The following is a 72,089-nucleotide window of genomic DNA, read 5'->3' as shown; positions in this document are numbered from 1 at the left end:
TTATTTCTGTAAATTGTAAAGCGTTGAGAGTCCAGCACTCCCCCCCCGAGACATACCATTGACACATCCTGTCAGGCTGAAAAAGACCCACTTATTCGTACACGCTGCATCCTGTTCACTAACCAATCCTCTATCCAGGTCACTATGTTATCCCAACTCTATGAGCTTTTATTTTTGGCAATAACATTCGATGTGACACGTTATCAAGTACCCTCAGGATCCACTGCACTCCTGCAGCCTCTGGGTAATGGGGCCCATTGTGTCCCATTTCCCCATCTGCCACTCCTCCCTGTACATTCAGATGTGGGTCCTGATTGCTGACACCACGGGCCCCTCTCCTGCCTGAGTAGCTGCCTGGTCTCTGCCGGTCCCTCCAAGTGCCAACGGCCTGGTGCATTTCTTCCTCAGCCAGCTGCGGAGCTGTGGCAGTGAGGTGCTCACCAGCTTGTGCTGCCACACACTCCAAGGCTAACCTTCCCACCGAGGTCTCAGGGTCAGAGCTGGTGGGGTGTCTTTTACACCTCTATACTCTCGTCCTCACAAGGGGAGGAGGTGGCTTGTGTGGGAAATGGCCACGTTACTGTGGGGGTGGTGGAGATGCTGGTGGTACCCGCAAGGCACAGAGAGAGAGAGAGAGAGAGAGAGAGAGAGTGTCATGGCCACTGGTTGGCAGTGGTGTGCGATGAATGAGACTGACAGAGCAGTTAATGGGAGAGTGGGAGCAAGGCACAGCATAAGCTTGAGGAACAACATCTCATTTTCCACAGAGGAACTTTCCAGCTTTGATGTGTCAACACTAATTTCCACAAATTCAGGGTTTGACTGCATTTTGTCTCCACTGCACTTTTCTTTAATTCCTGCAATCTCTGACATGTTGTTATATTCTCAGCTCTTTTACACACACAGCTTTCCTTTCTGTCTTATTTACATTGCTCCTAGTAGAGAGGACCCGTGCACACTTTAGATTAGATTAGATTCCCTATAGTGTGGAAACAGGCCCTTCGGCCCAACAAGTCCACACCGACCCTTGGAAGAGCAACCCACCCAGACCCATTCCCCTACACGTAACACTACGGACAATTTAGCATGGCCAATTCACCGAACCTGCACATCTTTGGACTGTAGGAGGAAAAAGTGAGGACTGCAGATGCTGTAGATCAGAGCCGATAATGTATGGCTGGAAAAGTGCAGCAGGTCAGGCAGCATCCAAGGAGCAGGAGAATCAACGTTTCGGGCATGAGCCCTTCTTCAGGAAGGGGAGAATTGTACTAAGTTAGAGAGAATAGTGAAATAGTTCCGGTGTGTGATTCTCTGAAAGTGGCAGCCCTATTTTTTAACTGTGACCCTCACCTCCTCCCAGTTCTAGATTCTCCCAGAAAAGGTAACATCTTTTCCACATTGAATTGGTCAAGTCTCCTCAGGATCTTATATGTTTCAGTTAAGTCACCTCTGTATAGAAGTCTTCTGCACACCAGAGTATACAGGCCGAGTCTGTCCAACCTTTCCTCATCAGGTACTCAGCACATTCCAGCTATACGACCAATAAACCTTCTCCGAACAGCTTCCACCATGTTAACAGCCTATGTGTACGGTGACCAGTACTGTGCACTGTACTCCAGATGTGGTCTCACCAATGACCTGACTAGAACTGTGGGAGGAAACCGGAGCACCTGGAGGAAGCCCATGCAGACACGGGGAGAATGTGCAAACGCCACACAGATAGTTGCCTGAGGTGGGAATTGAACCCGGCTCCCTGGCTCTGTGAGGCAGCGGTGCTAACCACTGAGCCACCGTGCCACCCTAACTTACTTTATTCCCATTTTACATCTTTTCTTTTCCTCTACCAACACCATTAACAGCTCACTTGTCTTTTACACTGAGCCTCGATACCATTTCACTTTTCTTCTACCTCTGTCAAAAATATAAAATAATCCATTTCACCCCCACCCCCAACTCGGTTCTGAGTCATACACAACGGCACAGTGGCTCAATGGTTCACACTGCTGCCTCACGGTGCCAAGGAGTTTGGTGGGTGTCCACCAGGTGCTCCGGTTTCCTTGCATGGTCCAAAGATGTGCAGGTTAGATGGGTTGGCGATGTCAAATTTCCCACAGTGTCCAGGGATGTGTAGATTAGGTGGATTACCATGGGAAATGCAGGGTTACAGGGATAGAGTAGTGCGCTGTGTCGGAACATGATAGCCGATATCAGAGGGTTAGTGTGGACTCTATGGGCCGAATGGCCTGCTTTCTGTTCTGTGAGGACTCGAAGGATTAAGTCCGTTTCCCTCTTCACAGATGCTGCCTGATCTGCTGCGTTTCTACAGCATTCTCTGTTTGTTTCGGTTTTGCAGCATCAGCAATATTTTGGTTCAAATGATCCCCTGATGTCTGATACTATCCTCCTTAATAATCAGTGGCTTTCTCTCTGTCTTGTTTTCTACAAACCTGGAAATCATGCCCTTTATATATAACATATTTGTCAATGTCATTAATACATGTATTACAAAGATCAGTGTCCCTAAGCTGATCTTGCCTTATTTTTATGGAGATTCTAATCCTTCCTTCAGTTCCTATGGAAACCAGATGGTGCCAGTTCCCAACAGGAAAGCCTGGGCAGTTCCCTGGAGGCAGGAGCTCACTGTTTGCTTCTCCAGGTCTTCATCCATCTCCAGCATCAGCACCATTTCACTGCATGCTCCATCAACACTGTCCTCTCCCACACTCTGTCGGTGTGTGTGGGCATCACCAAACCCCAGCCTCACCACATCATTCTGGCTGCTTTCAGATGAACTCACCCTTCACTGTGGAGCTCAGAGACAATGATGTTGTACCTGCTTCTGCCAGGTTGGTTCACAGTCAGGGGCATGGGCACATTTCAGGCATCGACACAGTAAGCTCACTATCTATCATTGATAGGTTTGACTCTGGTCCCCTTCCTGAATAAGGGAACAGCATTTGCTATCCTCAAGTCTTCTGGCACTCTTCCTGCAGTGAATAACAACACAAAGATCAAAGCCAATGCTCTACAATCTCCTCCCTGGCTTCCCAGAGAACCCTAGATTTAGTCCCATCCAGTCCAGGGGACTTACCTATTTTCACACTTTCCAGAATTGCTAACACCTCCTCCTTCTGAACCTCAATCCCGTCTAGTCTAATAGCCTGTGTCTCAGTATTCTCCTCAACAGCATTATCTTTTTCCTGTGTGAATACTGACAAAAACTATTCCTGTAGCACCTCTCCTGTCTCCTCGGACTCTACGCACAACTTCCAACTATTGTCCTTTACAGGCCCAATCTCACTCCTGACATTCTTTTATTCCTGACATACTTGGAGAAAGCTTTTCGGTTTTCCTTGATCCTAACTGCCAAAGACGTCTCATGTCCTCTCCTGACTCTTCCTAGCTCTCTCTTTAGGTCCTTCCGAGCTAACTTGTGTTCAAAGCTGAGCCTCCATGTCACATCTGCACACCACCCTGCTTGTTTCTCTTGACAAGAGATTCATCTTCATTATTATGCCACAGTTCTTCGTTTGAAAACTTCCTCCCTGTCTGACAGGTACATAATTATCAAGGACACGCAGTTGCTGTTCCTTGAATAAACTTCATATTTCAATTGTGTCCATCCCCTGCAGTTTCTTTCCCCATCCAATGCATCCTGAATCTTGCTTAAATGCATCCTTATTGCCTTTCCCCCAATTATAACTCTTGTCCTTCGGTATATACCTATCCCCTTCTGTAGCTAAAGTAAACATAACCGAATTGTGGTCACGATCACCAAAGTGCTCACCTTCCTCCAAATCTAGCACCTTGCCAGGTTCATTACCTAGTATCAAATCCAATGCCTCTTGTTTGCCTATCCACATACCTTGTCTGGAATTGTGCCAATATGTGAAAGTTAAAGGCCCCAAATCAACTCTCCTTTTATTTTTGCTCTTATTCAGAATCATCTTTGCAACCCTTTCAGCTCCATCTCTGGAACGATTCAGAGGTCTTTCGAAAACTCCCAACAACGTGACCTTTCCTCTCAGTTTCTATTCTCGGCCCATACTCCCTCAGTGGACAAATCCTTATCAAATGTCCTTTGTGCCACCGTAACACTGTCCTTGACTAACAATGCCACACATCTCCCTCTTTTACCACCTTCCCTGTTCTTACAGAAAAGTCTAAATCCAGGAAACTGCAACAAGCATTCCTGTCCCTACTCTCTCCGGGTCTGCAAAATGGCCACAACATCGAAGTCCCAGGTACCAACCCACGCTGCAAGTTTACCTACCTTACTCCAGATGCTCCTGGCGTTGAAGTAGACACACTTCAAACCACCTTCCTGCCTACAGGTACACTCTTGAGACCCGAAAACCTTATTTACGACCTCACAGCTCTCAATTCTGTGCACACTGGAGCCACAATTCAGGTTCCCATTCTCCTGCTGAAATAGTTTTAACCCTCCGAAAGAGCATTAGCAAATATCCCCCCACCCCCCCAGGATATTGGTACCTCTCTGGTTCAGGTGTAGACTATTCCAGTTATAAAGGACCCACCTACCTCAGAATGAGCCCCAGTTATCCAGATATCTGAATCCCTCCCTCCTGCACCATTCCTGTTGCCGCATGTTCAACTCCTGTCTCTCCCTACTCCTCGTCTCGCCAGTATGTGAGACGGAACAAGCCAGGCATTTTACTGTAAGGTAATCTAGGTCTGTGGGAGCAATGGCCTATCAGGGTCACTACACCCGAGCAACAGGAGGTGTTGAACAGGAAGCATCCCCCATCGCCCTTCACTTTCCAAAAGGATGGCAAGTGGTCCATGTAGTGTTTAGGGAACCCATCAACTTGTAGGGAGGAGTCAGGAATGGCAGGGGTGAGACAGGTCTCTAAGAAACAGAGCACAGGGCTTGGTTGGGAACTTGAAGTTGTTGGTGTTCCCATATATCTGCTGCCCGAGACCTTCTAGATGGAAGTGGTTGTGGGTTTGGAAGGTGCTGTCTGATGATCTTTGGTGATTTTCTACTTTGCATTTTGTAGATACTACACACTGCTAGTACTGAGTGTCAGAGATGGAGGGAATTGATGCTTGTGCTTATAGTGCCAGTCAAGAGATCTGCTTTGTCCTGGATGGTGTCAAGTTTCTTGAGTATTGTTGGGGCTGCACCCATCCCATGGGTGGGGAGTGTTCCATCACACTGCTGACTTGTGCCTTGGAGATAGTGGATATGCTTTGTGGAGTCAGGGGGTGATTTACTCACCGTGGTATGTCTAGCCTCTGACCTGCTCTTGTGTTTATGTGGCGAGCACAGTGGAATTTCTGGTCTGTGATAACCCCCAGGATGTTGATATTGGGGGATTCAACGATGGTCACACTATTGGGGCAGTGGTTAGATTGTGTCTTATTGGTGATTGTCTTAGTCTGGCAGGTATGTGCTGCGAATGTTACTTGCCACTTGTCAGCCTAAGCCTGGACATTGTCCAGATGTTGTTGCATTTGAACACGGACTGCTTCAATATCTAAGGAATCGTCAATGAAGCTGAACTTTGTGAAATCATCGTTGCAAATTCCCATTTCTAATCTTATGAGGGAGGGAAAGTGCTTATGGGGACCTTACGATGAACAGCTGGAGATGTTTGGGCCCAAGGACACTACCCTGAGCAATTCCTGCAGAGATATCCTGGAGCTGAGATGACTGAACTCCAACAACCACAACCATCTTCCGCTGTGTCTGGTCTGACTCCAACCACCGGAGAGTTTGTCCCCCATTGATTCCCGTTTTGCTCGGACCCCTTGATGCCACACTCGGTCCAATTGGCCTTGATGTCACAGTCCGTCACTCTCCCCTCCCCTCTGGAACTCAGCTCTTTTCTCCATGTTTGAACCAAGGCTGTAATGGGATCAGGAGCTGGGTGGTCCTGGTGGACCCAAACTGGGTGTCACTGAGCAGGTTATTGCTGAGCAGGAGCTGCTCAATAGCACGGCTGATGATACCTTCCATCACTTTACTGGTGATTGAGAATAGACTGATGGGGTGGAAATTGGCTGTTTTGGATTTGACCTGCTTTTCCTGTACAGGAAATACCTGGTCAATTTTCCACATTGTCGTAGTTGCCTTTGTTGTAACTGTACTAGAACTGCTTGGTAGGGGTGTGGAAAGTCTTGGAACACAAGTCTGCAGTATTGTGTTTGGAATGTTGTCAGGACTTATAATATCTAGTGTCTCAAAACCCTTACGTGATATCACGTGGAATGGTTCGAATTGGCTGAGGACTGGTATCTGTAATGCTGGGGACCATTGGAGGAGGGTGAGATGGATCATCCATTCAGCAGATCTGGCTGAAGATTCCTGCAAACTTGTATCTTTTACACTGACGTGCTGGGCTCTTCCATCATTCAGGATGGGAATGTTTGTGGAGCCTCTTCCTCCAGTCAGGTGTTTGATTGTCCACTACCATTCATGACTGGATGTGGGAGGACTGCAGAGCTCAGATCGGATCCGTTGGTTGTGGGATCATTTAGCTCTGTCCATCACTTGTTGTTTATGCTGATTGGCATGCAATTAGTTCAGCTTAGTGACTGCACCAGGTTGATACCTCACCTTCAGCAATGTCTGGTGTTGGTCCTGGCATGCCCTCCTGCACTCTCTACTGAAACAGAGTTGGTCCCCGGACTTGATGGTCATGGTTGAGTGGGGGATGTGCTGGACCATGAGCTGCTGTTAATGGCCCACAATCACATCATCGATGCCAAGTCTTGAATTGCTAAATCTGTTTGAAATCTGTCCCATTTAGCACAGTGATACTGCCACACAACACGATGGAGGTTATTCTCAATGTGAAGACAGGGTAGAATTGACTGGGAGAGGAGCCGAGCAGGAAAGACAGTGAGCAGCAATGGCAGGGGTTTCTGGGAGTAATTCAGGAGACACAGCAGAAATTCATCCTGAGAAAAAGGAAGCATGGTACAGGGAGGATGAGGAAACCATGTCTGACTAGGGACGTCAGGGATCGCATAAAAGTAAAAGAGAAAGTATATCATGGGTAAAAGGCAGTGGGAAACCAAAGGATTGGGAAGCTTTAAAAGATCAACAGAGGGCAATGAAAAAGAAATAAGGAGGGAAAAGATTAAATGTGCGATTATATATAAAATATATTAAATATTTAGAAGGCAATAAAGCAAATGATGGGAAATAACAGACTGATTTGACTAGCCTCAGCCATGGTTAAGATCCTTGAATCCATTGCGAAGGGTGAGAGCTCTGAATTCTTGTAAGTGTATGGCAAAGTAGGGCAAAGTCAGCATGGTTTCATCAAGGGGATTATCAAATCTGCTTGAATTCTTTGAGGAAGTAACGAGCAGGTTAGATGTTATGTACCTGGATTTCAAGAAGGCCTTTGACAAGGTGCTGCACAGGATGTAAGGGCCATGGTGTTGGAGGCAAGGTGCTGGCATGGATAGAAGCCTGGCTGTCTGGCAGGGAGCTGAGAGTGAGAATGAAAGGCTCCTTCTCAGGATGGCAGCCAGTGACAACTGGGATTCTGCAAGGCTCAGTGTTGGGGCCACAACTTTTCACTTTATACATTAATGATCTTGATGAAGGAACAGAGGGCATTCTGGCTAAGTCTCCAGATGATACAAAAATAGGTGGACGGACAGGCAGCATTGAGGAGGCAGGAAGGCTGCAGAAGGATTCGGACAGATTAGGAGAGTGGGCAAAGAAGTGACAGATGGAGCACAATGTGGGAAAGTGTGAGGTCATGCACTTTGGTAGGAAGAATAGAGGCATGGACTATTGTCTAAATGATGAGAAAATTCAGAAGTCTGAAGTGCAAAGAGACTTGGAAGTTTTAATTCAAGATTCTGTCAAGGTAAACTTGCAGGTTGAGTCAGTAGTTAGGAAGGCAAGTGCAGGAATGGCTTTTATCTTGAATATTAAAGCAGGGATGTACTTCTGAGGCTCGAGAAGGCTCTACTCTTGGAGTATTGTGTGCAGTTTTGGGGCCCATATCTCAGGAAGGATGTACTGTCCCTGGAGTGTGTTCAGAGAAGGTTCACGAGAATGGTCCCAGGAGTCAAGGGTCTAGAGTCAAGAGTAGCTTTATTTGTCTTATCTACCATATACAACCGATACAGGAAAAAGGAGACAGAGTTCCTCCAGGACCAAGGTGCTACAAGGCCAGCACAAACTACACAGTCATACACAGTGCAGAATAAAGAGCACAAGAAATTCCACACATGCAAGACAGCAGAGTAATTGAAATGAAATGAAAGTTACCAGAAATGAAAAGCTTAACATATGAGGATCATTTGAGGATCTGAGTCCATACTTGATGGAGTTCAGAAGGATCAGGTTGGATCTAATTCAAACATGGAGAATACTAAATGGTCTGGACGGAGTAGATGTCAGGAAGATGTTTCCATTGGTAGGAGAGACTAGGACAAGAGAGCAAAGGTTTAGAGTAAAAGGAAGACCGTTTAGAATGGAGATAATGAGAAACTTCTTCAGCCAGAGAGTGGGAATCTATGGAATTCATTGTTACAGATGGCTGTGGAGACCAGGTCATTGAGTATACTTAAAACTGAGATTGTCAGGTTCATGAGTATCAAAGGGATCAACGGATATGGGGAGAAAGTGGGAGAATAGGGTTGAGAAACGTATCAGCCATGAGTGAATGGCCGAGCAGTCTCATTGTGCTGAATGGCCTAAATTCTGGTCTTTTGTCTTACGGTCTCATAACATTTGTGTTTCTTGCATGTTCTTTCAATTGAGATTTGTTGTCAGATGAGTCAGCTTTACTTAAATGAAACTTAACACAATCCGATATTGTTCACAATTTCATAGTCCTTGTCTTGCCTCATGTATAGTCACACTCTGTAAACCCCCTTATCAAACTGACAAAGTATTTGTAGCAGCACATACAACATGTGATTCACCTGACTGTACAATAGTGTGTGGAAGGATGTTCCAGATAACAATGGAGGCAGGTCCATTGATGACTTGTCTGGAAAACTCTTTGCTGACAAGCCATTCAATAGGGATAGAACGTATGTGGAAAAGAGGATTAAGTCTGTCGGAAGATCAACCATGAACTATGGCAGATCAGACTCAAGTGCTAACTGACCTGCTCCTCATTCATATTAGTTTTTTCACATGCATCCCAAAGAGAGAGCAGATGAAACTCACTATCTCTTTGTGAAAGATCCTCAAGAGGGCAGATTGTCCCTACTGTATCAGTGTCATGTACTTTGAGTAGAGTAGACTGACCACACTGTGTCTATACCATTGACCCAGAGATAACAGACCAATCACACTGTGTCTGTAGTAGATCACCAGGACTTCCAACTGAACATACTCAGTCTGTATCACAAAGATTGGAAAGAGCAGACTCTCCTCACTGTGTCTGTATCACTGACCCCACGGAGAGTGGGTATGGATGGATTCTGAGCCAGAACAAATTTCTAATACCTGAATTCTTCAATCCATCTAATCATTTAGTGAATTTCCCCATTCGAGTAAAAGGGTATTTTACCATGTTCTTCAGCTGTTTCCTGATCGTAGTCTGGGTCACGACAGATATACAAGTATTTGTGCAGCAACTTAAGAGCTGGAGAATGAATCCAATATCCCGTACAAAATAATGTAGATGTTTGGCCCGATACCTCATTTGACTCATGTGCTTCCACAGAGAGTATTCCATAAACACTGACCATAACAGCATGAAATTCCCTGAGATAATAAACAATGAAATGATATGATTTAGAGATGCCGGTGTTGGACTGGGGTGTACAAAGTTAAAAATCACACAACACCAGGTTATAGTCCAACAGGTTTAATTGGAAGCACTAGCATTCGGAGCAACGCTCCTTCATCAGGTGATTGTGGAGAGCTCGATCGTAACAGAATTTAGAGCAAAACTTTACAGTGTGATGTAACTGAAATTATACACTGAAAAGTTGATTGTCTGTTAAGCCTTTCATTTGTTAGAATACAGTATAGTTTCACTTCTTTCATGTGTAAATCACAAAACCTTTTTTAAAAAGTTGTATTCTCAGGTTAGCTGTTAACAATGGTGATAACTAGACAATATGTTGAAGATGTTGGCCCCCTGTGTTCTCTGTCTATGCCATGATGTTTAGATTGATTCTAATCTAAAAAGTGAGATAACGGAGTTTTACATAAATTCATGCAGTTTTTTAGCTCAGAGTTCGACAATGCTTGCAAGACGTGTCAGAGTGTGGACATAGATACACCATTGCGCGTGGGAACACCTCTCACCGTGTACATGGCACATTCTCATGTGACTCAGCCAACGTTGTCTATCTTATACGTTGCAGGCAGGGATGCCTGGAGGCATGGTACATTGGGGAAACCGAGCAAAGGCTATGACAACGGATGAATGGGCACCGCACAACAATCAACAGACAGGAGGGTTCCCTCCCAGTTGGGGAACACTTCAGGGTCCAGGACATTCAGCCTCGGACCTTCGGGTGACCATCCTCCAAGGTGGCCTTCGGGACAGGCAGCAGAGGAAAGTGGCCGAGCAGAGGCTGATAGCTAAGTTTCGTACCCATAGGGAGGCCATCAACCATGAGTATGGAAAGAGACCCTTCAGTCCAACTCCTCCATGATGACCAGGTATCCGAAATTAATCTACTCCCATTTCCCTGAATTTGTTCCATATCTCTCCAAACTCTTCCTATTCAACTACCCATGCAGATGCCTTTTAAATACTACCTGCCTCCCCCACTTTCTCTGGCAGCTCATTCCATGCACCAACCACCTTCTGCATGAAAATGTTGCCCCTCAGGTTTCTTTTAAACATTTTCCCTCTCACCCTAAACACATGTCCTCTAGTTTGGACTCACCCACCTCAAGAAAAAGACATTGTCTGTCCTATCCATGCCCCTCATGGTTTTATAAACCTCGATTAGGTCACCCCCTCAGCCCCCGCTGCTCAAGGGTAAACAGCCCCAGGCTATACAGCCTCTCCTTATATCTCAAACCCTTCAGTCCTGGCAATGTCCTTGTAAATCTTTTTTGAACCTTTTTAAGTTTCACAACATCCTGCCAAAGGATGGAGACCAGAGTTGCACACAAGATTCCAAACGTGGCCTAACCAATGTCCTGTACAGCAGCAACATGACTCCCAACTCCTTTTGAAAGAAATATTTTTCTCTCCATCACATTTTGTCTTTCATGACAATTCTTTTTGTCATTTAATCTCTCCTGTCTTCCACCCAAGTACAGACCTTTCCATGTTCTCCCCAACCATTTCATTCCCCTGCCTAATTTAAATAAATAGCCCTGACCACTCCCAGTTCTGACTCCAGATCTCTAACCTGAATTCCTGACTCTCCCACTCTCCATGGATGCTGCCTGATCTGTTGAGTACTTTGAGCATTGTGTTTTTATTTCAGATTGGCTGAATTTACTGTATTTTACTCCACACGGGGAGTTAGGTGTTGGATTGGCTGAAAGATTTCCTGACCTGCAAGAGGCCACACAGAATTCAATGACTAAAAATGGTATATTATGTTTGGAAATGAGTCCAATCAATGAAAAATGATCACAATTGTCACTTCATTTTAAATTAGGGAAATGGTATATTATGTTTGGATGGAAAGGAATGGCTGAGGATGACATGTGCAGATTCGTTCCAGCAGCCAGTGATGGATTTAATTTTTGATCCCATGTCAAGGATTGGCATTGGTTTAAATGAAACAATCAATTCACTGGAATGAGTGTTTAATGAAACATGGATTTCCTCAGCAGATTGAGAAGTAAATAAACTAACAGAATCATGTTGAATGGAAAGAATAACAGATTAGTAACTATCATCGAGAATTGTAATAATGTTCCAGCGGGCCTTAATCAGCGTTGTGTTGAATATACATTTTACAGATTGCAGGCTTATCAACATCAGTGCTCCCCTGTTGTTCCACTGGGACTGGTGAGGTACACTCATGGCTCTAACTCTGGGTTATAGGGCAACATTTCAAACTTTGGTGACATGATACGGGGAAATAGACAATGAGGAAGATTGGACTAGAATTCAAAATCCATTGACAGGAAGTGAACGGAGCAAACACATGAGAAATATGTGAGTTAATGCATGTTGTTCTGAAGAATATAGATTGTCTGGGTGCACACATGGTCACAGAGCCCAGCAATAGCTTTGTCAGTGACTAGACTGAGTTCTGAAAGCCCACCATCAGGTTTAGACAGTGGACACTTTCGAACAGTCGAAGGTATTGTTTGGACTGTACCATAGCTGCAGTCCCAAATGGTCTCTGCATTCTCACTGATGTTGGTATCTGCACATAGGGCTTAGCCAGGCTGGAAACAGTGTAAAACAGCCACTGTTGCTAATGGGAGATGAAAGCGGTTGGGCATGTAGTGCGGTCTACAATGGGGAATGGTTTCAGGTTGATGTTTTCTCCTGTCATTGGTCCTCAGCTCTGACCCATAGTCATAGAATCATACAGCACCGAGACAGAGCTTTCGGTCCAACAGGTCATTACAACCAAGTTTCTGAAACTGAACTTGTCCCATTTGCCTGGATTTGGCCCATGGCCCTCTCAGCCTTTCACATTATTTTGGTTGTTTTCCTTATCCAGAAATTTTTCCAAAATTGTTTTAGATGATGTCATTGTACCGACCTCTATCACCTCCTCTGGCAGCTCATTCCATACAAGCGCCACCCTCTGTGTGAAAAAGGTGCCCCTCAGGTCCCCTTTAAACCTTTCCCTTCTCACCTTAAACCCTGTGCCCTCTAGTTTTGAGGAAGTGAGCCAAATGCCTTCTCCGCCTCCCTATCGACCTGATGAGGCCAGTTCCAAGGAACAATGTGCCTGCACCCTCCAGTCTCTCTTTTCAATAACTCTCCCCAGGGCCCTATCATTAACTGTGATGAATCCTTGGTGTGGTTAACTAGTCACAAAACAAATAATACATCCATGACCAGACATTGACCAGGCAATTAATCATAATTAAGTAACACTTCTATGAAACAAAGCAAGATGCATTCTAAAAATCTCTGGTTTTCAGACAAACTCCAACACCATTCCCTAAGTCTACCTCATGCACAATAGCATTAGTCCTGCCCATCTTATTCCTGTATTTGTTCTCATATTGCTGCAACAAGCCTTTTGGCTGTGTTCATTGCTCCTGAGACAGATAGATTACCCATCTATCCCATTCCTCACGGACTTCCTCATTGTTTAACGTATTTTGAGGAACATCAAACTCCACACCATCTGGATTTGATTTCTCACTCTGCGGGGCAGTAACTAACACCTGTTTCTCCAGATCCTTCTCTCGATGATGATAAGGTTCAAACATATTCACACTGCATGCGGGATTTAGTATTTTTCCTTATCTGACATCTATTCCAGATAGTTTAACTAACTCAATTTTTTCTCAATTTGAGAGGGACCACTAAACCTGGCTTTGAAGGCCTGTCCTCCCATTGGTACAATACTAATATCTCATCACCACTGGAAAACATCCAAATTTCAGAGTTTTATCTGCCGGCTGCTTCATTCTCTGCTTCAGGTGCTGTTTAGCTAACTCACCTACCTGATTTAATCTCTCCCTCACCTCTGATATATAATATAGTTGTGAGATCTCTGACTTCAGTGCTGTCAATTTTTCTTTATTAATTTCAAAGGCCCTCTCATTTCATGTGTGAATATTAACTGAAAGGGAGTAGCCTGAGTAGATTCATTTGGGGCATCTCTAATGGCAAGCAACACAAATAGAATAGAGTCGATGAGTGTGGTGTTGGAAACTCACAGTCAGTCAGGCAGCAACCGAGGAACAGGAGAGTTGACGATTCAAGCATAAGCTCTTCAACAGGAATCGACTCTCCCACTCCTTGGATACTGCCTGACCAGCTGGGATTTTCCAGCACCACATTCTTCCACTCTGACGTCCAGCATCTGCAGTCCTCACTTTCTCCTAACACAAATGGAAAACCTTTATCCCAGTCATTTGTGTAATCCTGACAGTACGCTCTTAACTTGGTCTTCATGGTCTGATGCCACCTTTCCAAACTCCCTGGCATTCAGACACACTCTGATTTAAAGTGCTGTATGGTTAAGTTATCCATGACTTCTTTAAACAGTCTAGCAGTAAAATTAGACCCTTGGTCTAATTGAATCTCTCTGGGTAGCCAGAGAGATGAAGAAAGCTATTAACTTTTCTACCATCCTTTTTTGCCTTAATACTCCATCTGGTAGTCACATCCATTATGGTTAGCAGGTACTGGTTCCCAATTTTAGTTCTCGGGAGGTAACTCACACAATCAATCATAATCTGCATGAAAGGTTCTTCGAATGTTGGAGTTGGCAACAAAGGTGCTGGCTTTATTAGGAGAAAGTGGGAACTGCAAATGCTGGAGATCAGAGTCAAAGAGTGTTGTGCTGGAAAAGCACAACAGGTCAGGCAACATCCGAGGAGCAGGAAAGTCGATGTTTCCAGTGTAACCTCTTCATCAGAAATGAGGAGGTGGCCTAAGGTGTCTGAGAGATGAATGGAAGGTCGGGTAGGTCAGGGGGTAGTTAGCTGGGAAGACAATAGGTAGGTCAAGGTGGGGGTGAAGGTGATCGTTCAGAGAGGAGAGTAGAGCAGATAATAGAGCAGGAAGGAAGATGGACAGGTAGGATAGTTCAAGAGGATGGTGCCGAGTTGGAGGGTTGGATCTGGGATAAGGTAAAGGGAGGGGAAATGATTTGATCCCGTGAAGTTGGAGGGTCCCAAGGCGGAAGATGAGGCATTCTCCCTCCAGATTCCGTGTGGCTAGAGTTTGGCGGTGGAGGAGATGGATCATCCATTTCGTACTTCTAGCTGAAGATTCCTGCAAACGCTTCATCCTTATCGTTTACACGGATGTGCTGGGCTCTTCCACCATTGAGGATGGGAATATTTGTGGAGCCTCCTTCTCCAGTGAGTTGTTTAATTGCCCACCACCATTCACGATTGGATGTGGCAGAACTGCAGAGCTCAGATCTGATCCATTGGTTGAGGGATCACTAAGCTCTGTCTATCACTTGCTGTTTATGCTGTTTCACATGCAAGTAGTTCATTCTGGTGGCATCATCTTCAACTGGGCCTGGTGTTGCTCCTGGCATGCCCTCCTGCACTCTCCATTCAACCGGGGTTGATCCCCTGGCTTGATGGTCATGGCTGAGTGGGGGATGTGCTGGGCCATGAGGTCACAGATTGTGCTGCTGTTAATGGCCCACATCACATCATGGATGTCAAGTCTTGAGTTACTATATCTGTTCAAAGTCTGGCTCATTTAGCACAATGATAGTGCCGCACAACACATATGAAGAAGGGTCTTTGTCCCCTTAAGGATTGTGCATTGATTGTTTTTCCTGTTACCATCATGGACAGATGTATCTGCAGCCAGCAGATTGGTAAGCATGACATTGAGTATGTTTTTTCTCTCCTTTTGGTTCCCTCTTCACCTGCCGCAGACCAAGTCTAACAGCTCTGTCCTTTAGGACCCAACCAGCTCAATCAGTCGTACTGCTGCCGAGACACTCTTGACGGTGAACATTGAAATCCCCCCCCCCCCCCCCCCAGGGTACATGTTGTGCCCTTGTCACCTTCAGTGGTTCCTCCAAGTGTTGTTCAACATGGAGGAGAACTGATTCATCAGCTGAGGGAGGATGGTACGTGGTAATCAGCAGGATCTTTCCTTGTTCATGTTTAACCTGAAGCCATGAGACTTCATGGGGTCCAGAGTCAATGTTGAGGACTCACAGGGCAACTCCCTCCTGACTGTATCCCCACTGTGCTGCCTCCTCTGCTGGGTCTGTCAGGACATATCCAGGGATGGTGATGGTGCTGACTGGGACATAGAATGCCAGGTAGGATTCTGTGAGTATGACTATGACAGATTGTTGCTTGACAAGTCTGTGAGACACCTCTCCCAATTTTGGCAGTAGCCCACAGACGTTAGTAAGGAGGACTTTGCAGGATAACAGGGCTGTTTCTGCATTTTCCGGTGCCGAGGTCGGTACCAGGTGATCCGTTCAGTTTCATTTCTTTGAGACTTTGTAATGACTGGTACAACTGGCTTGCCAGGCCAGATCAGGGGGCAACTGAGAATCAATCACACTGCTGGGGGTCTGGAGTCACATGTCGGCCAGACCAGGTGAAGACAGCATTAATGAACGAGATTGATTTTTCCCTGATCATCAGTGAATCTTAATTACAGATGATTGTTTTAGATTGAATTGAAATTACACCATTTGCAGTGGCAGAATTCACTCCTGGGTCCCCAGAGCATTGGCAGAGTTTCTGGATTGATAGTCTTATGGTAACACCAGCCAGTATCACCTCCCTTCCCCCAGTGCATGGAGGGGTATAGAGAACTGTATGGGGGTTTATAGCAGACTGCATGGAGAGGTACCGAACAATGCATGGAGGGTTTTAGCGGACTGCATGGAGGTGTATAGCAGGCTGCATGGAGTTGTACAGAGGTAAAAACAATGACTGCAGATGCTGGAAACCAGATTCTGGATCAGTGGTGCTGGAAGAGCACAGCAATTCAGGCAGCATCCGAGGACAGGCAAAATCGACGTTTCGGGCAAAAGCCCTTCATCAGGAATAAAGGCAGAGAGCCTGAAGCGTGGAGAGATAAGCTAGAGGAGGGTGGGGGTAGGGATAGAGTAGCATAGAGTACAATAGGTCAGTGGGGGAGGAGATGAAGGTGATAGGTCAGGGAGGAGAGGGTGGAGTGGATAGGTGGAAAAGGAGCTGGGCAGGTCGGACAAGTCCGGCGAGTTTGTTTCAGGTCAACCATGTCCTGAAACAAACTCGGTAACATTTATCGCAGCACCATAGAAAGCATTCTATCTGGGTGCATCACGGTTTGGTACGGTAACAGCTCTCTCCAGGGACATAAGAAACTACAAGAAAGTTCATCAGGAGAGATGAAATGCAGAAGCCTATAACACCGACTCTCCTGTTCCTCAGGTATTGCCCAACCTGCCGTCTTTTTCCAGTGCAACCCTTTTCGACTCTGACTCTGCAACGTCCGCGGTCCTCACTTTCTCCTACTCCTCATTCAGATTGGTTTGTTCACATGTATCCCAGAGAGGGCAGACCGAACTCACTGTGTCTTTGTCACAGACCTTGGAGAGGGCAGATAGTCCTGACTGTGTCTGTATCACATAGCTAGGGCAAAGCAGACAGATCCCATTGAGTTTACATCATTGACACGGGGAGAACAGGCTATTTACTCTGTGTCTGTAGTAGATCACCAGGTCTGCCAACTGAACATATTCAGTTTGTATCACGAAGATTGGAGAGAGCAGACTTCCCTCACTGACCTCACAGACAGTGGGTATGGATGGATTCTGAGACAGAACACATTTCTAATCCCTGAATCCTTCAATCCACCTTATTATTTAATGAATTTCACCGTTCGGGTAAAAGGGTATTTTACCATGTTCTCCAGCTGTTTCCTGAACTTAGTCTGGGTCACAACATATATACAAGTGTTTGTGCAGCAACTTAGGAGCTGGAGAATGAACCTGATATCTCGTACAAAATAATGTAAATGTATGGTTGTATATCCCATCAAAACATGTGTTTCCTGAGAGAGTATACCATAAACACTGACAATACATTCCCTGAGATAACAAACAGTAAAATGATAGACTTCCTTCGAGTCCCCATTTCTGGGTCACTGGGATTCTCCCCACTGCTGTGAGCCCGAAGTCTCCTGCGGGCTCTGCTGACCACTAAAATGTACCTGACACTTAAAGCATTGAGTAGCAGGATCAGGACAAATGGATCTACTGGGTTCAGAATATAATTTCTGCACTCAATTCTTGCCCAGACTGGAGGTGACAGAATATGAGTTGCTACTGAACAAAACCAGGGGAGATTTCTCAGCAAATACTGAGATGTGAACATAAAGTACCAGAAAATGTTCTTCAAACCACTCAGCACAGTCACTGTTCCCAGAACCACAGCTGCTGTCTTCTCAGTACAAATTTAATTTGCAGATTTGGGCAGCAAATGGCCACATATCGATCAAAGGTAAAAGTGACGGTAAACCAGACAGAACAGTCGGTGGCTGCATAAACGAAGACAGCGTGGATATTACAGATGGGGATGGACTGTAGGAAATGTAAGTCTGTCTGATAGACAATTGGAATGTACCCCAATAGCAGATCGAGGACAATAACCAGGATATCTGCTGTTGACATTGCCACCAGGTATTAAGGAATGCATTTTGAAAGACCACACTTTCCTTGCAAGAGGATTATAATTGTTATGATGTTAACTGTGAGAAAGAAAAGCAAATATGGAAGCAAATCAAACTGGTAGAAAAGTTAACAATTTCACAAAGTAGTCTATAAGATTTTCAAATGTGTCCCTCTTTCTGTCAATGCATTGAAGTATTCATACCTCTGTTCAAATAATCTGCTGGACCCCCCAAAAAATTCAATTAAATCAGCCATTAAGTAAAAATTCATATTTGGTATGAAACAGAAAATGACGAATAGCAGTTTATAAGAGATTATGTGAATGTTGACGCTGGGCTGACAGATTATTTATGTGAAAACAAGGGAATGAAAGGGAAATCACCAAGACCATGAGAGGTATGTTTTAGTTTCTGAAGTACAACAGACTTCAGTGACACTGTATTAGAGTGGAGGAAACATTCAGGTTCCTGCTCTTTATCTTTCCAGTGTCATTCAAAATTAGTGTTGAAGAATCAGCCCAAGTTCTCCTTCACTAGTGTCTGGTGACCATGGGGCATATCATCTCACATATCCTGCTCTTGATCCTCATCCAAAGCAGATAGATTTATGCCATCATATATCAATGTATATTAATCACTCTGATACCTACTTCGTGATTTTGTGTAATGGAAGAACATTAGTCCTTGATCACCCTCTTATATCATTCATAAAATATGAGTATTGCTGGTTAGGTCAACATTCGATGCCCATCTCTGATTGTCCCCACTCAGATTCTGCCAAGCTGTCTTATTCAGCTACTGAAGTCCATGTAGTGTAGGTATACCCACAGAGATGTTAGGGAACAAGTTCCATCATGTGGCTCTGTGACAGTGAAGGAACAGTAATATGGTCCCAAGATAGTCTCCCTGTGCACCTCATAGCCTATTGCTTTGAGAAGGTGGAGGTCACAGGTTTGGAAAATGCTGTGAGAGGACTCTTAACATCACATTGCTGCTGGCATACATTGATGATGGAATCAGGGAATGTTTGTGGATGTGGTGCCAATCAAAGGGCTTGCTATGTTATTTCAGTACTTTGGAGCTAAACTCATTGAAGCAAGTGGGGAGTCTTGCATCACAAACCCTCCTTGCCCTTTGGAGATAGTGGACATGCTTTGGGGAGTCCGGAGGTGACGGATGTACCACAAAATCACCAACCTCTAACATGGTCTTGTAACACTGTCATTGACAGAAATGGTCCAGTTCAGTCTGGTAACCCCCCAGCAGATTGAGAGTGGGTAAAGCAGTGATGGTAAAGCAATTAATGACAAGAGAAATGGTTAGATTTGGTCACATTTTGGCAGTTTGGACAGAAGAGATTGAAGAGTTACATGGAACAGAGGAATAGATTGACACCCAAGCAGTGGAATAAATAGCACATTCAGCACCATGTATTGTCTGGGGAAACGAATAGTAATTGAGGGAAACTTTGAAGAAACAATGCAAGGCACATTCTAAAGGCCTCTGGTTTTCATACAGCTCCATACTTGTGGCAGCCAGTTCTGAGACAGTGTACTTGTTTATCCTGATATAGAGGGAATGGCAGAGGTTGGAGATCAGGAAATGTTGGTCAGGATGGGGAACTGGGAAAGAGAGTTAAATGAAAAGCTTCCTGTGATGAAATACATTTTGGAAACAGTGGCCACCTGAATCAGTGCCAGGAACGAACACGAGGGTGACCCAACTCGGGTCAAATGGATTGGTAAGATTCTGAACAATCTCATTGATCCTCATGACTTGGGCAAGGATGGGGTTAGAGTCAATGGATATGGATTAAAGTTTAAGGTAGTGATGAAAGATAATGGCTTTGATCTTTCCAAATTGAAATGATAAGAGCATTACTACGGTGAAATATGATTTACAGATCTCATGGGTAGACTTTGACACTTAGCAGGAATAACAGCAAAAGCAGCAAGGAGGACAGAGGAACTGGCAGGGAAAGTGATGCAGTTAAAGATAGTTCTAAGCGTTAATTAAGAGCTAGAGACTTACGAGGAACACCAACAATAACAAGGGTGGGATAGTAAATGTGTTGAATAACCAGGACTATATAATTGATCCGATTTGTTAATGACATCAAGTGGTAATTTGCAGAAATATAATCAATTGTTGCTGAGAAACTCCTGCCCATTGTTGTAAAATTCCGATCTTCTGTGTTCAGATTCCAACCCATGGTTGTAAAATTCCAATCTATTGTTCTCAGATTCAAATCTCGCTTCTCCCGAGCTCCGACTCTCTGGAGCTGCCAATCCCTGTTAGTGCTGGGGGTGATGCTGGAGGTGATGCTGTCACTGATACTATAGCTTTGAACATTGTAAGGAATTTGTAATTAATAGAAGTGGGAAACCCTCCAGGATACAATTATGGTTCATGGAGTTTGACATTAATTACAGTCACAAAACAAACAGGTTCAGTTAACCCTCTTCAATCCAGTACACTATTCCTCAAATAGAATAGATCTTGTACCAACTTTGGACTGCATTATGTGAGTTCCTAAACGAAGGGGAGATAGAGGCATTGACCTTAATCTTTCAGTTCTCTGGAGGTATTGAGGTTCCAAAGAGACGTATTGTTACAAACAATGCACCCCTTGTTCAAAAAAGGCTGGAGAAATAAGAGCGGCTGCTCCAGCCAGTCAGTTGGGGTACTCTGCCTCCCCTAGTTTAAAGTAAGGATAGCGTCAGTAACATGTTGTCGAAGGCACTGAGAGCAGAGAGACATGTTGAAAAGCTGTGGTTCAGGGTGAAGGGAGACACATTGATTCATTGATTGTCACGTTTCCCTCAGTACAGTGTAAAGCTTTGTTTATGAGCAGTGCAGGTAGATCACAGTAAGCAGGGATGTACAGGTCACAGGGTGAACAGAAACGTGGACAGAGGCGTACAGGTTACATCCCACAGGGCGTGCACTGGGCAAGATCAACATTAACGAGGTCAGCATTATTTGAAGTTAGAGATTCCATCCATCAGTCTAATAACGGCTGGGAAGAAGCTGTTCCTGAAGCTGCTGGTGCATGTGTTCAAGCTTCTGTACCTTCTGCCTGATGGGTGAGGTTGTAGGAGATCATTACCAGGGTGGGAGAGGTCTTTGATGATGTTGGCAGCCATTCCACGGCAACGGGCCGTGTAAATGTAGTCCATGGATGGAAGGTTGGCTTCTGCGATGGTCTAGGCCAAGCACACAACCCCCTGTAGTTCCTTACCGTGCTGGGCAGAGCGGTTCGTACACCGGGCAGGATGTTTTCTCTGTTGCATCTGAGGGCCCTGAAGGACATATGAAATTCCCGGAGCTTCCTGAAGAAGAAGAGGCATTGTTGTACCTTCTGGATCATCACAGCTATGTGGGAAGGCCAGGACAGATTGTCGGTTATTGTCAATCCTCGGATCTTGACACTCTCCACCCTCTCAGCCTCAGCTCCATTGATGTAGAAGGAGGCATGTTCTCCTCCTGTCTTTCTGACGTCAATGATCAGTTCTTCAGTTTTGCTGATGCTGAGAGAGAGGGTGTTCTCATTGTACCAGGTCATCAAGCCCTCTATCTCCTTCCTGTTGTTTGATATCCATCCTCCCACAGTGGGGTCTGCAGCAAACGTGGCGATGGTGTTTGTACAGAATTTACCCACACAGTCGTGGGTGTACAGGGAGTACAGTAGGGGCTGAGAACACATCCTTGGGGGGCTCCAGTGTTGAGGGTTATCGTGGAGGAGGTGCTGCTGTCTATCTTCACTGATTGTGGTCTGTGGGTCAGGAAGCTGAGGATCCAGCTGCAGAGGGTGGAGCCGAGACTCAGAGTCTCAGAGTTTTGTGATCAGTCTGGAGGGGATAATGGTGTTGAAGGTGGAGTTGTAGTCGATGAGCAGGAGTCTGATGTAGACGTCCTTGCTGTCTAGATGTTCCAGGGATGACGGCAGGGTTGGGATCGAGGAAGGCTGGAAGACCAGGGCTGATGTGGGCCATGACCAGTCTCTCGAAGCACTACAGCATTCTGGAGGTTAGAGCCACTGGGCGGTAATCATTCAGGCACATTACACCGGCTTTCGTAGGTATTGGGATAGTAGCGGTCTTCGTGGGGCAGGTGGGGACTTTGGAGTGCAGTCAGGAGAGGTTGAAGCCTTCAGCGAATACCTCCACCAGCTGGTCCACACAGGATCTGAGTGAACGGCCAGGGACTCTGTCTGGACCTGTCACATTCCTTGGATTGACTCGGAGGAAAACTGATCTGGCATCAGCATCAGTGACAGAGGGAACAGGTGCCCCTGGAGCTATCGGGGCAGATGACACCGCGCTGCTGGCATTCTTCTTGAACTGAGCATAGAAAGTGTTGAGCGCATCAGGGAGGGATGTGCCTTTGTCTGCTATCTTGCTCTGTTTCATTTTGTATACCATTAAGTTGTTTTGGACTTCCCACAGGCAGTGGGTGTCTGAATGGTTGGTTTAGACCTCTAACTTGGTCCGGTATTGTCTCTTGGCATCTCTGATGGCTTCGCCGGGATCATATCTGGATTTTCTGCATTGGTCTCGGTAATCCGACTTGAATGCTGAGTGCCTGATTTTCAGAAGGGAGTGGATTTCCCAGTTTACCCAGGGTTCCCATTTGGGGAACACCAGGAATGACTTTGGCATGCACTCCTGTACACATTTGCTAATGAATTCCATGATGGTGGTAGCGTACTAGTCCAGGTTTTCCACTGAATACTTGAATACAGTCCAGTTCACTGATTCCAACCAGTCCCGGAGATGCTCTTCCACTGCCTTGGGCCAGCATTGTATTTCTTTCTGAGAAGGATCCTCCCACTTTAGCTTCTGCTTGTAAGATGGGAGGAGGGACACAGCGCTGTGATCTGATTTTCCGATGTGTGCTGCGGGGAGGTTGAGCGGTTGATGTGTTAGATGGTTGTGTAACACTGATCCAGGGTTTTGGATCCTCTAGTTGGGCAGGAGATGTGTTGGTTGGGACGTTGGCAGCGCCCTCTTGAGGTTGGATCAGTTGATGTCACCGCCACGATGAGTAAGGCCTCGGGAATTTTGTCTCAGAATGTTTATGGCCGTGTAAACTTCATCCAGGGCATTCTTCACAACCACATGGGTGGTGTGTAGATTGCTGCCAGGATGGCGGAGGTGAACTCTCATGGAAGGTACATTTTATTGTAAGATAATTCGAGGTTAAGGGGAGCAATCACCTGTCAGGGTTGCTGCATCCATTCACCAGGAGGTGTTGATCAGGAATCATACCCCACCACCTTTCACCTTACCCAAGGATGCTAAGTGGTCTATGTGTTGTTTGGAGAACCCCTCAGCTTGTAGGGAGCAGTCAGGGATGGCAGGGGTGAGCCATGTCTCCTTGAAACACAGCACACAACAGCCTCTGAGTGCCCTCTGGAAGGTAAGTCTGGATCTGAGTTCAGTCATTTTGTTATTTGCAAGGTGTAAGTTCGGGAGGAGTGCCTTGAAAACGTATTTTTTTCAACACCACCATCAGGCCAGTATGTTTTCACCGTTTCCTGGCACGTTTCTGGACAGTTCCGGGAGTTGGTGAAGTGAGTCTGCTGCTCCTGGAGGTAAGTGAGTCAGGCCTGGTTGGCAGAGCCTCCTCGAGTTGTAGTAGTCATGGGAGATGGGACCAGGCAAATGCTGGTTGTCTTCCTCGGGGTCAAGTCACTGACAGGGCCGATTCCGTTACAGATTGAGGTCAGGACGTGGCGGGGTCAGGGGTCAGATCATGGTTCCGGGTTTCCATGGGGGTCCTACAGGAAGTCGATAGGTCTTCTCTGGCTTTTACAGGATGACCAGCATTGAAAGTTATCAGGCCTGGACAACCATGGGATCCTCAATCCTGTAAGTAGATGAACAAGAACATTGTCAGTAATTTTTAGAGTTGAATTTTCTGCTCCCTGGAGTGGTCTGAGCAAAGGCAAGAAAGGTGAGGTAATATGGGAAGAATGAAAGCATTAGATTTTGTTGTGAAAACTATTTCCAGTTGTATCTTTTCTGGTTGAAGCAGCCAATTCTGAATCTCACTAGTGAGGGGTGACCACTTCATTTTCATGCTGTTCTATCTCATTAGGAGCTGGTCTTGCCTCATTTTGATGGAGATTCTAATCCTTCCTCCAGTTCCTATGGAAACCAGATGGTGCCAGTTCCCAACAGGAAAGCCTGGGCAGTTACCTGAAGGTAGGAGCTCACTGTTTGCTTCTCCAGCTCTTCATCCATCTCCACCATCAGCACCATTTCACTGCATGCTCCATCAACACTGTCCTCTCCCACACTTTGTCCACGTGTGTGGGCATCACCAAACCCCAGACTCACCACATCATTCTGGCTGCTTTCAGATTAACTCACCCTTCACTGTGGAGCTCAGAGACAATGATGTCGTACCTGCTTCTGTCAGGTTGGTTCACAGTCAGGGGCAAGGGCACATTTCATGCAGCGACATAGGATGTATCATCTGGCTCTGAGCTAACTTTCAAAAGGCTCATTCACTTTGTGCTACTTCTGGTCTGACAGGTTTATCTCAGTGTTTAGTGCAGAGTGACAGGTGTTCACCATGTCACTAGTCAGAGTATCAGACAGTGCAGGGGATGAATATTTATAGATGACAGCATGGAGGTGCGTAGAGGCTATTATTTATTCATTGGTTGGGATCTGGGCACTGCTGGATGGGCCAGTATTTATTGCCCGTCCCTGGTTGCCCCTTGAGAAGGTGGTGGTGAGTTACCTTCTTGAACTGCTGCAGTCCGCCTGCTGTGAGCTGACCCACAATGCCATTAGGGAGGGAATTCCAGGATTTTGACCCAGTGACGGTGAAGGAACTGCGTATTATTTTCAAGTCAGGATGGTAGGGAATTTGAAAGTGGCTACATTCCTATATATCTGCTGCTCTTGTCCTTCTGGATGGAAGTGTTTGTGGATTTGGAAGTTATTGTCTGAGGATCTTTGGTGACTTTCTACAGTGCATCTTGTAAATACTGCACACTGCTCCTACTGAGAGTCGGAGACGGTGGGAATGGATGTTTGTAGATGTGGTGCCAATCAGGCGGGTTGCTTTGTCCTGGATGGTGTCAAGCTTCTTGAGTTTTGTTTTAACTTCACTCATTCATGCAAGTGGGGAATATACTAACACTCTCCCGTCTTGTGCCTTGGGGAGTCAGGAGGTGAGTCACCCACCGTAGTATATTTAGCCTCTGACCTGCTCTTGTAGTCACTGTGCTTATTTGGTTAGTCCAGTGGAGTTACTAGTCAATGATAACTCCCAGGAAGTTGGCATTGGGGATGCAGTGATGGTCACAGCATTGAAAGTCAAGGGGCAGTGGTGAGATTGTGTCGTATTGGTGATGGTCGTAGCCTGGCACTTGTGTGTTGTGAGTGTTACTTGCCATTTGTCAGCCCAAGCCTGGACATTGTCCAGATCTTGTTGCATTTGAACACGGACTGCTTCAGTATCTAAAGAGTCGTGAGTGATGCTGAACATTATGAAATCAACGGTGAACATTCCCACTTCTAACCCTATTAGGAAGGGAAGGTGCTTATGGAGACCTTATGATGAAGCAGCTGGAGATGTTTGGGCCAAGGATATTACCATGAGGAACTCCTGTAGAGATGTCCTGGAGCTGAGATGACTGAACTCCAACAACCACAACCATCTTCCTCTGTGTCTGATCTGACTCCAACCACCGGAGAGTTTGTCCCCCATTGATTCCCGTTTTGCTCGGACCCCTTGATGCCACATTTGGTCCAATTGGCCTTGATGGGACAGGCTGTCACTCTCCCCTCCCCTCTGGAACTCAGCTCTTTTGTCCATGTTTGAACCAAGGCTGTAATGAGGTCAGGAGCTGAGTGGTCCTGGTGGAACCCAAACTGGGAGTCACTGAGTAGGCTTTTGCTTTTCAGGAGCTGCTCAATAGCACGGCTGATGACACCTTCCATCACTTTACTGGTGATCGAGAGTAGACTGTTAATGTACTAATTGGCTGAGTTGGATTTGTCTTGCTAAATATGTACAGGACATACCTGGGCAATTTTCCTCATTGTTGGGTAGATGCCTTTGTTGTAACTGTACTGGAACAGCTTGGCTAGGGGAGTGACACGTTCTGTAGCACATGTCTTCAGTATTATTGCTGGAATGTTTTCACAGCTGATAGCCTTTGCAGTGTCCAGTGTCTCCCAACATTTCGTGAAATCACGAGAAGTGAATCAATTTGGCTGAAGACTGGCATCTGTAAGGCTGGGGTCCATTGGAGGGGGGTGAGATGGATCTTTTACACTGATATACTGCAATCTTCCATAATTGAGGATGGGAATATAAGTGAAGCTTCCTTCTCCAGTGAGTTGTGGAATTGTCCACCATCATTCAACACTGGATGTGGCAGGACTGCAGATCTTAGATCTGATCCTTTGGTACACGTCCCATACCAGTACGTACCAGACCACACTGCTTGTAGAGGTCCAGAGTCAATGTTGAGGACTCACACGGCAACTCCCTCTTGACCGTATAGCCACTGTGCTGCCTCCTCTGCTGGGTCTGTCAGGCAATATCCAGGGATGGTGATGGTGGTGACTGGGACATAGAATGTGAGGAAGGATTCTGTGAGTATGACTATGACAGGTTGATGCTTGACTAGCCCATGGGACAGCTCTCCCAGTTTTGGCAGTATCCCCCAGATGTTAGTAAGGAGGACGTTGCAGGATCGACAGGGCTGTTCCTGCATTTTCCGGTGCCTAGGGCGGTGTCAGGTGATCCGTCCAGTTTCATTTCTTTGAGACTTTGTAATGACTGGTATAACTGAATGGCTTGCCCGGCCTGTTCAGGGGGCAACTGAGAATCAATCACACTGCTGGGGATCTGGAGTCACATGTAGGCCAGACCAGGTGAGGACAGTGGATTTCCTTCACTGTTGGGTATTTGTGAATCAGATGGGTTTTGCAATGGTCATCAGTATCGTCTTATTTACAGATTTTTTTTAATAGAGTACAAATTCCACCTTCTGGTGAGCCAGGTTTCAAACCTGAGTCCCCAGGGCATTAGCTGAGTTTCTGGATTGATAGTCTTTTAGTCACACCAGGTGGCCATCCCCTCCCTGCATCCACTGCATGGAGGGGTAAGAGAGACTGCATGAAGGAGTCTTGAGCACTGTGTGGAGGTTTACAGCCACACCAGTCTGTGGGTCACAACAAGAAACTGCATTAGAAACACTCACATTATGCTGGGATTGACGAAGAAATAAAGCACGTGAGGTGTTTTGTCTCAAGGAAGGAAGTGGTTTTGTATCCAGGAGTTAGGTTTCAGACCCAGTTTGATGCCTGTCTTGTATTTATAACAAGGATAACTGCGCAAACGAATGGCAGCGAGGGGATCATGATTAGGAGCTGAATATTCAAGGTTTGCATCCTATCGAAAAGATAGGCAGGTGTGCAGAGGGGATGGGGCTGCGTATTAGTAAGAAATGAAATTAAATCAGTTGTAAGAAACAACTGAGGGTCAGACGGTGTAGAGACTGTGTGGGTAGAATTGAGGAAATACAAAAGTTAAAAAATCAGATTGGAGGACTGTACAGGCCTCTATACATTATTCAGGAGCTGGGACACAACTTACACCAGGAGATAGCAAAGATGTATCGGAAAGGCAAAGTCACAGTGATCATGGGGCATTTTCATATGAAGGTTGACTAGGAAAATCATGTTGGCAGTGGAATGTAAGAAAAGGAGTTTATAGAATGATTGCGAGATGGCTTTTTGGAGCAACTTGTGGTGGAGCCCACGAGGGAACATGCAAGTGTCGGTCCTTGGAATGCTGCCCCCTGCTGTCAGACTGGAGTCTCCTGCGGGCTCTGCTGGCCACTAAAATGTACCTCCCAGTGAGAGCATTGAGCAGCAGAACCAGAACAAATGGGAGTGCTGGGGTCAGAATGTAGTGAATAAGCTCAATCGATCCCCAGATTGGAGATAAAATAACATACTTTTTAGCCCAACAAAACCAGCCCTTTTTCCTTACACCAACCAAGGATGTAACGTAAAATACCAGGAAATATTCTTTAAACAGCTGAGCACAGTTATTGTTCCCAGAACCACGGCTGCTGTTTTCTCAGTGCAATAGTTGCCTTTCATCTTTTTACAACAAATGGCCACAGATCGATCAAAGGTGAAAGCGACAGTGAACCAGACAGAACTGTCTATAGCTGCAAAAACCAGGATGGCGTGGATGTTACACACAGGGACGGTCTTCAGAAATGTAAATTCAGTTTTATAAATAATTGGAATGTGTCTCAATATCAGATCAATGATCATGAGCATTCAGTCCTCTGCTGCCATGGCCACTAGTTAGTGAGTGATTCATTGAGAAAGATCACACTTTGCAACATAGTCACTATCATCACTATGTTAACTATGAGAATGGAAGGTAAGCAAAATCATGTAAAGTTTGGCTGAAAGTAAAGTTATACATTATTACAATCAATAAGTTACAGTACATATTGAAATATTCAAATGTGTTATTATATCAAATAATGATATATAAATGGAGCATAATCAAACAATGGATTTATTGAACAGATATTTTGTGTCTGTCTCCAGAATACAAGTAATATGCCTGAAATAAGTATGAATAAAAATATGGAAGGAAGGGACGAATTAGACACAATTACAATCATGCTGAAATTTTGCTCAGAAGATTATTAGAACAAAAGACTGATATCTCCCGGGTTGTGGCAAAATGCCTCCAATGTTTTTCAAAAGAATGCTGGATGCGATAGCAGGTTCGCTGTTTTTAAATTTCCAAAAGTCCTGAGAAGCTGGTGAGAATGGAGAGCAACTTCTCCTCCAATCACAGCCTGGTTCTGTGCACCCTTGCTGCTGATAGGTTTACTGATGAGCCTATCAGTGACAAATGCAAGAGAGAAACAACTTGAGATTGGTGATTGTGTGTTGGGGCAGGAGCAGCATGCAGCTCTGCAATTGTTGCCCGTGAGGGTTTCTGTGGGGGATGGTGGGCTGAGGGCTAGGAGCAGGTGGATGGAGGCCAGGTCTGGGAGAGAGAGCGAGAGCAAAGAGCCAGACTGGTCCAGGAATGTTGAAGAGACAGGAGGGAACCTGCAAGGAGACTGGGAGGAGACATGGAGGCCATAAGGATGTGATGGGGAGACCACAAGAAAACTGCCAGTATCAATCACATAAAGAGTTATGAGGATAGTCTGGGTAAAAGGCATTGAAGTGACCAATCAGCCACTATCAAATTAAATGGCAGAGCAGGCTCGATGGGCTGAATGGTCTCCTCCATTGCCTACACTCCTAAAGACCGATAAAGTCAATAATCAGGGCACACAGATTTAATATGATTGGCAAAAGAAGCAGAGGGTGACATGAACATATTTGTTCCACACAATGAGTGCTTCGGATTTGGAATACACAGTCTAATAGAGTGACATATGCAGATTCAATAGCAGATTATAAATATGTAACTGGAGAAATATGTGAGGGAGAAAAGGGTAAAGGATACTGGACACATAGAGTGTGAGGGACAGATGAGGGTGTCCAAGACTAGTGTTTAAATGTAAGTAAGGGCAGATGTGAGAGCATGAAAGTAACACAACCAAAAGAGATCAGGGAAATGAGATGAAGGGGGAAGTCAATGGTGGCAGGAATTCAAGGACAGAATTCAGAATATCCAGATGAAAGACAGGCAAACCAAGAAAGGCAAAGTTTCAAATGGAGCACACACCATAGGTGTTAAAACTGGCATCAAACTTCAATAAAAAGCAGATAATGGTGAAAACGTTGGCTGGTGGGTCAGCAGTGTGAACAGAAAAAAAATCTGCACAGATTGACTGAAAGATTAACAAGGAGTGAACAATTAGAGTACAAGAGAAACCTAGTGAGCAATACAGGGGCAAGAACAAGGTGAGATTCAGTGAGAGGCCTTTATCGACATCGCTTGTTATCTCCCTCATTAACACCAAATCTCACCGAATTAATATGCAGATTCCCATTCTACCATCCACTGGATAGGAATCAGACACTGAGAATTCCCAATGTGGAAGTCTGACTGGGAACCTGGTGACTCCAGCTCACTGCTTGTTCCTCCAGCCCTCCAGCTTGGAATCCCAGCACCAACAGCTCAAGGTACGGTTTCTGGGTGGTGACCGTACACAGCCCACGGTCACAGACATTGGAATCTGACATGTGCCAGTCTCACCACACCCCATCCTGGCACATCTCCCAGCCAGTCGTAGGGCACTGCCAAGGAGGCCACTCCTGTGGAATGACGGCTGGGAAACATAATAGTGGGAATCGGTACTGAAGGGAGACAACTCACTATGTAAGGGGGAGGGGTTCAGTGAGAGTCACCAACATCCTGGATACAAGGAGGGACCAGTTCATTCCCAACCCTGGCATATCGACTGTCTGGATTGGGGTCCGTGCTGGAGGGTACATAGGTGCAGATGCATTGGGCAGGGGCTCAGAAAGATGTGAATTCTGAGAAGTTAACAGGGGGAGGGTGTGTGCTAGCAAGAAGGGCCATTTATCCTTGAGTGTTCCCCTGTGTGCAGAGGAGGAGGCTGGAACTCAGTGTCTGAGGGAAGCCTTCTTTTGCCTTCCATCCTGCTGTGACTCAGAAATGAAGATGGCTGCAACTGAACATGAGGCCAGCAGGGTAAGTGTTTGGATGTGCAGCCTCGGGTGGGGTATCTGCAAGTCCGTGCAATGGGAGGCCCCTTGAAAAGGCAAGGTGACTCGGCTGGAGTCTCTGGGCTGAGAGGTGGCAAATGGAGTTCAATGTGGAAAAGTGTGAGGTGATTCACTTTGGAAGGAGTTACAGGAGTGCCGAGTACTGGGCTAATATTAAGATGCTTGGTAGTGTAGACAACAGGGAGATCTCTTTGTCCATGTATGTAGATTCCTGAAAGCTGTCACCCAGGTTGATAGCATTGATATGAAGGTATACGGTCTGTTAGCCTTTATTAGCAGAGGGATTGAGATTTACAGCCATGAGGTCATGCTGCAACTGTACAAAACTCTGGTGTGGCCGAACTTGGAGTATTGCATGCACCTCTGTTCACCGCATAGTAGGAAGGATGTGGAAGCTTTGGAAAGTTTTCAGAGGAGATTTACTAGGATGTTGCCTGGTAGGGAGGGAAGGTCTTATAAGGAAAGGCTGATGGATTTGAGGCTGTTTTCGTTAGAGAGAAGAAGGTAGAGAGGTGACTTAATTGAGGCATATAAGGTAGTCAGAGGGTTAGATAGGATGGACAGTGAAAACAGTTTGCCTTGGATGGTGTTTGCTAGCACGAGGGGACATAGCTTCAAATTGAGGGATGATAGATATAGGACAGATGTCAGAGGTAGTTTCCTTACTCAGAGAGTAGTAGGAATATGGAACGGCCTACCTGCAACAGTAGTAGGCTCTCCAAATTTAAGGGCATTTAATTGGTAATTGCATAGACATATGGATGAAAATGGAATAGGGTAGGTCAGATGGACTTCAGATTGGTTTCACACAATTTTGAGGGTCAAAAGGCCTGTATTGTGATGAAATGTTTGATGTTCTATGGTCTAAGGTCACCCCTCTCCAGAGTAAAAAGTCCCAGCCTCTCCAGCCTCTCGTCAAAACTCAAACCCTCCAGTCCTGGTAGCATCCCAGTATATCTTATCTGGATTATTTTCAGATTAATCTTATCCCTTTGATAGGAGGGTGACCAGAACTGCACATAGTAACTTCAACTGTGCAGCTGCAACAAGACATCCCAACTCTGATACTCAATGCTCTCCCCAATGAAAGCAAGCATTCTGAAAGACTTCATGAACCCGCCCACCCCCCCCCCACCCCGCCGAGCTGTGACTCCAGTTTCAAGGAGCAATGAACATGTACCCCTAGATCTCCTTATTATGTCACTCCCTATGATCTGACCAATGATTGGGTAAGTCCTGCCCTGGTTTGACCCAGCAAACTCCAACACCTCGCATTTATCTAAACTAAACTCCATGTGCCATCAGTCAGCCCACAGACCCAATTGATTGAGATCTCACTGTATTGCCAGATAACCTTCTTCACTGTCCACTATATCACCAATCTTATGGAATCCATAAACCTATAATCACATCTCATAAATTCTTATCCAGCTTATATCAAGAAATGCTGAATAACAGCGTACCCAGCACCACTCCATGTGGCACACCGCTGTTCACAGGTCCCCAGTTTGAAGAACAACCCTCTAACACCACCCATTGTGTTCTACCTTCAAGTATCCACTTGGCTAGCTCTCTCTGGATTCTGTGAGATTTAACCTTACTCACCAAATTACCATGCAGTACCTTATCAAAGGCGTTTCTAAAATCCATGCACATAAAGTCTATCACTGTGCCCTGATCTACTTTCCGAGTCACCCCTTCAAAAAGCTTAATCAATTTTGTGAGACATGATTTCCCACACAAAACCATGCTGACTATCCCAAATGAATCTTTGCCTCTCCAAATGCCTCTCGATCCTATCTCTCAGAATTCCACGTTAGATGTTATGCTCACTGGTCTGTATTTCTCAGGAATTTCTCTTCAGTTTTTCTTAAATACTGGCACAACATTAGCCACTATTCAATCCTTGGTCCATTCACCTGTGGCTGTCGATGATACAGGAATCTCCTCCATGACTCCCCCAAAATCCTGGGATACACTTCAATGGGTCCCCTGGATTCATCTACCTTAATGTGTCTTTTGATTTCCAGCATCTCCTCTTCTGGAATGTGGATTCTGTTCAAGGCATCGCTATTTATTTCCCCAAGTTCCCTAACATCTCTGCATTCTCAATGGAGAATACTGACAAGACATATTCATTTAAGTATCTCACCCATCTCTTGTAGCTCATCACATCGATGAACTTGTTCACCTTTAAGCGATCCTATTCTGTCTCTCGTTACTCTTTTGTCCATCATGTATTTTTTGAATCTCTTTGGCTTCTCCTTTACCTTCTCTGCCAAAGCCATCTTGTGTCCCGTTTGAGCCCTCCTGATTTATTTCTTAAGTGCATTCCAATTCCCTCTATACTCCTGAAGGAATTCACTACATCCCAGCTGCCTGGGCATATCATTCTTCTCCTTATTTTTCTTGATCAAGGCCTCAATAGCTCGAGTCGTTCAGGCCCCTCTACTCTTGCCAACCTTCCTCGTCACTCTTCTATACTGGCCATGAACTCTTCATTATCTCAGTTCGGAAAATCTCCCAATTTACCAAACTTCATTTGACCTGTAAACAGCCTTCCCCAAACTCTTTTGAAAGCTCTGATCAAATACTATCAAAACTGGCCTTGCCCCAATTTAGAACTTAACTCGTGGACCATACCTACACTTTCCTTAGTTATTCTAAAACTTATGGAATTGTGGTCATTGGTTTCAAAGTGCTTCCCTATGAACACTTCCGTCACTCGCCCTGCCTTATTTCCAAAGAGGAGGTCATGTTTTGCCCCTTCTCTGGTCAGGACACCTAATACTGCATGGGAAATTCTTCCTGAACACTCCTGACAAATTTCTCTCCATCCAAGCCCTTAAAGCTGTGGCAGTCCCAGTCGATGGTAGGAAACTTAATATCCTCTGCTGTTCCAACCCAGTTGTTGCTTCAGCTCCTCTATCTCCCGCTGACTACTGGGGGGCCGAGAGTACGATGCTACCAAAGTGAACTCCCCCTTTTTACTTCTCAGTTCTCCCCATATAGACTCAGTGGCAAACCCTGAAGAGTGTCCTTTCTCTGAGTCCTGCCACGATGTTCTCCCTCATCAAAAACACAACACCCCATCCTCTCTTGCCTTCCCTTTTATCCTTCCTCATGCATTTACACACTGGAACATTGAGCTGCCAGTCCTGCACAAGAAAGAAAAACATAACCCCACATTGATGGAGTGTGATTGAGTTTGTCGTCTTATTAATGACATAAATGTTGCCTTCTTAGGGAAAAGAGTTAGAGTTGAAATATTTAGAGTAGGGTCAGTAACTTCCTTCCCAGATGACAGGATGTGACTAGAATGAGCTCTAGTGCCGCCGTAAGAGAGAGGGGCCATGTTTATCGGACCATCCAAGATCAAGTGTGTCAGAAACTGCTCGCAACTCAATGGCGAAAGAATTCCAGCACTACGTCTAACCAAATAACTTTATTGGAAATGATAGTACAACTTTTAGAACAATTAATAAGAAATAATATCCTTTTGTTTGTCAAGTAATCAGGTTAATAAACTGTATAACAGAATTTAAAAGGTGCTTAAGTGATAGGCAGTTATAACATGGAGAGAGAGAAACTGCTCAACACGTATTAGCGAAGGAATTCTAGCAACAGATGAGAACATACAACTTCACATCTAACTGAATGTATACTAGAACTAATATTATGAATCTTACAGCAATTAGTAGGAACTAACATTTCTTTGTATCTCCGATGATGAAGCCAAGGGAAATACAAGATGAGGAACAGAACTTAATAGGGATGTCAATGACTACAATGAATAACAGAACTCAAGGTGCCCTTTGAGATATGCAAGTCTGGGACATGTCTGAGAAAGACTATAACCGTTAACTTTGGAATGTAGATCAATGGGGTATGTTGTGAGAACCCAAAGCCCGATGAAAACGATGTCCGGTAAATATCTTGAGATCTTGTGAACCTAAGGCTGTCCATTGAGATGTCCATCATTGATCAGGTGTTTCACAGGATTGGAAGTATAGATTAAGGGAGAAGGAACACTGACATCAACGTTGCTTGTAATTATTGCAACACGAAAAGTATGAAAATGTTGTATCACACTGGGGAAGCCGGAGTATCATTGACATTGCCTCCAAACTGAGCTGGGCAAATGGGTGACTGGCCCACACAAAAGCAAGGTTTGGAACAGTCTTTGGCTGATCCTCTTTGGCATCGCTTCCCAACAGGATACGACCACATGCAACCCATTGTCAGCCTGTCATGATCCCCATTAGCAGCTATCCACTCTCCCAGACTGACTTTTACACAGACCTTTGATTGCTTTCTCTCTCTCTCTCTCTCTCTCTCTCTCTCTTTCTCTCTCTCTCCCTCCATGGGCCCTATCACAGCTCCCTACCCAGCCCACCTTCAGCATAAATATTAACCTTTTGTCATCAGCAATCAGTTTTTAAGAATGGTCATTCACCCAAAACGATGATTCTGTTTTCACCCCACAGATGCAGCCAGACCTGCTGAGTTTTTTCCAGCCATTTCTGCTTTTGTTTCTGATTTCCAGCATCTGCAGTGCTTATCTTTTTTTTAATTGAACACCATCCCATAAAACAGATACATTGATGTTAAGTTAGAAGTTTGGTGGGACATTAGTGGGACTTAACATTGCACATACGCACACAGATAGACTTGAGGAGCCAAATAGTCTATATTTGCTCCAATTTCATATGTTTATATGTGAGTTAGGATTGTCAATTGGGCTCACAGTGTAGGATACTTGTGCATACTGGAAGATACAAAGTTGAATACACAGAAACCTGTTCTTTGCAGATGAAAAGAGTAGAAACATTCATTAACTCTGTTCGAATTCAGCAAAAAGCACACAGCCATTCCCAGTCTCTTTATTTATAGAGCAATGCTGTAATTAATCAGAGTCAAATTACTTGGTTTAAAATTTAAACAAACCCCGGGGGTCAACGATCAATCATCAGTGATTGGTGCATTTTGACAGCAATGTCTCCATTAGAGTCTACTTGCCAAGCAATCAGCACTCTTCCCTTGTAGAGTATCAATGTTCCTGTTCAACTGTATTCTTGCAAATTATCCTAATGTGTGTAAAACATAAGCTCTGACAAAATGTCTTTTCCAGCAATGCTCAAGTTCTGTAATATCAAATGACTATCAAATAATATTTCACCAAGTACTTGCTCTTATTTTATCAGGTATTATTTGTGGTACACGAAGTTTAAAACATGGAGCTGAATATCACTATGATGCCTTATATCAGTTTTTATCTGTGTCAATTCTTCAAGAATGTTTACACAGACATTCATTCACACGATGTGGATATCATCGGGAAAGTCAGCATTTGCTGCTGATGCTGAATTGCCTCTGAGAAGGAAGGAGCGAGTTCAGATGGGGTCACATCAGTGACTGTCATCCCTGTCTTTTAAATATTACACAGAGTGAGCAGTTTAAATGTTCTTTGTTGTGAGCATGTTAAACAATATTTGCTGCAATGATTTCAGTAACATTTGCTGTCGCCATTTTATATCATAATTTTGCTTTTTGTTATGCACTGTAATCACGTAAAGTTTCATCCGTGTTGACAATTATAGAGATATTTGCTGGATTATTTTAAGTGCAGTTCAGGATCTTTGCACAGGGATATCTGCTCCTGAGTGTGGGACGTTATATTGATTGTGTACAGGATGTTGGTGAGGTCCCTTCTGGAGGACTGTGTGCAGTTCCTGTTGCCTTGTTGCAGGAAGGATATTGTTAAACTGGAGAGGGTTCAGTAATGATTTACCAGGGTGTTGCCGGGAATGGAGTGTTTGAGATATCAAAGTAGACTGGAGGGACAGAGACCTTTCTTCACTGGAGCACAGGAGGTTGATGCATGACGTTATTGAGGTTTATAAAATCATGAGGGACCTAGACAAGGTGAATGACAATGGACTTTTCTTGGGGGGAGATCAAAATTAGGGGGCATACTTTTAAGGTGTGAGGAGAAAGATTTCAAAAGGACATGAGGGGTAATTTGTTTACACAGAGTGTGGTTCATGTGTGGAATTAACTGCCAGAGACAGTGGTGGGTGGAGGTACAGTTACAAGGGTTAAAAGACATTCCGATATGTACATGAATATGAAAGGTTTGGAGGGATATGAGCCAAGTGCGGGCAGGTGGGAATAGTTTAGCTTGGGAAGATGGTTGGCGTGGATGAGTTAGACTGAAGGGTCTGTTTCCATTTTCTATGACTCTTATTCAACATAAGGAGTGATGCACAGTGTCTATAGGGGCCAACGTTTGTCATTTACCCAGGGAAAGCATTGTGTTTGTCTCACTGATTCAGGAAGGTCTGATCGATTGTACTGTGTCTGTTTCAGGGATCATGGGGAGTGTTGACTGAACCTACTTTGTGTGTCTCACAGACATCAGGGAGAGCAGACTGACCTCACTGTGTCTTTATCACTGACCCAAGGGGCCTGGAGTGTTCAATTGTGATCCCAGAATACATCAATCCATTGCATCGTTTCATAAATATTACTAATTGAGCAAAAGGCTGTTTTATCATGTTCTTCAGCTGTTCTCTGAACTTAGTCTGGGTCACGGAATATATACACGTGTTTGTGCAGCAACTCAGGAGCTGAAGAATGAATCCTATATCTCGTACAAAGTAATGTAAAATTACAGCCTTATAACCCAACCGATACAATCGTCTCCATGAAGAATACACCACAAACATTGACCATAACAGGATGAAATTCCCTGAGATAACAAACATTAAAATGATGGATTTCCTTCGGCTCTCCAAGTGTCGGTCCTTGGAATGCTGTCCCCTGCTGTCAGACTGGAGTCTCCTGCGGGCTCTGCTGGCCACTAAAATGTACCTCCCAGTGAGAGCATTGAGCAGCAGAATCAGAACAAATGGGAGCACTGGGGTCAGAATGTAGTGAATAAGCTCAATCGATCCCCAGACTCGCGATAACATAACATACCTTTTAGCCAAACAAAACCAGGGCTGGTTCCTCAGCTTATACCAAGGTGTTAACATAAAATACCAGGAAATGTTCTTTAAACAGCTGAGCACAGTTATTGTTCCCAGAACCACGGCTGCTGTTTTCTCAGTGCAATAGTTGTCTTTCATCTTTTGACAACAAATGGCCACAAATCGATCAAAGGTGAAAGCGACAGTGAACCAGACAGAGCAGTCCATAGCTGCAAAAACCAGGACGGCGTGGATGTTACACACAGGGATGGTCTGCAGAAATGTAAATTCATTTCTATAAATAATTGGAATGTGCCTCAATATCAGATCAATAATGATAAGCAATACATCCACTGCTGCCATGGCCACCAGGTAGCGAGTGACACATTTAGAAAGATCACACTTTCTCTGTGACAGAATCACTATTGTCACTGTGTTAACTATGAGAAAGGAAAATAAACAAGAACACGTTATGTTAAACCAAGCGTAAAGTTACACCTTATTATAGTTACAGTTAATAAGTTACAGAGCGTATTGAGATTTTCAAATGTGTTATTGTATCCAGTAATGACATCATAATGGGACATAAAGAAACAGTGGATTCATCAAACATATATTTTGTGCCTGTCTTTCAAATAACATTCTAGAAATGAGTATGAATAACAAGTTGAAAGGAAGGGATGAATTAGACACAATTACATGATGAAATGTTGCTCAGGAATTTCTTAGAATCAATGGCTGACATGTCCCTGGTTCAGATGAAATGCATCCAACACTTGTCAAAAGAATGCTGGATGAGATAGCAGTTGTGCTGTTTATCATGTTCCGAGAGTAACCAGAAGTGGGTGAGAATGGAGAGCAGCTGCTCCATCAATCACAGGCTATGTATGGCCATCCGTGCTGCTGATAGGTTTACTGATGTGCCTATCAATGATGAATGCAAGAGTGAAACAAGAGGGTTACCTCAGATTACAACAGGATCTGGATGAGATGGGCCAATGGGCTGAGAAGTGGCAGATGGAGTTTAGTTCAGATAAATGTGAGGTGCTGCATTTTGGGAAAGCAAATCTTGCTGGATATATACACTTAATGGTAAGGTCCAGGGAGTGTTGCTGAACAAGGAGACCTTGGAGTGCAGGTTCATAGCTCCTTGAAAATGGAGTCGCAGGTAGATAGGATAGTGAAGAAGGCGTTTAGTATGCTTTCCTTTATTGGTCAGAGTATTGAGTACAGGAGTTGGAAGGTCATGTTGCGGCTGTACAAGACATCGGTTAGGCCACTGTTGGAATATTGCGTGCAATCCTAGTCTCCTTCCTATCGGAAAGATGTTGTGAAACTTGAAAGAGTTCAGAGAAGATTTACAAAGATGTTGCCAGGGTTGGAGGATTTGAGCTATAGGGAGAGGCTGAACAGGCTGGGGCTGTTTTCCCTGGAGCATCGTAGGCTGAGGGGTGACCTTATAGAAGTTTACAAAATTATGAGGGGCATGGATAGGATAAATAGACAAAGTCTTTTCCCTGGGGTCGGGGAGTCCAGAAGTAGAGGGCATAGGTTTAGGGTGAGAGGGGAAAGATATAAAAAAGACCTAAGGGGCAACTTTTTCACCCGGAGGGTGGTACGTGTATGGACTGAGCTGCCAGAGGATGTGGTGGAGGCTGGTACAATTGCAACATTTAAGAGGCATTTGGATGGGTCTCTGAATAGGAAGTGTTTTAAGGGATATGGGCCGGGTGCTGTCAGGTGGGACTAGATTGGGTTGGGATATCTGGTCGGCATGGATGGGTTGGAACGAATGGTCTGTTTCCATGCTGTACATCTCTATGACTCTATCACTCTATTGAAGGCGGGGGAAGCATGCAGCAAGGTAAGTGTGAAAAGAAGGTTCTCTGTGAGGGAAGGTGGCCTGTGGGCTAGTAACAGGTGGATGGAGGAAAGATCTGGTAGGGAGAGCCAGAGGGAGGAGCCAAGCCTGTCATTGCAGACAGGTCAAGGGGTGGTGTAAAGGCAAGAAGGAAACTGCAAGGAACCTGGGAGGAGACAATGAGGCCTTGAGGGGATTGGGATGTTATGGGGAGGCTACAATGGGTCTCAGGGGACAATGGGAACCCAGTGGGAGAGGGAACATGGAGAGGTCACATGATAACAGGTTAGACAGGAAGGAGGGGGGTGGAAGCAAGAGATTGACACTGCAAGACAGTGGGAGGGAGAGAGAGAGAGAGAGACAGAGAGATAGAGAGAGAGCAAGATTGGAAAGAGAGAGAGAGGAAGAGAATAAAAACTTCAAGGGGGTGGTCGAGAGAGAGAGGTTGCAAGTGAAGTGGGAGACGGGGGACTTTGCAAAGAACAGAGATTGGATTCAGATCTGTTAACAAAAGAAACCGCCACGAACTAGGAATGAGGGTAAGACAAAGTCACTGAGCTGATGAATTGCTTGCAAGTAGACTGTATTTCTAGCTTTAGTCCCTGAGCGTATGTGGCCTTCTCTTTGGGAGAATTTCAGTAGATTATATTGTCATGTAGATGGAGCCAATTGTTATATTTAAATCAGAAATTGACATCTGATATTTTTATTTGATTGAATAATAAATAAACAAATAAATATTTATGTTCTCACATCTCAGTAAAAGTAGGTAGCAACAAATTGGTTTAAAAACTGTTCCAACTTTGTGACTATGTGTGGAAACACATGAACGGTCACTCCTTCAGTCTGCAGGAAGCATGTTTATTGTTGTAACTTTTTGTGTCCCGTGAATTATGTGTCACTTATTTTGGGAAAAAACATTTTGCAAACTTATGCCTTTTGTTTAGTGTCAATTTGACTACAGCATCCATCCAGGAAATGAATGTTTTTCCGAAATATTGTGGCTTTATTGTGGGTTAACACTGTGGTTATTGATAATATTAATAAGTTTCCTGAGATCTGTTTATGAATGAAAATATCCATGAAGACAAACACAGAAGGTAATGCCACACGGTGACTGCATCAATTGATAAAGGAGTTAGCGAGAATGGAAGGGCAGCCCTGAAAACCAAAAGGGAACACTCAGGAGGAGCTGAAAAACAGAAATATTTTGTGCTTTGAGACACACATCTCTCTGATATGGATCAAATTAACTATACAGCTCTTGAAGGTCTTTTTCATTCAAAGCAGAAACACTGCCCTCATGTTAACATCAGACACACTACTTTCTCAATTTATAAGCAACTTTTCCACAACTTGACTAAAAGACACTTTGCAGCATTCCCACTCAGAGAGCAGAAGTGAAATGGCACATTCTGTGAGACATCATCATCTATAAAACCACACCCTGAACAGACAAGGAGCAACACTGGAACATCACAGACAGGTTTAAGGCTAACATTACTGTGATAGAGCCTGTCATTGAAGGCAAAAGTTCCACTCTCATCGATTACAAGAGAGATCTGAGTGAGAATTCAGAAAGAACCATTTGAAGTACAGTCCAAGAGAATGCTGAGCAACGATCCAATAATAACATTCCTAACCCTGCAGGAATATCCACAGCTACTCCATCACAGGGAAATGTACGGATGAAGGGATGGGGAAAGTGAAAGATGCATGAGGAAAAGAAACAGCTCAACTGAAACAAAGGCAGGAGAGATCATCACCCTCTGTAACAAATAGTTGGAGAGATGGGGAGATCCTCGCCTTGAGCTATAACGCAGGGAGAACATTGTCACTGAGGAAGCTCTAGACACCATTAAAAAGCCTCCCTGTTACCTCAGAGCTGGGAATCAAACCAACAGTGGAGGGCTTTAGCAAAGCTATTGACACACACTCATGGACAAAGCTCCAGTCACTTTTCCCAGTCCTCATCAAGCACAGAAACCCCCACTCCTGCAGCTTCTGCACTAACCTCTCTGTTTCTTCTGGAGGAGGGGACATTTCCATAGGGAGTGTGTGATGCAAGGATTGTGAGCCTGTACATGAACAAGAGCAACTGCAGAGATTGCCATAACTGTCGAGGTGTCTCCCTGCTAAGCCTCCCTGCATTGGAAAAGGATTTCCCCATGTGGCCTTGTCAGGCTGCAGACACTGGCTTAAGGCATCTGCCCCCAATTCCCAACGTGGTTTCAGAACAGCAAGCTCGACAATCTCGGTTCCCTTTCAGTCTCACAGCTGCAAGAGAAATACATCAACAAAGGGGACCAAAAGGACAGTGCAGGGAGACTATATCTGCACCTGAAGAGAGATTAATTACTCAGATACAGGATTTGTTACAGGAAGTTTGTGTTTGATAACCTTTTGAGGTGGTAACCTGGCGTGTTGATGAGGGCAGTGCATTTGATGAGGCCTACATGGACTTCAGCAAGGCTTTTGGTAAAGTCCCTCATGCAGATTGGTCAAGACAGTAAGAGCCAATGGGATCCCAGGTAAAGTGACCTGCTGGATGTAAAACTGGCTGAGAGGCAGGAGGGAGAGGGGAATGGTTAAGGAATGTTTCTCTAACACAAAGTCTGATATCAGTGGGGTTTCACAGAGCACGGTGCTGGGAGCTTGCTGTCTGTTTTGTAGATGAATGATTTAGACTTAAATTCAGGGGAATATGATAAAGAAGTTCACAGGTGGCATGAAACTCGGAAGGCTGGTAAAAAGTGAGGAGGGTATCTGTAACCTGCAGGAGGATATCAATGGACTGGGCAGTTGGGCAGAGCAGGGACAACAGGAACTCAACCTGGAAATGTTTCCAAAGTTAAAAATCACACAACACCAGGTTATAATCCAACAGGTTTCCTTGGACGTACTAGCTTTCGAAGCGCTGCTCCTTCATCAGGTGGTTATGGAGCAGGACTATAAGATGCAGAAATTTTTGCAAAAGATTTCAGTGTCATGGGGCTCAAATATCTTAATCAATCTCAGATTAAGTCTTTCATTTTTTTAGAATGGGTTTCCTAACTTCATTTCATTATTAGGTAAATCACAAACTCCTTTTAAGTCACATTCTCAAGATAAATTCAGATTCTCCAACAAAAGGTGTCATCTCAGCTCAGACAATGCATTAAAGGTGTGAGGTTAAAGTCTGTCTGACTGGTTGTAATTCTAAAGTGAGATTTACAGCATCTTACATGGATTGATGATAGGTTATGCATTTTTTGAGCAAAATAAAATATAATTCTGCAATACAGATTCTCTCCATAAACTGAAAGGTGTGCTTGCAGGAAAGGCAGAGTGAGTGTGTGCATGTCAGTGTAGGAAACCCATTCTAAAAGATGAAAGTTGGGGAATAGGAAATGACAAGAATTGTAATAAGGTTACATCATGATTCACAGAATTACCAGCCAGACAGAGATACTCACTAGGAATACCAACAGCAGCGAGAGTCGGATAGTAAATGTGTTGAATAATCCAAAGTATGTATCGGATCCGACGTTCCAAATACATTTGGTGATAATTTGCAGAAAAATAGTCAATTGTCCCAGAGAGACTCCTGCCCATTGTGGTAACATTGCAGTCTGCTCTCCTCAGATTCTGATCTGTCATCTCTCCCTGTTTCGAGGAACGTTGCAGCTGAGACTCATTTATTAATAGAAGGAGGAATCCATCCAGAGACTCAGTTAGGGCCCACAGAGAGTGACATTAATTACAGTCACTGAACAAACAGGTTCATTGAACTCCTTTCAATCCAGTGCCTTTGTCCCAGACTTTGTAAATGTAAAACTTTTCCCTGGTCTGGATAGAATGTGTGAGGGTTGCTGAGTAAAGGAACAATGATAAAATGGGAGTGGGCCAAGAGGCACAGAAGTTTGCAAATAGTGCAGCCTGATGATCCAAGATAAATTGTGGCTTTGTTCTTTAGGGACATAGAGTCATAGAGATGTACAGCATGGAAACAGACCCTTCAGTCCAACTCGTCCATGCTGACCAGATATCCCAACCTAATCTAGTCCCACCTGCCAGCACCCAGCCCATATCCCTCCAAACCCTTCCTATTCATATACTTATCCAGATGCCTCTTAAATGTTGCAATTGTACCAGCCTCCACCACATCCTCTGCCAGCTTATTCCAAACACGTATCACCCTCTGCGTGAAAAAGTTGCCCCTTAGGTCTCTTTTATATCTTTCCCCTCTCACCCTAAACCTATGCCCTCTAGTTCTGGACTCCACGACTCCAGGGAAAAGACTTTGCCTATTTATCCTATCCATGCCCCTCACAATTTTGTAAACCTATATAAGGTCACCCCTCAGCCTCTGGCGCTCCAGGGAAAACAGCCCCAGCCTGTTCCATAACATCTTTCTGATAGGAAGGAGACCAGAATTGAACGCAATATTCCAACAGTGGCCTAACCAATGTCCTGTACAGCCGCAACAATGTGTGAACGTTGCTGAGTAAAGGAACATGAAAAAATGGGAGTGGGCCAAGAGGCATGGAAGTTTGCAAATAGTGCAGCCTGATGATCCAAGATAAATTGTGGCTTTATTCTTTGAAGAAGAATTTAACAAATGACAGGTATTAAAGACTTGATGGAGTTCTTAGATAAAGTAACTGGAATTAGCTGAGTTTCACATATTTCATGTTACATATGTAGACTTTCAAAAGGAGAGATGCTATTTAATTGACTTATTTAGGAAAATGTAAACATCCGATTGAAGGAGGAATGCCATTGGCTGAGGGACATACCTCAGAGAGAAATGCTGTGCACGTAATGATTAGCTGCAGGGAGAGGGCTCTTCTGGTGCAGTGATCTTATCCCAGGCAAGAGATCCTGGGTTCAAATCCCGACTGTTCCAGAGATGAGTAATAACATCCCTGAGACAGGTTGATGAGAAGGTAGATAGACTGCAGGAAGATACATTATTCTTCTTCCCTCATGGCCAGTGTTAGGAACACTGATCTTTGTAATACATGCATAAATGACATAGACAAATATGTTACATAGGAAGGAGAAGATTTCAAGGTTAGACAGAAAGACAGTGAACTGTGAGGAGGATAGGATCAGACATCAGAAGTTCAGTTAAAACAAAATATTGCTGATGCTGCAAAACTGAAAGAAACACAGAATGCTGCAGAGACTCAGCAGATCAAGCAGCATCCTTGTCGAGGGAAACAGAGATAATGCTTCAACTCAGAGCTGAAAGGGGCGTGAAAATGGGTTATTTTACTGTTTTGACAGAGGGAGAAGATGGGGGAGATACTGCTGAGACCCCATGTAAAGACAAGACCATTATTAATGGTGTTGAATGAGGAAAAGAAAAGGTGTAAAATGCATCGAAATTAAGGTGTGAAAATAAGTGGGTGGTTCCACTCTACTCAGAGCAACACAAATAAGACACAAACAAGAAAGCTGTGTGCCTAATGCAGCTGAGAATGTAAGAAAATGTAAGAGATTGCAGGAATTAAAGAAAAATGCAGAAGAGATATGATTAGATAGATTAGATTCCCTACAGTGTGGAAACAGGCCCATCGGCCCAACAAGTCCACACCGACCCTCCGAAGAGTAACCTACCCAGATCCATCATAAAGTCAAGGTCTGAGTTGTGGAAATCAGTATTGAGTCCTTAAGGCGGTAAAGAGGAAAGTGAGGGTTTGTTCCTCAAGCTTGTGCTGTGCTTTTCTCCCACTCTCCCGTGAAGTGCATTGTTGGTTTCAATCAGAGCACATCATTTCCAACCAGTGGCCATGACACTGTCACTCTCTCTCTCTATGTCTTGCAGGTAAAGCCAGCCTCTCTGTGGGGCCTACAGAGACAGGCCCAGCTCCTGTAGAAGCCACCACCTCGCCCCCTGAGGGCTCAGAGGAATGGTCACCAAGGCTGCCTTTTACAAACCCCACAGGCTCTGACCCTGAGACCTCGGTGGGAAGGTTAGCCTTAGAGAGTGTGGGAGCACAAGCTGGTGAGCACCTCACTGCCACAGCTCCGCAGCTGGCTGAGGAAGAAATGCCCCAAGCCGCTGGCACTCGGAGGGACCGGCAGAGACCAGGCAGCTGCTCAGGCAGGAGAGGAGCCCGTGGTGTCAGCAATCAGGACCCACATCTGAATGTACAGGGAGGAGCGGCAGACGGGGAAATGGGACACAAAGGCTGCAGAAGGGCAGTGAATCTTGAGGGTATTTGATAAGGTGCCACATCAAATGTTATTGCAGTAAAGAAAAGCCCATGGTGTTGGGGGTAATGTAGTGACCTGGATAGAAGATTGGCTGGTGATCAGGAGCAGACAGTAGGAATAAGTGGGTCTTTTTCAGCCTGACAGGATGTGACAGCGGTATGTCACAGGGGTCAGTGCTGGGCTCTCAACTCTTTCCAATTTACAGAAATGATTTGGATGGAGGGATCGCAGGTATGGATGTAAATTTACTGATGACACAAAGATAGACAGGAAAGTGAGTTGTGAAGAGGACATAAGGAGCCTACAAAATGATATCAGAGGCTAAGTGACAAAGATCTGGCAAATGGATACAATGTGGGACATTGGGAAATTGTCCATTTTGGAAGAAAGAATAAAAAACAACCTCATGATCTAAATGGGGAGTGGGTGAACAGCTCTGAGATCCACAGGGATCTGGGTGGTTCTCAGTGAATCCCTGGATCCCATTATTGTCCATGTAAGAGGAGACTGGGAATGAGTTGTGTAAAAGGACTCAATGCTTGTTCAGAAAAGAATGAGTGAATGGGTCAGGAGAGCAGCACAATATAACTCTCTTGCACAGTTGCACTTCCCCAGCTGAGCAGTTCCCCTCCTCTCCATTAAATGCTAACACATTTTCCTCAAATGGGGAGAGGATCCCCATCCCCACCACCCAGCACTGGCCACCTGGCCATGAGAGATTGGGTCCCCTGCCAATGGGACAAAGGGAGGATTGGGTCTGATAGAAGTGAAGATATGAGCAGCTCATGGTGATGCATGAGCAGGAGAGATGGTGAGGTGTCCCCAGTGAGTGAGTAGGAAGCACAGAGGGTGGGAATAATGTATAGTCTGGGAGGATGCGGTGGGTAAGAGTCGATGAGTGGCCATGATACATACAACAGTGAGAGTTGTCGTCCATGAGTCTTGGTGAGAGGCATGTTAAATGGTACAGTTAGAGGGAGGGCTGACCCTGACCTGTGAGGGTGAGGTAGCAGAGAGAAGATAGTGGTACTTACACTTGCAGAGCACAGTCTGTCACTGACCTTCTCCATGCACTGTTAGACATTTCCTTCAGCTCAGGTGTAATGGCCCAGGCCAGACCTGCTCAAAACCGTTCAAGTAAGTAATCCAGACCCTGTCTTTTACCAGTTGCTTTAAGCAAGTGTAACGTGGATATTCCAGGAGGGATGCAGCTGACCCAACCACTTAGTTTTAAAGAAAACAGAATTTATTTCCAAGATTGCCAAATAAAACACAAACAAAAATAGAATACTGACTAATAACCTAACCAAAAAGCCAATTATCATCCCAACATAATGATGCTGTTGCAAATACTTATAAAAAATCCTCTAAACACCCCTGGGCACAAAAGATAAAATCCAACAGGATCTTCCAGGAGAGAAATCAGAGAGAGAGGGTCAGCATGGAGCTGCTTCTCTTGGGTCCAGCAGCTTCACAACACGACTGCTTACTGACCCAACCAAACCAGGGGTCTGCTGAGCTGGGAGAACCTGCTACATCCCTTTCACTGTACAAGTGTTTTTTTTTTTTAAAACCCGAAAGCCTTTTGCTTGAGACAGTATCTGTTAGGTATCATCAAACTGGCCCTAAAACCCAACTGAGCTGAGACTTTTGGAAACCTGTGCTTTTCAAAACTTCTCAAAAAGAAGCTAAGAACAACATAGTCTTGTTAAAGGAGCAGCCTCATTACAGCATCCCCCCCCTTAAAGAAAAATGAACCATGCATATCCAAAGGTGGCTTTACTTTAAAGCATCCTTAATGCTAAACCGTTTATACTCGTATACATTACACAGACAGTAACCACACAAACTGCATGACTACAGTCTGTTTGAGTCTGTTTTACTCCTGCCACCGAACCCCTCCATTTCTCATTCACCTCTCAGCAATGCGTCGGTAATCATGTTTGCTAGTCCTGACACCTGCACCATTTTGAAATTGAATGGCTGTGCCAACAATCTCCATCTAAACAGTCTCACATCTTTGTCCATATATTTCTCCACAAAGTTCAGTGGGTTATGATCAGCGTATATGCTTATATCAGACACGTTATTGTAACACAAACATTGAAATGTTGTAACTCCAACACCAAGCTCAGTCTCCTTCGCAAATGTTGAATATTTCTCCTGAGGAATGTTCAATTGCCTGAACAAAATTCAATATCACAGAAAACCAGGTTATAGTCCAACAGATTTATTTGTAAGTACTAGCTTTCAGAACACTGCTCCTTCATCAGGAAGCTGTGGAGCTGCGAGAGCAATGCCCGATATGTTTTTCTATCGACTTGTCGTCTTGTTGCAAGAGCACAGCACTGATCACTGCACCACTTTCACTGATAGCCATCTTGAGTGACTTTGCATGATTAGCTGTGAAAAATACCAGGACAGTCGTTCACTCGGCTTTCAAAGCTGTCAAATACCTCTGACAGTCCACTGTTCACTGAAACGTCTTGCTTTTCTTTAGCAATTCAGTGAGTGGAGCTGTCACACTGCTAAAATTTGGTATGAAATTTCAATAAAAACCACTCAATCCCAGGAACCGGAATACTGCTCTATTTGTTCAGGTGTGGGAAACTCCCTAATTAACCTTGTTTTTGTATTCCATGGGGCCATGTGTCACTGTCCAATAAAACGGTATTGGAAAGTTACTTGGGCTTTGGCAAATTCACTTTTCACCAAATCTATCACCAGGTCTGCCTTCCGCAGTCAATTGAACAAGTCTGATAAATGTTGGAAATGTTCCTTCCATCTATGACTAAAAATCACCAGGTCATCTATATATATGACACAATTGGATAATCCAGCAATGATCTTATCAGTAAGAATCTGAAATGTGGCTGGTGCATTTTTCACACCAAATGGTGTGACTGTAAACTGATACAGTCCAAAAGCGTTATGAAAGCTAAAATTGCCTTCGCTCTTTCTGATAAAGTTAACTGCCAGTATCCTCTGAGAACGTCCAAATTAGTAAATTGCCCCATCTTTTCAACAGAGTCTTCCAAATATGGAATTGGAAATTCTTCAGTCTTTGTAACTACATTGACTTGGCAATAGTCCACACCTGACCATTGGGTACCATCTGGCTTTGGCACCATTAACCTGGGTGAGCTCCAGTCATAGAGTCATAGAGATGTACAGCATGGAAACAGACCCTTCGGTCCAATCTGTCCAATACAATATCCCAATATCCCAAACCAATCTAGTCCCACCTGCCAGCACCCAGCCCATATCCCACCAAACCTTTCCTATTCATATACCCATCCAAATGCCTCTTAAATGTTGCAATTGCACCAGCGTCCACCACATCCTCTGGCAGCTCATTCCATACACGTACCACCCTCCGGGTGAAAAAGTTGCTCCTTAGGTCTTTTTTATATCTTTCCCCTCTCACCCTAAAACTATGCCCTCTACTTCTGCACTTCCTGACCCCAGGGAAAAGACTTTGTCTATTTATCTTATCCATGCCACTCATAATTTTATAAACCTCTATAAGGTCACCCCTCAGCCTCCGACGCTCCAGGGAAAACAGCCCCAGCCTGTTCAGCCTCTCCCTATAGCTCAAATCCTCCAACCCTGGCAACATCCTTGTAAATCTTTTCTGAACCCTTTCAAGTTTCACTACATCTTTCCAATAGGAAGGAGACCAGAATTGCACGCAATATTTCCAACAGTGGCCTAACCAATGTCCTGTACAGCTGCCTCCCAACTCCTGTACTCAATAGTCTGACCAATAAAGGAAAGCATACCAAACGCCTTCTTCACTATTCTATCTTTCTGCGACTCCACTTTCAAGGAGTTATGAACCTGCACTCCAAGGTGTCTTTGTTCAGCAACACTCCTTCGGACCTTATCATTAAGTGTATAAGTCCTGCTAAGATTTGCTTTCCCAAAATGCAGTACCTCACATTTATCTGAATTAAACTCCATCTGCCACTTCTCAGCCCATTGGCCCATCTGGTCCAGATCCTGTTGTAATCTGAGGTAACCCTCTTCGCTGTCCACTACACCTTCAATTTTGGTGTCGTCTGCAAACTTACTAACTGTACCTCTTATGCTCACATCCAAATCATTTATGTAAATGACAAAAAATAGAGGACCCAGCACCGATCCTTGTGGCACTCCACTAGTCACAGGACTCCAGTCTGAAAAACTACCCTCCACCACCACCCTCTGTCTACGAACTTAACTCACTTTGATGATGTCATTTTGCAGCATGCGTTCAACCTCTTTTTGAACCTGTGCCAACTTTAGAGGGTTATGTTCGTAAGGATGTTGCTTAATCAGAGCAGCATTTTCTATATCTACCTCATTCTTAATTTGGTTTGGACTTCCCAGCTTATGTCCACATGTCTCCCCATGCGATGGTAATAACTCTTTTAGATCATTTTGATTTTCCTTTGGAAGGTAACTCAGCTCCTTTGGCTTTCCTTTCCCCTGTCAAAATACCCTTTGGGAATATTCACAGGACACACTCTGTCAGATTTCTGTCTGGAGTCATTATCAAATACTTCATCTCACTCAATTTACTTTCAACTTGATAAAGTCCATTAAAACTTGCTTTGAACGTTTCACCTTTCACTTGAAGTAACATGAACAATGTATATTCCTGACAGTAAAATTGTGAGGATTTGATTTCTTATCTGCCTTCTGGTTCAATGTATGCTGCGATACCTTTAAATGCTGTCTAGCCAATTCCCCAGCGCTATTTAATCGATTCTGAAAATTTGACGCATAGTCCTAATATGAATTCTGATTTACTAATTTCTCCTTGATCAATTTTAGTGGTCCTCTCACTTCATACTCAAAAACAAATCCAAATGGACTGAATTTGGTCAATTCATTTGGTGCATCTCTGATCACAAAAAGCACAAATGTAATTCCCTTATCCCAATCATCTGGATAGTCTTGACTATAAGCCCTCAACATGGTCTTTACTGTCTGATGGCACCTTGATTTGAATTGCTTTATTTCTCAGCTGTCCATAATTTCCTTGAAACATTTTGATGTAAAAATTACCCCTTGATCTGATTGTATCTCTTCGGATCGTCCGAGAGAGTAACTCCTCTCCAATCCTTTTATCTGTGATATTGCATAATGGAATGGTCTCTGGAAATCTAGTGGATACATCCGTTATTGTTAACAAATACTGATTCCCTCTTTTTGTTTTAGATAGTAGTCCTACGAAATCAATTAAGACTCTTGTAAAAGTTTCCCCAAATGTTGGAACAGGTATTAAAGGTGCAGGTTTTATTACTGACTGTAGTTTTCCAATTATGTAACATGTATGTTATTTCTGGCAAAATTCAACAACATCCTTGTGCAGTCCAGGCCAGTAGAAATGATTTTGTATTTTAGCCTGAGATTTTATCACTCCTAAATGCCCCCTCCCGCCGCCCGCCCGCGAGAGGGAGTCATGCATCACTCGCAGCACCTCTTTCTCTTCACCCACTGGCAGTATAACTCAATGAACTTCTGCCCATTTCTCATCTGCCTGAATAACAGAATGCGAAAATGACATGATGCAAGATTGCAACGCAATCATGCAGCAAGGATAGAATGCAAGAATGTTGGAATGGCAGAGTGCAAGGATGACAATTAATAATGCAAGCATGCATGGACATCAAAAGGACAGAATGGAAGAACAACAGAATGCAAGAACGCAAGAATGATAGAATGCGAGAATGCAAACTTGCAAAGATGCAAGAGTGACAGAATGAAAGAAAATGCAATAACACAAAAATGACATGATGGAAGATTGAAAGAATGCAACAATGCATTCCATTTCCTCATTAAGAAAGCATTTTTTATGATAGTGACACTCAGGGATGAATTTGGATTCTTTATCGGTGAATGCCTTTTGATACAATTGCTTTAATTTTCATCTTTCGGCTGTAACTCCATTAATTTATCTGAGCAAAAGATATTTACATTGTGATCAAACTGTTCCTTGTTTGTGTCAACCATCTGATCCAGAATCATAGAATCCCTCCAGTGTGGAAACAGGCCCTCCTGCTCAGCAAGTCCACACTGACCCTCCGAAGGATAATCCACCCAGACCCAGTCCTCAACATTTACCCCTGACTGATGCACATAACCTGCACATCCCTGAACACTGTGGGGCAACCTGGCATGGCCAATGCACCTCGCCTGGATTGAGGGAGGAAACCAGAACCCACGCAGACACAGGGGGAACATGCAAACTCCATATATACAGCCACACGAGGGTAGAATTGAACCCAGGTCCCTGGTGCTGTGAGGCAGCAGTGTTAACCACTGAGCCACCGTGCCACCCCAACCAGGGTCTCTGCTAATTCCACTTCAACTTTCTTATCTGAACTCCTTGATCTCTCCTGTTTCAACTGGTGACTCAGTGACCTTGTTACCACTTAGTCAGGTAAAATCCCAGGATACGTGTCCTGGAATAGCTCAGTTGCCTGAGATTCCACTGGCTTTTCAACCACTGCAGGCAGCACTCCTACCTGTGACACAGCTATATCATTAGGAAGGACAAATTATATTCCTGGCGCTGAGAGTTTGTTCAGTACTCCTACCACAACATCTCCACTCTTCACTGGACACACTAACCTCACTTTACATAACTGAGTGCTCCTTGTCTCACTGTGAATTCCTGTAACTCGTACCTTTCCTGGTAATATTCCTTCAGTGGTACATATCTCCTCATCTTTCATCATCATAGACTGAGAGGATCCTGTATCTCTTAACATTGTAACCTCTTTACCTGCTGCTCCTGCCCTATGTGAGTAAACTTTACCTTCCCGGCTACATGGTAGAAGAAGATCTGGCACTTCCTCCTTTACCAACCTCTGAGCAGCTTGTAAGTTCCTGGTGCAGCTTTCTCGCCTCCACTGTGCTTTTCATTATCACTCCAACAAAACTCACTGGCTTATCCTGTTTTCCAACATCAGGCTTCCCAGTGCTTTTCCTCAGCCACCAACACTGTGGTATCATGTGGCCTGCTTTATTGCAGTGAAAATACTGGAGCTTTTTAATTTCTCCCTCCTCTTCAAGGGTTCCCTTTTTACCCTGTGGGTAAATTATCCTTCTGAGATCGATCTGTACTGAGGTCTACCTTTCCCTTTCCACGTGTGGATTTCTCTTTTCCCCAATTTCTATCCCTCATGGATTGAAATTGATTTTGGAATCCAAACTTTGATTTATGGACCAACTCATAACCATCAGCCATTTCAGCTGAAAATCTTGCCATTTTAGCTCTCTGCTCTTCCACATGAGTGTGCACTGCTTCAGAAAGGGAAGGTTTGAACTCCTGCCTCAGTGCCAATTTCTGAAGTTCAAACTCCCTCTCTTTCTCTCTTTCCTCTCTCTCTCTTTCTTTTTGTTCTGTAAAAGCAATTTGTTCTTTTTCTCTTTCCTCTACTTTCGATCCTAATTTAAACTGTTTCATTTCTGTTGCCCTTCCCTTGTCTTTTGCCTCTAACCCAAGCTGCTTCATTTTCAAAAGAATTTTAGCCATCTCTAAAGATTGTGACAGTGTTTCCAGCAAATTGAAATGCTGAGGTATTGCTGTAACTATCTGTCCTTTCCACACGGAAGGGGGCAGCTCCAACCCCAGCTTGTCTGCTAATTCCAGCAGCTTGGCCTTAATCAGCTTTTGTAAAACCCCAAAGGTCACTTCTTCCATCCCCAGAAAACTCTCGGTGACTGGAAGGGCCATTGCTATCCCAAGTCCTGTTTAAACCAACCGAATTCAACACCCGAAACAAAAGACACAAACACCTACCAGTCACTGCCTTCGAGTCCAACAACCTCAATCCCAATTTGGAACAATAGAACAAATCCTACAAAGAGCCCCATTCTGTTCTGGACCAGGCCAGACCCCCTCAAAACATTTCAAGAAAGTAGCCCAAACCCTAACTTTGCCCGTTTTTTAAAGGAGGTGTAACATGGATATTCCAGGAGGGATGCAGCTGGTTAAACCACATCGCTTTAAACAGTACTTTTTTTTTACATGATTACCAAATGAAACACAAATAAAAGGGAACAAAATACCGCGTAACAACTTATCGAAAAACCCAAAAGATCATACCAATGTAATGATGCTGTTCCAAATATTTGCAACAAATCCCCGAAGCAGCTGTGGGCACAAAAGGTAAAATCCAACACAGTGTCTTACAGGAGAGAAGTTAGAGAGAGAGAGACAGAGAGAGAGGGTCAGCATGGAGCTGCTTCTCTTGGGTCCAGCAGCTTCCCAACACTACTGCTTACTGACCCAACCAAACCAGAGATCAGCTGAGCTGGGAGAACTCACCTCTCCTCTGTTATTGTATTATTTTCTTTTAATCTTAAAAGCCTTTTGCCTGAGGCAGTGTCTGTCAGCTACAATCAAACTGGCCCAAAAACCCATTCAAGCCCAGACTTTTGGAACCTATGTTTTTATGACCTCCTGAAAATAAAGCCAATCACAAACTCGCCTTGTTAAAAGAGCAACAACGTCACACAGGAACCACACTGACACAGGCCTCGGCCTCTGTCTCTGTCCAGGATGGTCGCTTCTACATTTCTAGTCAAACACCCTGTCCATCAGCTCCTCCAGGACTTGGTCAGCACAGTGATGAGTTACTGTGCTTTCTGGGCCTTGCTCTATGGGATAAGGGCAGTTCCTGGCCTGTAACATGTGACGATTTGTAGAGATGAGATTTAACTATGGGATCAGCTGCATAAACGGAATAACGTCCTGGCAACGACAAGCACAGCACCCTCTCGTGCTCCATAAAGACCGGCTCCAATATTAACATGATGGCATGGTGGCTCAGCGGTTAGCACTGCTGCCTCACAGTGCCAGAGAACTGGGTATAATTCCAGCCTTGGGTGATTGTGTTATTGTGGAGTATACACAGCCTGCCAGTGTCAGCGTGAGTTTCTCTCAGGTACTCCAGTTTCCTGCCACAGTCCAAAATGTTCCGGTTAGGTGGATTGGCTGTGCCACATTGTGCTGTAGTGTCCAGGGATGTGCCGGCTGGGTGGGTTAGCTGTAGGAAATGCAGGGCTATGGTTTAGGGTGGGGGGTGACTGGTGGGTAGGTGAGCAAGGTCTGGGTGGGATGTTCTTTCAAAGGTTATTGCAGATTTAATGGGCCAAATGGCCTCTTTCTGCATGAAAGGCATTCTGTTCTATTCGTGTACAGATGGCAGTGCAGAAAAACACTGGGCCGTGGTGGACGAAGTACCAAAAATATCACTGAAACAAAAATACACTTTGTCAACAACTTGGAAATTCAGTCCATAGTCAGCATTCGAAGCACTGTTCTCTTGATATATGCCGATACAAATAAAAAATGTTAAAATCTATCTCAAGGAGATAATTTGAGCATTACAGAGAGCATGAAATTCAGTGAGGAGGATATGATTAGACTTCAGGGGAACATCGTCAAAGAGTGTGGTGCTGCAAAAGCACAGCGGTCAGGCAGCATCCGAGGAGCAGGAGAATCGACGTTTTGAGCATAAGCTCTTCATCAGGAATGAGGGGGAGGCCCAAGGGGGCTGAGAGATAAATGGGATGGGGTGCTGAGAATTGGGGGGAAGATAGCTGGGAATGTGGTAGCTATATGAAGGTTGGGGTGAAGGTGATTGGATGGAGAAAGGGGTGTACCGGATGGGTGGGAAGGAAGATAGTTGGGTATGACAGTTCAACAGGGCGGTGCAGAGTTGGAGATTTGGATCTGGGGTAAGGTAGGGGAAGGGAGATGAGGAAACTGGTGAAATCCACATTGATGCCGTGTAGTTGGATGGTCCCAAGAAAGATGTGGCGTACTTCCTCCAGGCGTCTGGTGGCTAGAGTTTGGTGGTGGAGGAGGCTCAGGATTTGCATGTCCTTGGCAGAGTGGGATGAAGAGGTAAAGCATTCGGCCACAGGGCGGTGGGCTTGTTTAGAGCGTGTGTCCCAGAGATGTTCTCTGAAATGTTCTGCAAGGAGGTGTCCTGTCTCCCCAGTGTAGAGGAGACACAAACAAGCTTTGGTGGAATAACAAATAAAATGTAAGACAGAGAAGCAGGGAAGTGATCCAGAGTTTTGGTCAGGATAATGAAGGGATTGAATATAGAATGAGCTGCACCATTTAGAAGGTTACACAGGACCAAAGGGATTCCATACAGAAACATTGTTAAAAACAGCAATATGTTGTCAAAGCTTTTGGTCTTGCAATAATCGGGCGAAATGCAAGAAAACCAATTTTCTAACCATCAGAACAATGTAACCCAGTGGGGAGAAAGACTGCTGATTGGTTGATAAGTCTGTGCTAATTGATTTGAGGTGTTAGATGTGGAACACAATGCAGAACATTTGATTTTCAAATTTCGAAGGTAATTTGTTTAAAAATGATGCAAGTTTTGAACTCAGATCTTATGTTTGCAGAGGATCAATTCCCTATATGCCAGATACTGAGCTGGAGAATGCGCTCGGTGTATTATCTTAAATCGGTTGTTGGTGTTGATACTAGCACACTTTGGATTGTTCAGCAAGTCATGTCCAAACACAATCACATTTGCTGAAAGTGACTTGCACATCAGTTAGTGCTGGTACAGGTGGGAAAAGAGGGTGAGGTGTCCTGAGTAAGAAAGTAAGCAGTGCAGAGGGCTGTTGAGCTAGTAGTCTGGGTGGCATAGGGCCTAGGATGAAGTTTAGTTAGATTTGGGTGAAACTATTTGAGGGAAGATTCTGCATGCACCAGTAAGAGCTGATGATCATTAGTTTTGGTGGGATGCATTAGCAGAGTTTGAATGAGTGTGAGGTAGCAGAGAGAGCATAGTGACACTTACCCTTGCTGAGTCCAGAAGCTCCTGAAACATCTACCCTCACCACTAGGTGTTCCTCAGGACCATGGTTATTGCACTGACCCAACTGGCAACTTAAAGCAAAGTTGGCAGATCCTGGTCCCACGGTCTCCACTGTTATCCCTGAAGAAAAAGCACAGTCCATCTCTCCCACGCCCTGGCAATCAGGACATCCAGGTCCACAAGAAGTCAGGTCGCATCTGCCTCTGTTGGCCAATGGTCGGCCAAACCTTCTGACACTACAACTCTGAAGGGCAGTCCCTGGCTTATAGAAATCCTCCTGGTGTACAGCTGGCAATTCAATGTGATGCTCCGGGTCGCGGGTATCAGAGAGTGTCTCAATAATAGTACCTACTATTATGGCTGGTGAATGTGGCAAACATGTTTCTTACTGTTTTCTGTATTTTTCATTGTGGACTGGAGTTAAAAACAAAGAACAGTTGATAAACCAAAGGATTTCAGGAGGATTGACGCATGTTTTGAAAGCCAGTTATCTGACATTCATTGTGAGCAATGTTTACACAGCTGCTTGATTGAGCAGTGGTTAATGTGTCATTGCAGATAAACTGGAGTGAAGGGGTTACATACGGATGGAACTTTAGACTGTACATGTAGCTGACTAGTCAGTGCCCTAGCAATTAGGTATGTACAGTACAGGCCTCCTGCCTCACAACCAGCATGTGTCTGTTTCTCAGTTATCCAAACAGCCTGAGGTTGTGAAGAGGTTCGGGAGAAGCTTTTCAGATGCGGTAGAACTCAGGAGCTCTCTCTATTCTCTGCCATGAAAAACACTTTAAGCCTGAACAAAACCAATTCATTTCCTCTCCAACAGTTGCTGTAAGTTGTGACTTTCAATAACTAAGTCTGAGATCTTCTCGACATGAACCAGCCACACTGTGCTCTTTGAGGAGAAAGTGAGGTCTGCAGATGCTGGAGATCAGAGCTGAAAATGTGTTGCTGGAAAAGCGCAGCAGGTCAGGCAGCATCCAGGGAACAGGAGAATCGACGTTTCGGGCATAAGCCCGAAGAAGGGCTTATGCCCGAAACGTCGATTCTCCTGTTCCCTGGATGCTGCCTGACCTGCTGCGCTTTTCCAGCAACACATTTTCAACACTGTGCTCTTTGCAAACCAGTGGAAACATCTGGAGAAAGAAGACTGAGAAGCAGCGTTCTGACCAGCACAAGAACCATTTCAGCACATCCCATGAACAGAAAACACTCAACTGCTCTCCCAATTTTCCCTCCACCCACAACACCCATGTTGTTTCCTGTCCACCTGTCTATGTGTAAGGGACAGTTTTTAAGAGATTATAATTAGAACATTGTCTATTGTCACATGTACTCAACTTCACAAGTACAAGAGAACAGTGAAAAGTTTGCAATGGCACCATCTTCGGGACAAACTACCTCGGGACAGTTTTTAGATACAAAATAGAGAAATAAAGGGGAATAAAAGGAAAAATGTTACATTACTTACACTTATTCACAGTATCAGTTGGAATAAAATGAAATAAAGTTAACAAGATAATCATGACGGTAAAAACAATGACTGCAGATGCTGGAAACCAGATTCTGGATCAGTGGTGCTGGAAGAGCACAGCAGTTCAGGCAGCATCCGAGGAGCTTCGAAATCGACATTTCGGGCAAAAGCCCTTCATCAGGAATAAAGGCAGAGAGCCTGAAACGTGGAGAGATAAGCTAGAGGAGGGTGGGGGTGGGGATAGAGTAGCATAGAGTACAATAGGTCAGTGGGGGAGGAAATGAAGGTGATAGGTCAGGGAGGAGAGGGTGGAGTGGATAGGTGGAAAAGGAGCTGGGCAGGTCGGACAAGTCCAGACAAGTCAAGGGGATCGTGTTAGCCTTTCTACAAAGGGCTACAGTAGATCAATGCAGGGACTTCCACACGTGGTCTGACCGGACTCACAAACTTCTGACCACCCGCACCATTCCCCAGTATAACATCCATCCTGCTTCCCTCTGGCATCTCACCCCCTGGCCGTCCCCACTCCCCTTGGGCATCTCAACCATGGCTGTCCCCACTGCCAACTCATCGGGTGTCCCAGCTCCCCTCGTGCCTACAGCCTGCTCTACATCAGGCGAAAACACCGAAATGGGGAAAAGGGGAAAAGAAAAAGGACCAGAAAAAGTGAAATAAACTGAAGGAGTGGAGCAGCTCCTGTTGGAGCGTCCCACTCCACCTCCATCTTGTCGTCTTACTGGAGTGTGAGCTACACTGTAGTAGAGTTATATGCTGACTGTTCCTCTTTGTTTACCTGAGACTCCAGTATTACCTGAAACAAGCTGTAATTCATGTTCAGTGGCAGAAACCAAGTTTCTAACAATCAGGGTCTGAAAAGAATGTGTTTTTGGGAATTTTGGATATCTTTTAAAATGCATAATTTGGACAATACGTACAGAAATAGTGGGGCTTGATTAACAGTGTATTATCTTCGTGAGCTATAACAATGTTTGGGCACTCGTGTGACATCGATTTGATAAAGAATCAATAACGGTTTGGGAATGGTATATGTGTTGGTGATGGAAAGTATCAGGTTCTGTATTACCTTACAGTGATGGCACTTGTTAAAACAAAGAATTTCCTGCAGGTGGCAGAGTTGTCCCTCACAGTTTTCAGGGAAATTACAAAGACCATGTTGCTTGACTTGGTGGGTGACCTCGAGGTGGCATTGCCTGGCAGAGTGAGGAAGGCAGCGATAATTGAAATACTGGCACAGCACTTGGGTTGAGAGGAAATACAAGAAAGGCTGGGTCCTCCAGGGAGTGAAATATCAAATCAGGTGATACTCAGTAACAGTCAGAGCAGCTTCAGTGAGAGGAGACAATGGGATAACTAGCGATGGCAGAACATGAAAATGACAGAGCAGAAAAATACAGAGATGAGCCAACAGAAAAGAATAAAGAAAAGAGCAGGGAAAGATAAGGAAAGGGAAATTGTGTTGGAAAGAGTGGAATGAGTAAAGGTGAATTAGACCTGCAGAGAGAGACATTGTGAGAGAATATGTTTATCAGATTATAATGATACCGTCAAACCAGAGACTTCAAGCAGAGAATCTGAATAATTTGAACAATTTGAAGGCTGGCGCAGAAATGTTTATCCTTGTTGAAGCCCTACCAAGACTGTCCTCCTCCTGAGTACAGCCGTGATATTCTCCCCAGTCAAATACACAACTCCCACTCCACTCTTGCCTCCCCTTCCCTCCTTCTGGTAACATCTGTACCCCAGAATATTGAGCTGCCAGTCCTACTTTAACAGGAGATCTATCAGCATAGGGTCAGGATTTAAGGACACAGCCTGGACAAACCCGTATTGAATGCAAAAGTGTTCAGCAAAGCAATTATGACAGGTGCATCCGAGCATTAGGAGAATTTAAATATTCACCAACATCCCACGGTGAGGACCAAAGGCTAGTAACTGATCGCCAGGCAGCAGTAAGGGCCAATGATTCAGAGCTAATCCATAAAATTAAACCTTTCTTCAGTCACGCTCACAACTTCAAAACAGCTAAAAAATGGCACAGGAAAATGAAGGCAATGGCCAAGGTAAGGAACAGAGAGCTGGAAATGCCCCAAGATCCCCTCCACAGATCAGAAGCCAAATTATTGAGGGTGAAGGTGAAAATTGGGAGCCAAGGTGTACCCGTTGTTCCAAAACGAGGCACTATTGCTCAGAATGTAGGAAACTGAGAAGGAAACCTATGGGGGACATTGGAATTCATAAGAATGAGTCTGAAAAGGAATTGAATAAAATAAATACCACGGATCAGATTGTAACGTTAATGACAAAGGACAATCTGGTGGACACACTCCTGTGAATGCAGAAGGATTGCATACAGTAGACGAGAGAAATGAATGTCTTTTTTTCTCTAAGAAAATAACTCCAATTTCTTCAAAGGCAGCATAACTATACGAAACCATGCAGGAGTGACACAAACTCTCCTGATGGAGAAGCATTTACTTTTCACCACAGAGAGGTTACTGAAGCCAGTCTGTTGGTAAGTAGGATGGATGGAGAGTCTCCCCCACTTTCTCTGTTTAAAGTCCAGTTGGAGTGTGACTTGTTAACTGCACCAGTGGTAAAGCAGTTAGCTAAGAAATTTCCTGTGGAAGGAGGTGATTTATTCCTGGGGAATGATTCAGTTGGAATAATAGTTGTACCTTTGCCGAAAGTCCAGATGAGCCTAAGGAGGCAAAACAGTTGCAGAAATGGCTTCCGGTATTTTCTATGAGGTATAATGGCCAGAGAAATAGATAAACAATGTCCACGCCAGTCCAAACCCAGCTCCTCCACATGATAAACAAAGGACATCACCAGAGAATCACAGGGTCACTGCAAGCAGATGTTAGGGAAGCTGAAACTCTGTTTAAAAATTAAAATGGCTCCAAAGAGGTATTTGGGATGCCCTCGTTAATTGAAGCTCAGGAATTAGATCCAGGGTTAAGTAAGTTAGCACAGGCAGCTCATACTGAAGCTGAGGCTGAAGGAGTTCCAGAGAGTTATGATGTTAGAAACAAAAGATAGATTTATTTCAAATTCTGTGGAGAAACCTAGATTGGACTGTTTTAAAGATAAAAGAAAGAACACATTGGGTTATTTTTATAAAAATGTTTTTTTTTGAAAGTGCATACTTTCAACGAAATGCTCGAGTTATTTGATGCAGGTCACCTACCTGAGCTTTATGACTACGAAAGAGCTAATATCAAGATTTGCTTTCAGGTGAGGAAAGGCATGCTGGGAAAACATTGCTCAGGTCAGCTCCCTCTCTGTCATCTCTGTTCCAATGATGCCAACAGCGACAAGGAATCCTCGGAAAAGTCCACCTTTTCCCTAAACAGAGGATTCCCCGCACAGTGGTCGACAGGGATCTGAGCTGTGTATTTAACCTATCTCCCTCACTTCGGCCCTCACCCCCTCTCTTCCCTCCCACAACACTGATAGGGACCCACTTGTCCTCACCTACCACCCGTCCAGCATCCACATCCAGACGATCATGAGCTGCTATTTCCATCTCGTCTAGCTGCATGTCATCACAGCCACTTATTCCCTTCCCCTCTCTTAGCCTTCCACAGATACAATTCACTCTGTGACAAACTGGGTACAACCCTCCTCCATTCACAAAATGTCCGCACACCCACATGGCACCTTCCCCTGCAACACCAGCCCCTTTACTCCCTCAGTCCTCGCTCTCCAAGGCCCCAGACCTACCTTCCAGGTGGAGCAGCACTTCACTCAATCTAGTCTATTGTCTTCACTGCTCACAATGTGGTCTCCTCTCCACGGGGAAGACGAAGCATAGACTGGGTGATCACTTCACAGAACACCGGCATGCTGTCCACAGAAATGGTCCTTCTCTTTCTGCCACTTGTACACCCCACCACATTCCCCTGGCCAACATGTCTATCTTGGGCTTGCTGCAGTGTTCCAGTGAAGCTCAGTGCAAGCTGGGAGAACATGTTTCTGCTTGGGGAGCCTGCAGCTTTCTGGACTCAGTACTGAGGTCAACAATTTTAGGGCTGACCACATTCTCAAATGTCCTTATCCCACCCCCTACACATCGGGCATTGCCATCACATGGGCTGTGTTGTTTTTGCAGCATCCCATGGTCAGAGGTGGCACAATATGGCCACCCGTTGGGATAAATATTAGCTTGCCTGGTCCAGCATTAAAGTGAGGTCATAGGGTAGCACAAAGGTGGTTTTGAGAAGGTACATATCATGAGATTATGGGTATCGACACCTGTCCTCAGAGGGGTCCATCACTGATCAGGTATTTCACAAGTTTGGATGGAAAGAATAACAGGGAAGGAACAATGACAATGTTGCATGTAATTATTTTAACGCAAAATGTAAACAAAAAACACATATCCCACTGGGGAAATCAGAGTATCATTGACATATCCTCCAATCTGAGCTGGGAATAAGTGACTGACTGGGCCCCATGTGAAAGCCATACCTGGAGTGGTCTCTGGCCTCTCCCGCACATGTTGTGGAACAGCTCAAATAAAGATTGATTGTGCCACTGAATACCAATCTCAAGGCTCCTCTTCAACATCTCTCCCAACAGGCTGCTACTACACCCAACCCATCATCAGCCTGTAATGGTCACCATGAGCAGCTATTCATTCTCCCAGGCTGACCTTTACCCTCTCCTTTGTTGCTCTATTGATTTTTTCTCTCTCTTTCTGTGCTCTACCTCTGACTATAGTTTAATCCTCCTCCCTTCTCCACCCCATTTTCAGTATAAATACCAACTCTTGCCCATCTACAGGCAGATCTGAAGAAGGGTCACTCGACCCAAAACATTAACTCTGTTTTGTCTCCACAGATGTAACCAAAACCACTGAGCTTTTCCAAGAAATTTCAGATATTGATCCTGATTTCCAGCATTGACAGTTCTTTGGTTTCTTTGAACACCATTCCTCAAAGCTGCATAACTTCGATGTTAATGTTAGAGTTTTGGTGGAATGTCCAAGATTGTCTGTTCCTTCAGTTCTCATAAGAAACACACAGATACTTGTGTATTTGCAGATAAGAATAAACGCGTGCACGCGCGCGCGCACGTGCGCACACACACACACATACACACACAGTTACACTTGGTCTAAATTTAACCAAAGCCTGGGGATTAGCATCCAATCATCGGTGATTGGTCCATTCCCAATGGCAATGTCTGTACCAATTAGAGTTTACTTACCAACCACTCTTCCCTTATCCAGTATAAATGTTGCTGTTGAACTGTACTCTTGAAAAATTATCCAAATGCATGTAAGACAAAAATCTAAAATAAGGCATCTTTTTTCCAGCACTGCTCAAGTTCTGTGAAGCCAAATGACTGTCAAATCTGACTTTTCCCAAGTCCTGTCTCTTATTTGTATCCGTGATGTCCTGGTGCCAGTGTTGGACTGTGGTGTTTGTGTTTGCTTCAGAGAGAGCATGTGTGAGTGTGGGAGAGTGTGTGTGAGAGAGTGCATGTGGGAAAGAGTTTGTGTGATGCACAGATTGTGTCTGTGAGAGAGGATCTGTGTGAGTCTATGGGTGAGTGTGAATGTTTTTGTGTGGATGTGAGAGAAGGAGTGTGTAATAAGTAATTCAAAAAAGTAATTCTAACTCAGGTAGAATGAACAAAAGTACTTCTCAATGTAATGCTGTTAAAACAGGAGAGTAAGGACGATGTTACAGGTGTACAACCATGTGCTGGGATCACCTGTGGTGTGACACGAACACAAGATCACAGCTGAGGCCAGCTTCATGGGTACAGAACTTGTCTATCAGTCTCTGCTCGGTAAATCTGCATCATTATGTATCTCCAACTCCATCCTGGAGTAAGCTTACCCGAAGATTGGAGACTACATGCCCTTGACCATTGAAGTGTTCCTTGACTGGGAGGGAGTCATGGTGAGGAATCACTAAAACAACTATTGAGTGATGTCAACAAGTTTCATCCCACTCTCAGACTTACCATGGACTACTCTTCCAAATCAGTCTCATTCTTGGAGACACATATCTCAGTACCTCACTCTACTGCAACCCCACAGAAATCCTCACAATGCTGCACCTCTCTAGTTTCCATCCTAAACTTGCAAAAGAAGCCATCCTCAACATGCAGTCCCTGTGCATACACAGGATTGGTTCAGATGAGGAGAAATGTGATGGACCTCTGAAGGTTTGGAGGGATGCTCTCATAAGACCAGGATATGATGCTCAACTTATCGATCTCCAGTTCCGACATGACACAGTGAGAAACCACAGTGACCTCCTCAGAAGACAGACACAGGGTAAGACCAATAGAGTACACTTCATTGTCCAGTACGTCCATGGTGCGGAGAAACTACACCATGTTCTTCACCGCCCTCAACATGTCATCAATGATGATCAGCATCTCGGCAAGATCACCCCTACGCCTCTTACCTTTAAACAACTGCCAAACCTTAAACAGATCTTTATTTGCAGCAAACAACTCAGCCTTCAGGACACCTTTGACCAACACCATGGCAACCTCTGCAGGACATGTCAGATCATCGACATGGACACTACCATCACACGTGGGAAGACCACCCACCATGTACACGGCAGATACCCATGTGACCCAGTCAATGCTATCTCCCTCATACACAGCAGGCAAGGATGCCCCAAGGCATGGTATATCGGTGAGACCACACAGACACTACAGCAATGGATGGATAGACACCACACAACAATTGCCAGACAGGAATGTTCCCTCCCAGTCAGGGAACACTTCAGCGCTCAGGGACATTCAGCCTCTGATCTTCAAGGCAGATTTCGAGATACACAACAAGGCAAAATCACCGAGCAGAGACTGATAACCAAGTTCCGGACCCATGAAGCCGGCCTCAACCGTATGTCCTGCTACAGGTGACCCCCACAACACAGTGCTGTATCTATAAAACCTTCCTCACTGTCCTGTTGTGACAGTATTACCTTGATCCGTTGCTCTGATCTCTTTACCTTATTATGTTTTGAATTGATAATTACTCTCTCTCTCACACACACAGAATCACACACATCCTTGCTCACATGCCCACACTATCTTGCACAAACACACACACACAGACTCACACAGACCCTCTCTCACAGACACACTCTCTCTCACACACACTGTCTCACACAAACACACAGAGACAATCTCTCACACACACACTCTCACACTGTCTCACACAAACACACATGCAGACCCTGTCTCTCTCACACACACACACTCTCTCACACACACTGTCTCATGCATACACACACACAGACCCTCCCTCACACAAATACACACATTCTCTCTCCCTCACACACATACACACACACACAATCACACAAACCCTCTCTCACATACACTCTCTCGCATGAACACACACGCACAGAGTTACGCAGAACATCTCTCTCACACACTCACAAATCTATTGGGTGAATCATTTCATTCAAGACATTTATGTATTTGCAGATACATTTTTTTTCAAAAAGCACACAATTTGTAGTAACAGTCAGCCATTGCAATCCTGTAAATTCCAACTTGTGGAATTAAATTAGCTGGATTCCAAATTAAATCTCTGGACAGATTCTGGAGAGGCCCTCTCACCTACAATGCAGTGTCTAAACTGAGGTATCACCTTTTTTATAATCCTATCGCTCTGGCTGGTTGCCATGACAGCACAGCACCGACATTGATTTTATAAACACTTTACACACTGTCTAACATTATTGGTCACCTGCAGAGACATATTACCTGATACTCCACTGACACCAGTGGTATGATCTTTTAATCTCTCTGCCCTTGATCTCTCGGCCGATAACCTCTGTGTGTTTGTCCTGCTCTCTCCCTGCACCTAATGAAGGAGCAACACTCCTAAAGCTTGTGTGATTTCAAGTAAACCTGTTCGACTGTATCTGTGTGTCGTGTGACTTCTGACTTTATTTATATCAAGTATTATTTGTGCTAGATGAAATTTAAAACATGTGAACTGAATACCATGAAGATGTTTTATATCAGTATTTTTATTTTTGTGAATATTTCAAGGATTTTTACACAGACGTTCATTCACACGACGTGGGCATCATCGGTAAAGACGGTATTTGCTGCTGATGCCGAATTGCCTCTGAGAAGGAAGGAGCGAGTTCAAATGGGGTCACATCAGTGACTGTCATCCCTGTCTTTTAAATATTACACAGAGTGAGCAGTTTAAATGTTCCTTGTTGTGAGCATGTTAAACAATATTTGCTGCAATGATTTAAGCGACATTTGCTGTAACCATTTTATGTAATAGTTTTGCTTTGTTTATGCACTGCAATCAGCGAAAGTTACATCTGTGGTGACTATTTATAAATATCTGATGGAAGCCTTTTTTAAAGTGCTCTTCAGAAAATTTCCACAACATGAGGAGTGATGGACAGTGTCGATAAGGGCTAATTTGTGCACCTTAACAAAGTGAAACTTTGTGTTTGTCTCACTGATCCAGGAAGGACTGATCGAGTGCACTGTGTCTGTTTAAAGGATCATGGGGAGTGTTGAATGAACCTACTGTGTGTCTCTCACAGACGTCAGGGAGAGCAGACTGACCTCACTGTGTCTTTATCACTGACCCAAGGAACCTGGATTGTTCAATTGTGATCCCAGAATGACTCAATTCACCTCATCATTTCATAAGTTTCACTAATTGAGCAAATGGGTATGTTACCATGCTCTTCAGCTGTTCTCTGAACTTAGTCTGGGTCACGGCATATACACATGTGTTTGTGCAGCAACTGAGAAGCTGGAGAATGAATCCTATATCTCGTGAAAAGTAATGTAAATATACAGCCTTATACCCTAAACGATACATGCGTCTCCACATAGAATACACCAGAAACATTGACCATAACAGGATGAAATTCCCTGAGATAACAAACATTAAAATGATGGATTTCCTTCGGCTCTCCAAGTGTCGGTCCTTGGAATGCTGCCCCCTGCTGTCAGACTGGAGTCTCCTGCGGGCTCTGCTGGCCACGAAAATGTACCTCCCAGTGAGAGCATTGAGCAGCAGAATCAGAACAAATGGGAGCGCTGGGGTCAGAATGTAGTGAATCAGCTCAATCGATCCCCAATCAGAGATAATATAACATTTTTTAGCCACACAAAACCAAGGCTGGTTCCTCAGACTATACCAAGGTGTTAACATAAAATACCAGGAAATGTTCTTTAAACAGCTGAGCACAGTTATTGTTCCCAGAACCACGGCTGCTGTTTTCTCAGTGCAATAGTTGCCTTTCATCTTTTGACAACAAATGGCCACAAATTGATCAAAGGTGAAAGCGACAGTGAACCAGACAGAGCAGTCCATAGCTGCAAAAACCAGGATGGCGTGGATGTTACACACGGGGACGGTCTTCAGAAATGTAAATTCAGTTTTATAAATAATTCGATGTGTCTCAATATCAGATTAATGATGTTGAGCAGTAAGTCCACTGCTGCCATGGCCACCAGGTAGCGAATGATACATTTTGAAAGATCACACTTTCTCTGCAACAGAATCACTATTGTGACTATATTAACTATGAGAAAGGGAGATAAACAAGATCATGTTATGTTAATCTGAGAACAAACCTTATTACAGTTACAGTCAGTAAGTTACAGTACTTGTTGAAATATTCAAAACTGTTATTACATCCAGTAACCATATAATAATGGAACATTAACTGGAATCATTGAATGGATATTTCGTGTCTGTCTCCAGAATGCAAACAACATGCCAGAAATAAGTATGAATAATAAATTGAAAGGAAGGAATAAATTAGACACAATTACAATCATTGCAAAATGTTGCTCAGTATATTATTCAAACCAAGGACCGATGTATCCCGAGTTCTGAGAAATTGCATCTAATGGTTTTCAAAGGAATGCTGGATGCGTTAGCAGATGCGCTGGTTTTAATTTTGCAATAGTCCCCAGAAGCTGGTGAGAATGGAGAGCAACTGCTTCTCCAATCACAGGCTGGTTCTCTCCATGCTTTCTGTTGGTAGGTTAATGATGAGGATGTCAGTGACCAATAAGCCACAACTAAATTAAATGGCAGGGTAGGCTCGATGGGCTGAATGGTCTCCTCCATTGCCTACACCCCTAAAGGCTTGTAAAGTCAGTAATCAGAGCACACAGATTTAATATGATTGGCACAAGAAGTAGAGGATGACATGAATATAATTGCTAAACACAATAAATGATTTGGATTTGGAATTCACAGTCTAATAGAGTGACAGATAGATTCAATCGTAGCTTATAAATATGGAACTGGAGAAATATGTGAGGGAGGAAAAGTTAAAGGACATGGGGAAACAGAGTGTGAGGGAGAGAAGAGTGAGTCTAAGATCAGTGTTGTGAATTTAAGGAAGGGTAAATCTGAGAGCATGAAATTAGATCAAACTAAAAAGAACAGGGAAATGAGGTTCAGGGAGAACACAATAGTGGCAGAATTTTTTTTATAAGATTAGATTACTTACAGTGTGGAAACAGGCCCTTCGGCCCAACAAGTCCACACTGGTCCTCTGAAGAGCAACTCACCCAGACCCATTCCCCTACACTAACCCCTTCACCTGACACTACGGGCAATTTAGCATGGCCAATTCACCTAACCTGCACATTTTTGGACTGTGGGAGGATACTGGAACCCTGGAGGAAACTCACTGAGACACAGGGAGAATGTGCAAACTCCACATGGACAGTTGCCTGAGGCGGGAATTGAAACTGGGTCTCTGGCACTGTGAGGCAGCAGTGCTCACCACTGAGCCACTGATTATAGATAATAATTACATTCAAAATGAGAAAGGAAAATTTCCAAATGGAGCACCCCACCATCTGTGTTAAAAATGGCATCAAACTTCAATAAAAAGCAAATAATTGTGAAAAGTTGGCTGGCCGTCAGCAGTTTGAACAAAAAATAATAGTCTGCACAGAATGGGCAAAATTTTAACAGGAGTGAACAATTAGAGTACAAGAGAAACCTAGCGAGCAATACAGGGGCAAGAACAAGGTGGGCTACAGTGAGAGGCCTTCATTGACATTGCTCGCTATTACCCTCATTAACACCAAATCTCACCTCATTAATATGCGGATTCCCATTCTACCATCCACTGGATAGAAACTAGATACAGAGAATTCCCAATGTGGAAGTCTGACTGGGAACCTGGTGACTCCAGCTCACTGCTTGTTCCTCCAGCCCTCCAGCTTGGAACCCCAGCACCAACAGCTCAAGGTCCGGTTTCTGGGTGGTGACCGCACACAGCCCACGGTCACAGACATTGGAATCTGACATGTGCCAGTCTCACCACACCCCATCCTGGCACATCTCTGAGCCACTCGTAGGGCACTGCCAAGGAGGCCACTCCTGTGGAATGACGGCTGGGGAACATAATAGTGGGAATCGGAGTTGGGAAGCTGGGGAATGATGATACTGAAGGGAGACAACTCACTATGTAAGGGGCAGGGGTTCAGTGAGAGTCAGCAACAGCCTGGATACAAGGAGGGGGCCAGTGCATTCCCAGCCCTGGCACATTGACCCGACTGGACTGGGGTTACAGCTGGAGGGTACGTAGATGCAGATGAGTTGGGCGGGGACTCGGGGAGGTGTGAGGTCTGAGAGGTTACCAGGGCAGGGGGTGCTTGCAGGAACGGTCATTTTATCCTTGAGAGTTCCCCTGTGTGCAGAGGAGGAGGCTGGAACTCAGTGTCTGAGGGAAGCCTGCTCTTGCCTACCATCCTGCTGTGACTCAGAAATGAAGATGGCTGCACCTGAACATGAGGCCAGCAGGGTAAGTGTTTGGATGTGCAGCCTCGGGTGGGGGTGGGGTATCTGCAAGTCCATACAATGGGAGGGCCCTTCAAAGGGCACGGTCACTCGGCACACATCCAGAACCTGAAGGGCAGACCCTTTAATATTGTACATTGCAGCTCCTTCCCCAAACAGCTCAGAGCATTTAGTGTCATACAGGTTTACAGCATGGAAACAGGCCCTTCAGCCCATCTTGTTCATGCTTCCCAGTTGGTACAGTTAAACGTACCCAGTTTGGATACATTTAGTCAATATCCCCCATAACTGTCCCAACAACGAGCCTGTCTAAATATTTCTAAAATGACAAAATTGTACTCACTTCCACCACCACCTCTGGGAGCCCATTCCAGACACTCACCACTTTCTGAGTGAAAAATTGCCTGATGCACATTTCTGTACCTCTCCCCTCTGAACTTAAGCCTTTGGCCTCTAGTTGTAGACTCCCCTACCGTGGGGAGAAGCTGTTGGCTTTCTACCTGAGCTATGCCTCTCATGGGTTTACAGACCTCTATAAAGACTGTGACAGAAAGGACATTTGATGACTCATTTACTGAGGTAGTATGGGCTGAGGTTCCATACAGGAAAGAAGAGGTCACCCTGTTGGGAGATTTCTATAGGACTCTGAATAGTTCCAGAGATGTAGTGGAAAGGATAGCAAAGATGTTTTTCGATAGTAGTGAGAGTGACAGGGGAGTTGTTATGGGGGCTTTAACTTTCTAAATTAAGACAGGGCATAATGTAGTTCAAGCACTTCAGATGGGTCTCTTTTTGCCCAATGTGTGCAGGAGAGTATCCTGACACAATATGTAGGGAGGCCAACATGGGGCAAGGCCACATTGGATTTGATATGGGGAAATGAACCTGGCTAAGTATTAGATTTGGAAGTAGGTGAGCACTTTGGTGATAGTGACTACTGTTCAGTTATGTTTACTTTAGCGATGGAAAGGGACAGGTATATAACGCAGAGCAAGAGTTATAGCTGGGGGAAAGGCAATTACGATGCGATTAGGCAATAGTTAGGATGCATAGGATGGGGAGGGAAACTGCAGGGGATGGGCACAATTGAAATAGGGAGCTTATTCAAGGTACAGTTACTGCGTGTCCTTGATAAGTATGTACCTGTCAGGCAGGGAGGAAGTTGTAGAATGAGGGAACAGTGTTTTACTATAGAAGATGAAGCTCTTGTCAAGAGAAAGAAGAAGGCACATGTTTGGATGAGACGTGACAGCTCAGTTAGGGCACTTGAGAGTTAGCCAGGAAAGACCTAAAGAGAGAGCTAAGAAGAGCTGGGGAGGACATGAGAAGTCATTGCTGGATAGGATCAAGGAAGGCTAAGGCCATCTATAGAAATATCAGGAACAATAGGATGACCAGGGTAAGATTAGGGCCAATCAAGGATAGTCATGGAAAGTTGTGTGTGGAGTCAGAGGAGATAAGGGAATAGCTAAATGAATATATTTTGTCAGTATTCACACTGGGAAAAGAAAATGTAGCTGAGGAGAATACTGAGCCAAAGGTTACTAGCCTTGAGGAGTTGTTAGCAATTCTGGCAAGTGTGAAAATATATAAGTCCCCTGGACTGGATGGAATTTATCCTAGGATTCTCTGGGAGGCCAGGGTTGAGATTGCTGAGCCTCTGGCTTTGATCCTTGTGTCCACATTGTCTGCAGGAGTTGTGCCAGAACATTTGAGGATAGCAGATGTTGTTCCCTTGTTCAAGAAGGGGAGTAGAGATAACCCTGGTAATTATAGACCAGTGAGCATTACTTCCGGTGTGGGTTTGGTTCAGTTAGTAAAGGTTATAGGAGATAGGATTTATAACCATCTAGAAAGGACTAATTTGATTAGGGATAGCCAACACGGTTTTGTAAAGGATAGATTGTGCCTCACAAACCTGATTGAGTTCTTTGAGAAGGTAACCAAACAGGTGAATGAGGGTATAGTGGTTGCTGTGGTGTG

General features: G+C 44.5%; 1 protein-coding gene across 1 annotated transcript; it reads right to left on the bottom strand.

Annotated features, from left to right (window-relative positions):
• Positions 1–22,687: 22,687 nt before the first annotated feature.
• On the bottom strand, positions 22,688–43,402 carry LOC148148610 (putative G protein-coupled receptor 139). Its single transcript, XM_087992343.1, has 3 exons — positions 43,219–43,402; positions 37,391–38,342; positions 22,688–22,799 (listed from the first exon to the last, which is right to left on the bottom strand). The coding sequence occupies exons 1-3, from the start codon at positions 43,400–43,402 to the stop codon at positions 22,688–22,690; spliced, it is 1,248 nt and encodes a 415-aa protein (XP_087848469.1).
• Between the last annotated feature and the right edge of the window lie 28,687 nt (positions 43,403–72,089).

The sequence above is a fragment of the Chiloscyllium plagiosum genome, unplaced genomic scaffold (genome assembly GCF_037043375.1).
Source record: "Chiloscyllium plagiosum isolate Xiang-an unplaced genomic scaffold, Cpla_swu_hap1 HiC_scaffold_12, whole genome shotgun sequence".
Classification (NCBI taxonomy): Eukaryota; Metazoa; Chordata; class Chondrichthyes; order Orectolobiformes; family Hemiscylliidae; genus Chiloscyllium; species Chiloscyllium plagiosum.
The sequence above is the reverse complement of the archived record's forward strand: the minus strand, read 5'-3'. Positions and strand labels throughout refer to the sequence as shown.

Coding starts and splice junctions, on each gene's coding strand:
- LOC148148610 (XM_087992343.1), bottom strand. CDS start 43,402: ATGACAGATCAGAATCTGAGGAGAGCAGACTGCAATGTTACCACAATG. Junction 38,343..43,218: donor CGCTGCTGTTGGTATTCCTA/GTGAGTATCTCT, acceptor CCTTTCTCATAG/TTAACACAGTGACAATAGTG. Junction 22,800..37,390: donor GAACACTCCAGGCCCCTTGG/GTCAGTGATAAA, acceptor TCTGAAAATCAG/GCACTCAGCATTCAAGTCGG.